The 72,089-nt window shown below is 36.4% G+C and overlaps 1 protein-coding gene and 1 pseudogene across 1 annotated transcript; both read right to left on the bottom strand.

Annotated features, from left to right (window-relative positions):
* Positions 1-25,504: 25,504 nt before the first annotated feature.
* On the bottom strand, positions 25,505-70,223 carry LOC149570892 (exosome complex component RRP4 homolog). The gene is made up of 7 exons (XM_089812452.1): positions 69,818-70,223; positions 69,623-69,724; positions 62,937-62,982; positions 29,105-29,194; positions 27,140-27,205; positions 26,767-26,835; positions 25,505-26,355 (listed from the first exon to the last, which is right to left on the bottom strand). Exons 1-7 carry the CDS (start codon positions 69,970-69,972, stop codon positions 26,308-26,310), a joined length of 576 nt encoding a protein of 191 aa, XP_089668578.1. The 5' UTR covers positions 69,973-70,223; the 3' UTR covers positions 25,505-26,307.
* On the bottom strand, positions 25,903-26,265 carry LOC149570893 (exosome complex component RRP4 homolog pseudogene; annotated as a pseudogene).
* Positions 70,224-72,089: the final 1,866 nt, after the last annotated feature.

Genomic DNA, 72,089 nt, shown 5'->3' with positions numbered 1-72,089 from the left:
ATCTTGAAACATACATATCCAACTTTGCAATCTAGACTTCTTTGCATGTTCATCACCTTCAAATATCTTATGTAAAGTAATCCAAATTTCAAGTGCAAGATTTAAATTTTTTACCTCTACATATTCTAATTCAAGAAGAGATGACAACAGTGCTTCTTTAGCAAGCATATTTTGCATGAATAGATCTTTAGCATTTTGTTCATAGGAGTCAAGCTTTTCTTCATCTATCACATCCTTCTTTTTCAATGTAACCAACCAAAATTTTGGATTCATGCACAAAAGGTGAGTCTTCATCTTCTTCTTCCAACTATCATAATTTACTCCATCAAAATTTAGACTCTCTTTCCTGAAATAAGAAGTCATGGATCTCCTCAAGGTGTTAAAATTTTCCTTTAAGGACCTGATGCTCATATACGAATTGTTAGATAGTAAAGTCCATTGAGATAACTAAGAGGGGAGGTGGGGGGGGAGGAGAGAATCATTTATTTTCTCAAAACAACTTTTATTTATTTTATCAAATATAAAACATGTAAACCATAGATGCATCAACCACATAAAGAGAACCATACACAATAAACCAAATATGTTAACTAGGAAATCCCTTGATCAAAGGGAAAACCCCAGTGAGAATGATGTACACAAGATGATGTACTAACATAAAAGTTCCTTGTGAATGGATGGATTGTGTTAGGAGTCAATGAAATACAATCAGTGTTGTAGTATTGAAAATGTGAATCAAGGATACTCGACATAAGTTCATCACATAACCACACACATATGCATAATAAGGAGGGGAAATCAAGGAGATCATTACTTTCACACCCAATTCTAAAGAACTAGGTCTAGGAAGATTAGTGCAAACCCAAACAAGAAGGGGCACCAATACAAACTAGGTCTAGGAAGAACATGGGAAAAGATAACCAAATCCTTGAAAACCCTAGATGAGATAGTAAGCTAGAGTTATATATAAGTAAATATGTTTAAAGGATGAAGAAGGTATAAAATACACATCTTAAAGCCTGATTTATGCTTGTTGTACTTATCAAAATGAATAAGAATCATCAGATATGGGCCTAAAAATGTGTTGCAAACATAACCCAGAAATCATTTGACAATCTATTAGGGTCAAACTAGATAATTAGGGGTGACTCGATCATTGTTGATGCATTAGGGGTGAACCAACCAGCCCTTATATAATGATTTTGATGTTGATTCTAATCCCTAGATCTGAAGAAGGCCAAAAAGGGTACTCATATATATATCATATTTGTCAATATGATACTTGCAACCTATAATAAAGAAGGATGTTTTTTTCTAATGGAGGATTTTCCCTTGTCAAACTCCAATTCAGAAATTAACCTTGAATTGAAATAACTAAAATAGACTGAAATATAACTAAAATTTATGAATCCACCTTATAATAGAAAGATCTCTTGAACCAAACGCAATGTGATAACTTCACCAATTGATTTGTATCAAGAATATTAAGATGAATGGATGTAGAAGATACAACAAAGGATCTTTAATGGATTGTAAATCTTGAAGATGGCTCCCACAATTGAATGCTCAAATCATTGATCTTCATTAGAGGAATGCTTGAAAGATGTTTGTGGACTTGAAGACTTAAATGCTTGAGAACTTGAGAGGTAGAATGCTTGAACTTATGTATGTGATCTTTATGCAAAATGGAGGAAGTGGATGGACTTATATAGGATTCTAAATTGACTAACTCTCGTAGGCTGAATTGATTAGGGATTAATACCCCAAGGATATCTGAACACAAGACCTAAATAGTAGGACACAAAATAGGGCCCAATCAGGGGCACACTGCATCCCTAATTGGCCCATCAAGGACTCGCTATATCTCTAGTTGGTCAAGGATACATGTGTTCTCGAAAATCAAGGGCTAGAACCTCTGAGATCCCAAAATAGGTCTCAAATTCCCAAAAATAGATACAGATTCCAAGATATAGTCATTTTGGTATAGAGAGTACATTTTGAGTAGATAAATGAAGGGAAAGGAGGACCCAGGAGGATAGATCCTACATTGAGTTTAATGCCACAAAAATTTGATCTTTAAAGAGGGTATATTAGGTTTTACCCCAATTCCACCTAGGGTAAAGGGAAAAAAAGGGAAGAAAGAAGGAAAGGTATAAGGAGATTGATGATGTCACATTAAATAGGAGCTAGACCTTCGTTGAATTGGAGCACTTCCAATTTAAGAAGGTACATTTAGCCCCCACTTTAGCGAGAGTATGGACTCAATACAAACTCTTAGTAAAGTAGAGCACAATAGATAAGATACTCTCGTTATGACCAAGGATACAAAGTAACCATCAAGCCCCCAAGGGATTGAGTCTTTGCTAAAATCATAATAAGAGATAAATCATTGGTCGAAGAGAAGCAAAGAGAGAAAAAAAGAGTGGTTATCTTTTCCAGTAGAGTGTCATCCTACTGTAAATTACTGAAAGAGTTTTTGCACAAGATGGATTTGAATAGTCTAATGTGGTGGTAACCTACTAATCAACCCATTAGAAGGTCCATGCATAGATCAATGTTCTTTGTATCACCATGTTATGGTCCAATAAATATGTGTTACTAGTGCATGGGACTTAGCAAATTGTTACGTGTTACCCATAGATGAGATTTGGCATATGTGCATGTAAAGGAAAGAGAGACTCAATGTCAAGGATGCTCACTCCCTATATTGAAGATATGCATGAAGAATCCATTCTTTAGGATTGTGCATAATCCATAAAGGGATTCACAAGATGTGTGCAAAGAGAAAGGGATGAAGTAGTAATGCATAGATTTGAGAATAACTTAGGAAGCATACTAAGCATCCAGGGCTAAAGTACCCCAAGCCATACGTAGAATCTATATTTACTACCCCATGATTGAAATGGAAAAATGAGCAGAGTGTATGCCCCCAAGTTAAATTCATTTCTAACACTTTATAGCTTTATAGCTTTAAATTCATCTAAAGCATCTTCTTTGTCTAGATTAATAGAAATAGAATCCAAAATAGGAATATCAATTATATCCATCTCATAGGTATGTTTAAATTACTCTATAGACATGGGCTTATGAGAAGCATTTATATGAGCTTTACCATGATCCATGTGCTTCTTTTGATGTTCACAATCATGTAAGTTATGTGCAGTCTTTTCAAAAAAATGTTGAGAAGATGAATCAATAACCATAGCTTCCTTATCAAGATTAATAGGAGGAACATCACCAAGTTGAGAACTAGAAGGAAAAATCATAGTAGAAGGAGGAACTGCACTAGAAGGGAACACACTAGAATGAGTATCCATATTAGAAGAAATAGCCAAACTAGGAGGACCAACAAATATAAGAGGTAGTTGACTAGTACAAATAGAAAAATCAAAAAAAATAGGTGTAGAAATTGTAGGCAAAAGACCACGAGAGATATTCTTAGGCCTACTCAATCAATCTTTTTGGCATTTATGAGCTTGATAAGTTTGGAAAATATAATCCAAACGAGTAGGAGGTGTAGTCGACAAAGAAGGCCAAAAGAAATCAAGAGTAGCACAATGTCGAGGTCTAGAAGGATGATAAAAACTATGATTGATTATCTTAATCTGACCATCATAAAGAAATTTAATGCATTGATGAATAGGGAAAGTAATGACTTGCATGAGAGTCAACCAAGGTAAAAAAAGCTTCACATGGAATTGATCAAAAGTAGGAAGAACAAAAAAAGGTACTCTTCACCACTTTATTATAGAGCTAAATAGGAAAATAAATGAAAACTTGAGGTGAATACAAGAAACCATTACAAGTCTGAATCCAAGTATGAGTTGAGTCATAAAAATCATGATGTTTTTTCTTAGCATATAAATTTTTCCTAGTAATAGAATTAACCATGGAAGTAGGATCAACAAGACACCCACATGAACTTGAACTTGAACTTGAGACTTATCAGTGGTAAAGTATTACCCAAACACCAAAGCATTAGAAGTCGGTGTTGATGATGGACCTTATATGAATAGGCAGTATCTTGAATGTGCTTGACCACTAAGGAAATGGTTTGCACAACTACAACAATGTACCCCCACACATGGGTCCAAGAGCACGAACCCGTAGGCCTCTCAATCTGGTGACCACACAATGGGGGTTGGGGTTTGAACTTGAGAATTATAAGTGGTAAAGTATTACCCAAACACGAAAACACCAGAGGTCAATGTTGGTGATGGACCTTATATGAATATCTGTAAGAATTTTCCTAAGGGAAAAATTCACCCAGGAACTAAGAACTCAAACACAAGCACACAGTAGACCAAAAATGGATATGATCAATTAATCAAAGTATGTCTGAATACATTGCTCTGTTCAGAATGTGATGTTCAATACATTAGGAGTGCTTGTATATAAAGGCTTCTCAGGAAGCACCTAGAATGTCTCTAGAAACAACCAGCAGATAAGACAACTAAGCACCTTATCCAACATTCTAGATGAATGGATAAGAATGACAAAGTGTCATATGTGTGTAGAAGATTCCTGTGTTGTAGACATGTGCTCAAAAGAGGTGTGGACCCTTGTGATGTCATCATGATAACTCACAAGAGTGCACAAACTCCTAAGTGTCTCACAAATAAAATAATGCAAATTAAATAAATAATGCATTAACCTAAGTAAACTTAAGTAAGTGTAATAAGTAAATACTTATCTACACCAACACCCCCTTAAGTTCAACTTAGGGGAATGTCCTTAAGCTTGCGAAACTAGGATGAAGATGTAGAATGGGTCTTGGCTACTAGGCCATGTTAGGTACCCATGTACATAATGAAAATGCAATTTCTCATAAAGCGGGGAAAGACGGAAAACCTCATGGGAAAAACCCTCCCCCAAAAAGAGAGATAAAAGGGATGCATGGATGGATGGAGTAATCAAGACCCCCCCATTATGACATGCATCCATGTATATACAAGAAAGAATGGAGAAGGACAAAACCTCCTATGAGGAAAAAGTCCCCCCCAAAAAGGAGAAGAAGGAGACAAGGTAGTCCCCCCCCCCCCCTTTAAAAAGTAGTATGCCAATCAATGAAGAATGCTCCTATGTAGAAGTTAATCCATGACCTTTGAATGATGTTCTTCCCCTTTGGAAGAAACAAAGGAAAGGGTACCTACAAGATGTGTCCCTTGGATGGGGAAGGAATCTCTATGATGACTGGTATCTCTAAAACTTGTTCAAAAGTCCCTGTGTCAATACTGATGATGGCTTCCTCCAAAACTACTGAAGAGAAGAGAAGATCAAACAAGGAAGGAGGTAGAACCTGTCTCAGGAAGCCAACAGTCTTCTCAACTGATGAAGAGACCTCCTACAGATGTTGTAAAGAAGAATCCATAATCATGCCAATCTGGAAGGATTGATCATGTAGAGCATGGAGTTGAGGGTCAGAGTGGGCCCTCGCAACAACTGTAGAAGACTCCTCATCAAAGAGAAGTGAGAAATTATCATAAAAGTCTCCCATATCTACTATGTGTGACTCCAAGAATAGAACTGAAAGTCTGGCAAGAAATCATCACCTGGAAGACCATGAGTACCCTGCAGTGCTGAAATACATGAATCTATCACTGCAGCAAAGGATGAAGTATCTACCTCAAATAGAAGATGAATGTCATCAAGAATATCTCCCACATCTTCAATGTGAGACTCCACGAACAACTGTGTAATTTCTGAAAGGAAGTCTTCGCATGAAGGTAGAGTAGGAAGACATAAAGTATCTTGCTGCATTGATTCTGAAGCATCTATGGCTGAAATAGGATCAGTAGGAGCAACAGGAGCTGGAGGTGTGATCTCATCTGAAGAGGAGTCAGCTACAATTGGAGGAATGAGATATTGTGGGAATGGAGGAATGTTTGGATCTCCATAAGTCTCCCAAAGATACATCCAAAAAAAATATGGATCGGATGACTTAATGTCATACATTGTATCCAGAATTTCATCAACCATAAAGAGAAAGAGAGTATGCCAAATGATGAGACTCTTGTCAGGATGATACTCAAGATCTGGCACAAATGGTAGTGCATTGTGCCGAGATAGATATATGGCCATAAGTTGACTCCATTCCTTATAGTCATTTGGTGTCAAGTAGATCAAATCTGACTCTTCCATGATGGACCAATCAAAGAAACCTCCAAAAAAATCAAGGAACCCCCCCTAAAAAATATGTTGTTGGCACTTAAAAGCCACTTGCCAATTTAGGGCCTATTTCTGAAACTAGTATTTCTATCTACAAAACCTATAATGTGATTGCAGATCTAGAAAGTAGAAAAAAAAAATGCACTTTCAAAAAAAATGAAACCTTATTTGGAGTCCAAATGAGCCTGTACCAAGCATTTTAAGTGGAAAAATTTGAGATTTTAAAATTGCAGAAAAATTCAAAAATAGAGATCTCAAACCACCTGCACCAATGTGTAGATTATGAAATCCTACCCCAAAACAAAAAAAATTGCTCGCAAAAAGGAGTTTGTATGAGGAAGATATCATTGTTTGAAACTCGTTGCTACTATTATTTTTTCTAAATCATCGTCGCGCCTTCAAAAAACCAATGGCTCTAGATTTTGCCTCAGATGTCCGATTTGGATGAAACAAAATCTGATCTGGGAGTTTTTGGACCTTCTAAATGTGATGCAAATATCATATTTGCACCAACAAGCTTTAATCTTCACCAATTTTGCAAATCAGTCCTTCGAGTGTCGGTTTGAAAAAAAAAATTGCCTCATAATCGACTTTGGCCTAGGGTAGGCAGCTTTGTAGCCGACTTTCACCGAATCAGCATTTCGGATGCATTGGCGAGGTTAGATCTGATGTTGGACACTCCCAATTTTCGCAGCACTCCAGATTCGGGCTGAGGTGATGAAGCAAGCGTGGTCTCAAAATGGCTATGTGATGAGAAAGTCTCCAAGTTACTCTGATACCATGTAAGAATTTGCCTAAGGGCAAAATTCACCCAGGAACTAAGAACTCAAACACAAGCACATAGTAGAACAAAAATGGATATGATCAATTAATCAGAGTATGTCTGAATACATTGCTTTTTTCAGAATGTGATGTTCAACACACTAGGAGTGCCTGTATCTAAAGGCCTCTCAGGAAGCACCTAGAATGTCTCTAGAAACAACTAGGAGATAAGACAACTAAGCACCTTATCCAACATTCTAGATGAATGGATAAGAATGACAAAGTGTCATATGTGTGTAGAAGATTCTTGTGTTGTAGAAAACATGTGCTTAAAAGAGGTGTGGACCCTTGTGATGTCATCATGAGAACTCACAAGAGTGCACAAACTCCTAAGTGTCTCACAAATAAAATAATGCAAATTAAATAAATAATGCATTAACCTAAGTAAACTTAAGTGTAATAAGTAAATACTTATCTACACCAACAAGATCCAATATCTTGAATATGCTTGACCACTAAGGAAATGGTACGTACAGTTGCAGCAATGTACCCCCACACATGGGTCCTTAGAGCACGAACAAGTAGGACCCTCAATCTGGTGACCACACAATGAGGGTTGGGGTTTGAATTTGAGCCTTATTATTGTTAAAGTATTACCCAAATGCCAAAACACCAGAGGCTGGTGTTGGTGATGGAAATTATATGAATAGCCAATATCTTGAATGTGCTTGACCACTAAGGCAATGGTACACACAGTTTTAGCAATGTACCCCCACACATGGGTCCCCAGAGCATGAACCCATAGGCCCCTCAATCCATTGACCACACAATGGGGGCTGGGGTATTAACTTGAGACTTATCAGTGGTAAAGTATTACCCAAACACCAAAATATCAAAGGTTGGTGTTGGTGATGGACCTTATATGAATAGCCAGTATCTTGAATGTGCTTGACCACTAAGGAAATGGTATCCATAGTTGTAGCAATGTACCCCCACACATGGGTCCTCGGAGCACGAACCCATAGGCCCCTCAATCCGAGGACCACACAATGAGGGTTGGGGTTTGAACTTGAGACTTATCAGTGGTAAAGTATTACCCAAACACCAAAACATGAAAGGTCAGTATTGGTGATGAACCTTATATGAAGAGCCAATATCTTGAATGTGCTTGACCACTAAGGCAATGGTATGCACAGTTGCAGCAATGTACCCCCACATATGGGTCCCCAAAGCATGAACACATAGGCCCCTCAATCTGGTGACCACACAATGGGGGTTGGAGTTTGAACTTGAGACTTATCAATGGTAAAGTATTACCCAAACACCGAAACACCAAAGGCCGGTGTTGGTGATGGACCTTATATGACTAGCCAGTATCTTGAATGTGCTTGACCACTAATGCAATGGTATGCACAATTACCCCCATACATGGATCCCTGTAGCACAAACCCGTAGGCCTCTCAATCCAGTGACCACACAATGGAAGCTAGGGTTTGAACTTGAGACTTATTAGTGGCAAAAGTATTACCCAAACACCGAAACACCAAAGGCCAATGTTGGTGATGGACCTCATATGAATAGCCACTATCTTGAATGTGCTTGACCACTAAGGCAATGGTATGCATAGCTACCTAGAGAACAAAGTCATAGGCTCCTCAATCCAATGACCACATAATGGAGGTTGGGGTTTGAACTTGAGACTTATGAGTGGTAAAGTATTACCCAAACACAAAAACATGAGAGACTGGTGTTGGTGATGGACCTTATATGATTAGCCAGTATCTTGAATGTGCTTGACCACTAAGGCAATGGTACACACAGTTGCAGCAATGTACCCCCACACATGGGTCCCTGGAGCACGAACCTGTAGGCCCCTCAAACCTGTGACTACACAATGGGGGCTAGGGTTTGAATTTGAGACTTATCAGTGGTAAAGTATAACCCAAACACCAAAACACCAAAGGTTGGTGTTGGTGATGGACCTTATATGAATAACTAGTATCTTCAATGTGCTTGACTGCTAAGGTAATGGTATTAATGTAAAGAGGACCATCAAGAGCTTTAAACATATTAGCATTAGTAAATGAGATAACAAGGGGTCTAGTAAGCTTATGATTAAGTTTAGGCTTAGATTGATCACTAGATGTACAGGGAATGTCTTTCTTAGGTGAAGTTGGAGGTTGAACTACACATTCCATAATATTAATAGTATTATCATTCTCTTGGTGTAAGGTATCATAAACAACATTCACATCAAGAGGAGGAGGATGTTGAACAATCATATTAGTAGTGTGTTGAGGTAAAGGATTAGTCTAGATTTAGATTTGAAGAATTTGATTAGGGATGCTACAAATTTGTTTCTAGTGTCATGACTATCAAAAGATAAAGAATTAGAATCAATCAAATCATGAATCTTATGCTTCAAAGAATAATAGGCCTCAATATCATGTTCAAGTTGGTGATGATACTAACAAAAGGTTTTAGAATTAAAGCGTGAACTTGATCTAGTAGAGGGAAGAAGAAATTTTATAGGAGGAAGTATAATCATATAAGCACTAACCAACGTACTCAAAATAAAACGTAAAGACTTAGAAAGAGGAATAAACTTATGATTCATCTGAAAAACAAAGGAAAAAGTAGCAGCATCTCAAGGTGCAACAGCAACTTGTTCATCTAGTATATTTGTGGCTTTGTTACTCTTGACATAGTTATTAGGTTTCTGAAATTTGTTATTATTAGGTGTATCATCACTCTTATGAACAAATATAGGATCCATTGGAGTGGTACTCTCAAACTAACTTGCATGAAATTAGTAGCGATGAAGCACTGAATTAGTTGTGAAAAGGAAGTAAACATAGTAAGCATAATCTTATCTCTAATATTTTTTTTGTAAATTTGCAATAAACACATGTTGAATATCAAAATCAAGCACAAGATAAGAAATATGAGCATGTAAATGCTTAAATCTACCAATAAAATCAATCACTTTCTCCTTCGAACCTTGTTTAAAATGCATCAAATCAATCAAAGACAAAAGAACCAAAGTTATTTTGAAATTTTTGTATACAGGCATTAGTAAGTTTATGAAAATAATCAATAGAATAAGGTGGCAAAGAGAAATACCATTGCAAAGATTTGTCACGGAAGGTGTGAGTAAAAAACTCAGCTAAAATCCTCTGGTCATGAACATAGCCATTACATAAAACTTGGAAAATCTTAAAATGAGTCACAAGATCGCCTTTTCCATTATAAGTGTCAAGGCGAGGCATCTCAACTTGTTGAGGACCAGCAGTAAGAATAATGTCAAAAGACGAAGGACTACCCATATCGCATGTAGGAACATTAAACTTAGATTGAGTGAAAAAATCAAGTTGTTGTTGCAAGGAAGAAATAGTTTGAGAAAGACTAAGTATGGTTGAATCATTAGAAGAAATAGGTGGCAAAGGCACATTTGATACACTAGGAAGGGAATATGAATTAGTTTAGAAGAAACTACAAGTTGAACACTAGGAACCATGGTATGAGGATTAGGATAAGTGAAAGGAACACTATTATATAAAGGTTGTGAAATAGGCAATGAAGCATATGGAAAACTCACACGCAAAGAAGGAATGGGGAGACTACTAAGAGGATTAGATGACTGAACAGAAGTAGTCACAATAGGAGCAAAATAAGCAAAAACATGAGAGATAGTTGTAGAAATGGTTAAGATAGGTTCAAGAGTAGACATAGGTGGAACCATTCCTATTTTAGAGGCATCTTGAGTTAAAGGCTTAACATGAGTATGGACAAGGTGAGTAAGACCATGCAAAAGATTAACATCATGTTCATCATTATGGATCACTTTCTTAAGAGCATCAAAAGCAACAATAGTATCAATAATGTGATTCTCTTGAAGAAGCCAATCATGCATTTTATCAATCTCAATAGCAAGTTTATCAACTTGTTCAAGAGGAACCCTTGAAGCCTCATCCTCTCATGGGATAAGTGGGAAAAGTCATGTTGCATAGAAGGATTTGGATCATGAGAAACCATATGGTCACTAAGGTTTCTAAGGCGAGGAGAAGAGCAATTTGGATAAAAAAGAGCCATGAATCAACAACTTCTCCTAATAAGAATACTATAAGTAGGACTGGAAGTATTAAAACTCATAAACCAAGCATGGTAAGAAGATACAAAAGAAATCAAACCTTTTGATATGAACTAAATTGCAAAGCACACAATATAATCTAACAAATATTATATAAAGCATGCATGTTATTAATCTCTATAGCAAGTTTATCAACTTGTTCAGAAGGAACCCTTGAAGCCTCATCATCATCATGAGATGAGTGGAAAAAGTCATGCTCCATAGAAGGATTAGGATCATGAGAAACCATAGGGTCACTAAGGTTTATAAGGAGAGGAGAAGAGGAATTTGGATCAAAAAGAACCATGAGTCTACCACTTCTCCTAATAGGAATACTATAAGTAGGACTAGAAGTATTGAAACTCATACACCAAGCACAAAAAAAAGATACAAAAGAAATTAAACCTTGATATAAACTAAATCGCGAAACACACAATATAATCTAAGAAAGACATAAAGCATGCAAAGATAATGCAAAGATCTAACTTTTAACAAAGAATCTCACACCAAATCAAAAGTGGAAATGTTGGCAGTTGAGTTCACGAATAAATGTGGTGTTGCAAATGTGAATCAAGGATATCGGACATAAGTTCATCACATAACCACACACATACATAATAGAGACAGGAAATCAAGGAAATGAGTCCTTTCACTCCTAATACAAAAGAACTAGATCTAGGAAGATTAATGCTAACCCAAACAAAAAAGGAGCACCAACGCAAACTAGGTCTAGGAAGAATAGGGAGAAGACAACCAAATCTTTGAAAGCCCTAGACAAGATAGTAAGCTAGAGTTCTATAGAAGTAAATATGTTGAAAGGACGAAGAAGCTAGAAAACACACCTCTTAAAGCCTAATTTATGCTTGGTGTAGTTATCAAAATGAATGAGAATTGCCCAAAACTCATAAATAGTTTGGCAATTTTTTAGGGCTGATTTGGATGATCAAGGGTGACTCGACCATTGTTGTTATGCCAAGGGCAACCTAGTCGGCCCTGGTAGAATGACTGTGACACTAATTCTAATTTTTCAGTTCTGAAGAAGGTCAAAAAGGATACTCAGATCTGCAACCTAGTCATCAATTTGATATTCACAACCTACAATAAAGAAGGGTTTTTGTTGTCAATTCGGGGTTTTTCTTGGTCAAACCCTAGTTTAGGAATTAATCTTAAATAGAAATAATTGAAATAGCATGGAATGTAAAGCAAATGTATGAATTCACCTTACCATAACAGGATTTCTTTAATATAATGCAATGTGCTTACTTCACCAATTGATTTGGATTAAGAAGATGAAGATTAATGGATGTAGAAGATGCAACAAAGGATCTTGATTGAATTGAAGGAGATCTTGAAGATGGCTCCCACAATTGAGTTGTTGAATCCTTGATCTTAAATGGAAGAATGCTTGAAACATGCTTGTAGACTTGGAGACTTGAATGCTTGAGAACTTGAGACTAAGAGTCTTGAATTTTTGTGTCTGGCCTTGGTTAGGAACTAAGACCCTGAGGATATCTGAACATGAGATCCGAATAGAGTACACAAAATAGGGCCCAATCAAGGGTGCACTACATTTTAATTGGCCCATCAAGGCTACACTATGTTCCTAATTGGTCAAGGGTGCACTATGTACCTAAAAATCAAGGGTCAGAACCTTCAGATCCCAAAAATAGGTCTCAGATCCCAAAAATTAGGTACAGAATCCGAGATATAGTTGTTTTGGTACGATGAGTAGATTCAAAGTAGATAGATGAACGAAAGGAAGGACCCAAAGGATAGATCCTACGTTGAGCTTAAAGCCATGAAAATAGGAGCTTTATAGAGGATCGATTAGGTTTTACCCCCATTTCACCTAGGAGACAGGACATAAAAGGGAAGAAAGAAGGAAAGGTGTGAGGAGATTGATGATCTCACATTAAATAGGTGCTAAACCTTCATTAAATTGGAATGCTTCCAATTTAAGATGATACGAGTACATATGAGTCTCTGTTATGAGACTTTAAATCCTTGTCAGGACATTCAAACCTTGTTAGAAATTGTGCCAACCTTGTTGAGAGTAGAAAGGAGGACAATTAAATCCACTATTCAAATAGCCTCAGACTGTCTTCACTAAAAAATCTTTAGAATAACATATCCAAGTTCTTGAACTGACTCAACAACTTCTTTTCCAATATAGTTCCTTTGAAGCTCAAAGTACATCCCCTACATCAATCTATGCTCTAATCAAACATAATTCGCATGCAAAACTTGCATAAACAAAAAAAATGATCTCGCTAATTCTTTACCACAAAGAAACAATCTTTCCTTTATACCATGTCCTGAAACAAGTATTGAGACATCCTTGAGGATTTCTCAATTTGCAATAGATAGTGTAGGACCTCATTAAGATATTACAATGCATGTTACATTACACTTAACACTTCCCATAAAGATTTTATCAATAGCTGACTTCTGGAAATAACACTTTGGACAATCTTCACAAATCCTCACAGAATGAACATTTGATTATGCCATGTTAACTATAGCATCATGGACATGTTGTCAACCATAATCCAAGCTCATTGGAAAATCCTTGGCCTCTCCAAAAGGATACAATGCAAATACCAAAAGCTGTCATCTAGAAACTCTTTCTAAACAATCTCCGCAAAACTTAATGTAACTTACACAAATCTTCATAACTCTTTCTGTAAACACAGACATAGCATGAAGACAGGTAATATACCTTCAAGCGATTACAACATAACTCACTAACCTTAAACCTCACCAAATGAATCTTCTTCTACAACTCTGGTTGAACTATCCATTAAAACTGATATATTGACTTCAATGAAAAACATTGTCATGAATGCAACACATTAGTAATCTCTTTGAGAAACTAACAAACCCCCCTATACAATTACATCAAGCATTCATGCTTAACAATTGTTGCCTATCTTTCAATGTGGGCTTTAGGTCCATTGTATTGGGTTTCAGAGTCCCCTCAAAACCTATTGTCATTTAATCAAAAACATATTTTTATATAAAATTTCATTTTAAAATTTTAATTTATCATCTTATTTATTTCTAAGGTTCAAACAGATCCTTTGCAAATTGAAAATTGTGTTAGATTTGACTTGTTAATATAACAAGCAGATTTAAGTTAGTTTATGTATTTTCCAAATAACCATAATCAATCCATCTAGCTAATACTCAAATCATGCATTCAAAGATTTATTTAGTTTGAAAGGCTCTTATAATTCTAGAGAAGCAATCATAGAAGTTAAAAAGTTGCGCTCATCTTCATACTTTTGAAAAATTATAATAATGTAAAAACTAGTACATTGCATCAATCAAATGTAACTTTTAAAATTTGAAAGTTTCTATGGACGCGACCCCAGCTAAGAACCACCCCCTAGGAAGGGGACGTGGGGCTAGTCCCTTGGCATCATCTATGTAGCCATCAGAATTTATATCTTACTAAGGGGGATTAAAATAATAATAATAATAAACTTGCCAAGGGGAGTTGAAATAATTTAAATCTTACCAAGGGTAGATTAAAATAAATAAAAAAGTTTCTCCTTGGTAAGATTTAGGTTATGATGCCTCCATATAGACACTTCCATGCTCCTTATGCCCTATTTTGGCCAAAACATTTTTGGAGCAAAAAAATAAATGGGAACATTTCCACTACAAATATTTACTTTTGCAAATGTCTGGACACATTAGGAGACAATCCACGGGACCTCATCTCTCCCATGGACGTTAATTCATTCCTTAATCTTACCCTAAAACATTTTAGTTACTCTTTTGAACTTAGACTTCTAATGTGTGTTTGGTTTATGACATGCCTCTCTAAAATTTTCAAGAAATTATGAAAATGATGTGAATCTGACATATGTGTGATTTTGTAGGACTTTATTTGGGCTTGATGGTAGGGGACTTCACCATTCAACCTTGCGCTTATATCACGAAAATGAATGCACTGAGAAATGTCTCGTTCAACCCCATCCTATATTGTTTCAAGGAAGTCCACAAACTCCCACCTAACTATAAACCTGACCAAGTAATAGACTAATGGTTAATTACAATCACAAAATCTACAAAATGCATATCCCCCATTGCAGATCTTACATCTTTGCAGTTGAAATCAGTGAAAATTATGCCCTGCTAAGACAACTGAGAACAATTCCATCTATTACCATCCCAGCTGAAGTTGAATGTAAACCTGTTTTGAGATTTTATTATATTTTAAAATTGTCTTTGTTTTTAATAGTCAACCCCCCCCCCCCCCCCCCCCGCCCCGCCTTCCCCTAAAAATGGCTTTTAAAAACTTATCCTAGAAATGTGTCTCCCTGCCTTCCCCTAAAATGGTTTTTAAAAACCGATCCCAGAAATGTGTCCCCCCTGCATCACCATACCCATACGGGAAACTTAGGGGAGCATAGAATTTTATTTTCTCATATTTCCTTTTCACTAGCCTTCTTTTCATCTTCTGATTTTTTTCTTAGCTAAAAGATTCTCTCATACTTCCTTTCTTGTTAGCCTTCTTTTGTTGGACATTAATAATATTATCTTATCTATCTGTTCAACTTTTGTCTCTCTTTTTATTTCTCAACTGAGAATTTATTCAACTTACGAGCTTCAGTTGGCGTCAATAATTTGACAATTTTGTGTTTTAAACTTTATTGGTATCTTTAGACGTCTTCTACTACCTTCTTAATTATTGATACTATTATTTGCAAAAGCATTCACCCTTTAAAACACCTAGAAAAGAGTACACTGAAATTAGATAGTGGCATTTCATCAACATTATCCATGACCACTTTTTTCTCATTGACAAAATTAATCATGTTATATACTAGCACTTGCACCCGAAGGAGCAAGGGGTACGCCAATAGCCTCTACTTATATTTTTATCAAATATTTTTAATATAATATGAAAGATATATAAACAAAGAAAAATAAATTAAACATTGTTAAATTGACATAGCCAACACACACACACACAAACACAGAACTATATTTTATACACTATCCTACATTCAATTCTCAATTCATGTTTTATAATAATATGAATCTATGCAATCTCATAACACACTTGGTAATTTCTTCAAAAAAGAACCCTACTTTCTATTTAAAGTGAAGAGAATCTAAATCTCCAGCCTTACAACACTCCAATACAAAATAATATTTCCCCACTCTTTTGAAATGGAAATACAAAGTCGGGAGAAGCAGATCATCCAATATTTGCAGCAAAGTTGTAACTCGTTATTCACCCATCTCAAAATACTATTGCCAATCGTCCACATCTTAGAGCACACAAGAAAAACTATTCTTAGATATAGACCACTAATCTCAAATACCAAACATTCACATGATTTTGGGGCATATGATCGGTGCCTTAATGATATTCACCATGCAACACAAAGATTTGGGTGCTCAAAGGAAGGATGTTCACAATTTCCATACAACATGAGGAGAAAAAGCTTAAATGTCATATCTATAGAGCAAGGTGTAAGAGAGTGAAATTATGAATGCCATAGAAAAATACCAATATGATACAATTTCTAGAAAAGATGCCTTGAGCTGGAGTTAAGGGCATTCAACCCTCAAAAGATCAAACACAAAAGACATTAGAAAACGGATGCGGAGAAATGAGTCTTTGAAACATTTTCAAGGTTAAGAATCGATAAGAGCAATGGAACATACTTATGACTTTGAAGTTCTTTCAATTTCAAAGATTTGTAACCGTATTTGATACATACTCTCTTAATATCTATCATAATAGCTTTTTTTTATTGCGGGTGACTTTTAGCAGTCCCTCATTCTTTCTATATTTCTTTGCATTTATTTTTGTGAAGATTTCTATTATTTATGGTTGATTTGGTTTTCTTTTATTGTTTAATCAACATGAACTAGCTTCTAGTGTTGCTCATTATTGAGATCATATGGTATCTACAATATCCCAAATGATCTTTCTCAAATATGAAATTACTTTCCATCATCTTATTCCTTGGCATATAATATATTAAATTATCTTTTAGCAATGAGATTAGTTGTATATAGTTTCACAATAGTTTTTTGAGGTGTTTCATTAAATCACACTTCTTTCAAAACAACTTTTGATTTAGATTTACTTGGAAAATTATGTTTACATATCCTGAGAAATTAAGCACTTAATTGGTTTTATTGTTACTTTCATTCCTTTAAAGTAATCATTATTTTTTGGGTTAATAATTCATGATATCATTAGTTTGAAAGAGATACAATGAAACAACACTTGATTATTTTCTTATATATTGTTGGCATCAAAATGCTATTTTACCAATATCCTAATCACAAAACTTACTTAAGTTTACTTAAGATACACATAGGTCGTATGAATATTTCTAATCAACATTCAAAAGTAAGACACACTTTATGCAATCAATGGTAAATATATACTCTATACACTTCATGACATAATATGCAACATCTCCTCAATATCTTAACAATGGCTTAAACTCCATTATTTCCCAAGCCTCTTCTAAATTTCTTTTCATTCTATAATAACTGTATATTAATTTAAGAATAATTAAATTTAACTATTTCAAGTTAATAATGTTTAATTTTTTTCCGTATCTCTTAAGTTTCCTTTCATATATTTAGATTAAATGTCTAATAAAATAATATATGTGAACAACCATATTATATACACTTGCACCTTACAGATCTAACATTAGACAATAAATATATTTATGAAGTAAAAGCAATTTTCCTAAATATGGGAAAGAACGACAAATCTAAAGATCTGACAATGATATAAGATCAAATCACAAACTATATTTTTTAGTTATTTTAATAACTAATGATATCGTCACACCAGAGCTAGCAAGGTTTTGTGGACTTCAAAAAGCAACAATCCTTAGACAAATCCTTAACCTAAGCATTTAATGCACTCTAGAAGATTTCAACATCCTATTAGAAGTGTGCCCGATTAAAGGAATTTAACTCACAATTAAGTAAGCACCTTGTAAGGGATTTCAATACTGCCTGTTAGGATTACTGTGTTAAGAGATCTTGACTGAAATCACCTGTTAAAATGTCTCAGTATTAATCCTACGGTTAGCACTTGTTTTCTTGATAACAAATCACCTCTAAGCCGATCTATCTTCGATCCTTCTTGATCAAATCTCTTTGTTGTATCCTTTTCCTTTCCTATGTTCTTCTCTAACTGATTCAGTATCTTATTTATCATGTATATTGTTCAATAAGATAAATACTCTTATTTATTTCATCCTACTTCATATTCAAAATGGTGACATCTGCAATTCAAAATACATAGCTTCATCATCTCAGGGCATGTGAGATTACAACTCAAAATACAATGGATTTGAATCTTAACATATATTTATAAGTTTTATTATTTGTTTGTTGTATCTTGTGTTCTTGCATATTCAAACTTTTTTTACTATAGGATTTTAACTCTTAATCTTATTCCTTCCATGCTGTCATTATTGGATTTTATCTACTTTCAAAGCACATAGGTATCTTATCACTTAGTTTGATGTTGATGAGGAATCCAACTGATTCCACCCTCTTACTGAGTTGTGAATATTGCATTTATAAAGCAGAGTTTAATTGCAAAAGGAACCTGTCAATTAAGGCAATCTTGTTAATGTGATACAAGATAAATAAATATGATGATGGGAGTTGTGACGAAACCATTTTCTTTTTCAGAAAACATGCTTGCTTGTATCTGCTTTGCTGAGTCTAAGTTTTTTCCATTCTTATCTGTTGGATTAAGAATAATAAGGGTAATGAAAGAAAGGGGCCACCTTCAGGATTTTTCAATTGTGGAGGAGATCATTAGTGTTTGCAAGATATGTTGAGCTTCTTCGATAGTCGTTGGGGGACATTCAGATGCCTTAGTGGAAGCAAGTTTGGTACAAGTTTTTGTGGCCCAAATGTAATTTTTTTATGTGGGTAGTGATCCATAGTCAATGTCTTAAATGGGATAATTTATGCAAGTGTGGCTTCCAAGGACCCTCAATGTGTGTTATATGTCGGAATAGTGAAGAAAATGTCTCTCATATCTTTTTCCAATGCTCTTTCACTAGACATATTTGGCACTGTTGGTGGAATGTGTGAAACCACTCTTGTTGGCATGTTTCGTCACTGGTAGGATTCTTCGCTCGCTAGGGTAAGTCTCCTGTCAAGACTTCACTTCTTCAAGTTGCCTAGACTCTTGGACCTTCCTTTATCATTTGGCATATCTGGTTGGAAAGGAAACATTGTATCTTTAAGAATAAGTTTTTAGAAGTTCCTCCTTTATGGTGAAAAATTCTCCATTCTTTGGGGGAAATTATTTTTGCAAAATGTGACACTTCTGAGGCCATGGAACCAGGGGAGGATATTTTCAATAATCATCTAAATATTCCCCCATCACATGGAAAACTGCTAAGAAAGATGTGTAGACATCTCTTGCGAAAAATAAATAGGGTGGGGAAGTGGAGTGCCCCTCTGCAAGGTATTCTTAAAATCAACACGCATGGATCTTCCAAGGGAAATCCAGGCCCAACTGGCGTTGGTGATGTTGGTAGAGATAGTGAGGAAGATGTCTAGTTTGTGTTTTCTATTTATAAACGTCATCACACTAACAACCTAATGGAGTCCATAGCTATTTTGTATGCTGTAAAGAATGCTTGTAGCCTTGGTTGGAGAAGGCTTATCTGTGAATCTGACTCACAAGTGGTGATACGTCTATTAAATGAACAACATTCTAAAGTTATTAGTTGGAGGTTAGCTTTGATTACGGACCAGATTCATAATTTGTGTACTTATTTGGAGTCTGTTACTTTCACTCATATTCCTAGGGAATGGAATAGTGTTTTTGATTGTTTGGCAAAGTGGGCTTCTGACCATGTGTAATTGGAACATTGTTGATAAGTCTCAACTTCCGATGGGCTTGTCCCATCAACTTGATCACTTGGTTGATCTTGATAGGGTTGTCTAATGTCCTATCTCTGTTTGTTCTTGTTTCTCTTTCAGCTTGACTAAATTTTCACCCTTCTTTTATTTCAAATAGATGTTTAATTTTTCTATAATATAAAAAATCAAACTTAATTTAATAATTTTAGGATCATATCATTCTTTTTAATATAATAAATATTTTAATTATAAATTATATTTTAAAAAACCGTATTAAATTATTCGTCTACACATTAATTTTATCCATATATTTTCACCAATCTTTTTAACACTGAGCTGACACGAGACTAATCCTCTGCAGGTGGGGCAACAGGCTCGTATGATTGTCCCACCGATTAATCGTGGAGAAAGGTTTGAACTCAAGACCATGGGGGTAACCCACCCTCTCAAGTCTCCACTCTCAACCAGACGAGCTAGCGCCTTTCGATCTTAGTACTTATAATTGTTATTTAACTTCCATCCATCTTTTTCACTCCATTAGTCATAAAGCCTCATGTTTATGACAAAAAAAAGTTTTAATTAAGGTCCAATATTCTTGAAATTTCAATGATTTAAGTAAAGGTGCAATGAACACCTCTGTTCGCAGTCGAGAGTAGAATAGAGTTCAAACCCTGTTAAGCCCAGGGCAAATAAAGAAACCTAATAGATTCCGGCTTTATTTTTGCTTTTAATTTGTCATAAAATTGATGATTCTCGTCTGAATTATAATTTCCAAACAGATCACAGAACCAAGAAACAGGGAGAATCCATGAATATTGAAGTTAAAAATAATTTGTACCTTTGATTATTAATTCAAATCTTAATCTTATTAAGAAAGTTGTAAGAATTTGCCTAAGGGCAAAATTCACCCAGGAACTAAGAACTCAAACACAAGCACAACTGTAGACCAAAAATGGATATGATCAATTAATCAGAATATGTCTGAATACATTGTTTTGTTTAGAATGTGATGTTCAACACACTAGGGGTGCCTGTATATAAAGGCCTCTCAAGAAGCACCTAGAATGTCTCTAGAAACAACTCGGAGATAAGACAACTAAGCACCCTATCCAACATTCTAGATGAATAGATAAGAATGACAAAGTGTCATATGTGGGTAGAAGATTCCTATGTTGTAGACAACATGTGCTTAAAAGAGGTGTAGACCCTTGTGATGTCATCATGACAACTCACAAGAGTGCACAAACTCCTAAGTGTCTCACAAATAAAATAATGCAAAATAATTAAATAATGCATTAACCTAAGTAAATTTAAGTGTAATAAGTAAATACTTATTTACACCAACACCCCCCCTTTAAGTGCAACTTAGGGGAATGGACTTAAGCTTACAAACTAGGATGAAGATGCATAATGGGTCCTAGCTACTGGGTCATGTTAGGTACCCATGTACATAATGAAAATGGAAATCTCCTATAAAGCGGGGAAAGAGGGAAAACCTCATGGGAAAAACCCTCCCCCAAAAAGAGAGATGAATAAGGATGCATCGATGGATGGAGTAATCAAGACCCCCCCATTATGACATACATCCATGTATATAGAAGAAAGAATGGAGAAGGACAAAACCTCCTATGAGGAAAAAGTCCCCCTCAAAAAAGAGAAAAAGGAGACGAGGTAATTACCCCCCCCCCCCCCCTTAAAAGTAGTGTGTTGATCAGTGAAGAATGCTCCTATGTAGAAGCTGATCCACGACCTTTGGATAATGTTCCTCCCCTTTGGAGGAAACAAAGGCAAGGGTACCTGTGAGATGCATCCCCTAGATGGAGAAGGAATCTCTATGATGACTGGTATCTCTAAAACCTATTCAAAAGTCCTTATGTCGATATTGATGATGGCTTCCTCCAAAACTACTGAAGAGAAGAGCAGATCAAACAAGGAAGGAGGTAGAACTTGTCTCAGGAAACCAACAATCTTCTCAACTGATGAAGAGACCCCTTGCAAATGTTGTAAAGAAGAATCCACAATCACACCAATCTGGAAGGATTGATCATGTAGAGCATAGAGTTGAGAGTCAGAGTGGGCCCTCAAAACAACTGTAGAAGACTCCTCAGCAAAGAGAAGCAAGAAATCATCATAAAAGTTTCTCATATCTACTGTGTGAGACTCCAAGAACAGAACGGAAATGTTTGGCAAGAAATCATCACCTAGAAGACCATGAGTACCCTGCAGTGCTGAAGTACATGAATTTGTCACTGCGGCAAAGGATGAAGTATCCGCCTCAAAAAGAAGATGGATGTCATCAAGAATGTCTCCCACATCTTCAATGTGAGACTCCACGAACAACTATGTAATGTCTGAAAGGAAGTCTTCGCATGAATGTAGAGTAGGAAGAGATAAAATATCATGTTGCACTGATTCCAAAGCATCTGTGGCTGAAATAGGATCAGTAGGAGCAACAGGAGCTTGAGGTGTGATCTCATCTAAGGTTGAAGAAACCATAGCTAGAGTGACTGGATGTAGAAAGTCCACTGGAGATGGAGGATCACATGGATCTCCATATGCTTCCCAAATAGACCACCAAATATCACAAGAAAAATGTGCCAATCTAAGAGGACCAAAAGATTCCCTACTCATACTTTTACGTAGAAATTGATTAAGCTTGATAATATATGTCCAATCAAAATGTGGTGGCATTGAATAGAGATAAGGAAGCAATCCTGGATGTTCTCTTAGATAGTTAATTATCAAAGTCCTTCATTTGTAATAGTTCCTTGTTGTTAATTGTGGTTTAATACCAAACTGACAAATCTGACAAGACTCCATGAGATCAATCAATGAACCCCCAAAAAAATCAAAGAACACCCCCTTAATGCATGATTTGGGCACTTGGTAGCCACTTGCCAATTTAGGGCCTATTTCTGAAAGTAGTATTTTTATCTACAAAACTTATAATGTGATTGCAAATTTGGAAAGTAGACAAAAAAAAATGCACTTTTAAAAAAAATGGAATCTGATTTGGAGTCCAGATGAGCCCGTACCAAGCATTTTAAGTGGCAAAATTCGAAATTTTGGAGTTGCAGAAAAATTTAGAAACAGAGATCTCAACCCACTTGCACCAATGTGTAGATCACGAAATCCTACCTCAAAACAAAAAAAAATTGCTCGCAAAAAGGAGTTTGTATGAGGAAGATATCGCTGTTTGAAAATCGTTGTTGTTGTTATTTTTTCTGAATCGTTGTCGCGCCTCCAAAAAACAAATGGCTCTAGATTTTGCCTCAGATGTCCAATTTGGATGAAACAAAATCTGATCTAGGGGTTTTTGGACTTTCTGAATGTGATGCAAATATCAAATTTGCACCAACAAACTTCAACCTGCACCTGCAAAAAATCTCTTCTATGGCCCTATGGCCAAAAAAAAATCGAAAAATGATGCAAATCCAAAAAAAATAGCAGAGATGCAGATGAAAAAAATGTAGATCTGAAAATTAAATGTGCAGATCTGAAATGATCATACCAATTTTGCAAATCAGTCCTTCGAGTGTCGATTTGCAAAAAAAAAATTGCCTCATAATCGACTTTGGCCTAGGGTAGGCAGCTATATAGCCGATTTTCACCGAATCAACATTCTAGATGCCATGGCGAGGTCAGATCTGGCTCTAGACGCTCCCAATTTCTACAACTCTAAATTCGGGCTAATGTGATGAAGCAAACGTGGTCTCGAAATGGCTATGTGATGAGAAAATCTCCAAATTGCTCTGATACCATGTAAGAATTTGCCTAAGGGCAAAATTTACCCAAGAACTAAGAACTCAAACACAAGCACAACTGTAGACCAAAAATGGATATGCTCAATTAATCAGAGTATGTCCGAATACATTGCTCTATTTAGAATGTGATGATCAACACACTAGGAGTGTCTGTATATAAAAGCCTCTCAAGAAGCACCTGGAATGTCTCTAGAAACAACTAGGAGATAAGATAACTAAGCACCCTATCCAACATTCTAGATGAATGGATAAGAATGACAAAGTGTCATATGTGGGTAGAAGATCCCTATGTTGTAGACAACATGTGCTTAAAAGAGGTGTGGACCCTTGTGATGTCATCATGACAACTCACAAGAGTGCACAAACTCCTAAGTGTCTCACAAATAAAATAATGCAAAATAATTAAATAATGCATTAACCTAAGTAAACTTAAGTAAGTGTAATAAGTAAATACTTATTTACACCAACAAAAGTAATAAAGAATGAAGTCAAAAATTAATTTCTACATATGATTATATCTTAATTATAGTTTAGTAAGAGAACATCTGATAACAGATCTAAATATTGAAGCTAAAAATCTTATTGTTTTGACTTATTAATTAGTTACAAAATTCCAAACACGAGAGCAAAACAAAGTTAAAAAAGAAATCATAATTGAAATCAAATATCTACATACGATTACTCTGAAAAGAGAAATACAGTAATTGAAAACTGATTTGTACATGTGATTATTATTCCAATTATAATTTTGTTACAGAACATGGAAATAGGAAAGCACAATAAAGTAAATAAAGAATCGATAAATATTAGAGCAATAAAGTAAATAAAGAATCGATAAATGTTTAAATTATAATTGATCATAGAGAAGCAAAGAATTGATAAATATTGAAGTTAGAAGCCAATCTATACATAAGACTCACAGTTCAATGATTCAATAAAATCGAAGACTGGCTAGAGCAAAGAAAAGAATAAGAATAAAGAATGAATGAATCCTCATTGAGAAGATTTCAAAAATTTCAATGAGAAACTAAATTTTCATAGCTAATTACACGTGTACAATGAAGAAGAAACCATGAAAACTCATGCAGGGTGTCAAGGTCTCCCATGCGACACATTTGATACAGTTGTCCAGGCTATAGCGCAAGCATTGCACAAGAAGAGATAAGCCTGTGATGAGCCATCTATTGGCCTTGTCCCACTGCACAAAAAACCTAACCAGATTAGGGCTCAACGCAGACCATGAACAACATGACGGGCCCGATGAAGTGTATTTTTAATGGAGCGGGCTGAGTGACATGGACATCATAGAGACCTCCTGGGCTTCAAAGATTTACGAGCTATGCATTCTTGGCAAGTCTATCGATATTTTAAATGGGAAGTAGTCATTTGAAGGTGAGATCTACCAGGATATCACTTGATTGTCCAAGATACGATTTGATTTTGGAGAAAAAGATTTGATGGTATCAACATAATGTCGTGGCACACAAAGGATTACATATAGATTGAGCAGGATCTTCAGCACTTTTCAATATTTATTAAAACAATTATTGGTTTCTGGTTTTGATTGAAATCCCATCCGTTCCAAGCCAAACCCTAGCCCCCTACCCCACAAAATCTATTCAAATAAATTAAATCAGTTGATATGGTCGGTGTTGGAGATTTAGATAAGATTTTCATTTAGTGCTTGATGAGCAGTTTCCAAATACAACTACTGGTTTTTCATGGACGGACAGGTTTTTGTTGAAGTTCCCACATATAATAGCCTATCGGCTAATTAGTTACACCAAGAAGAACATCAGTATAAAATGATACATTCAGGCAAATGAGCAAATATGAGATTGTAAAATTTACAAAATCCTCGTTCCTGGCAAATATAAATCTCAGAAGTTAAAAAATTTGACGTTGATGCACGATCACTTTTGCAAAAGCTGAATGTCCTTGACAAAATTTCCAATAGGCATCATGGGCAACCCCAAACAAGTTTGGCAGGAATTCAAGACCAAGAGAATTGAGATCAAAAATAACCTCTCATTAACATTTCATCGAACCCCTTGAACTTTACAAAGACTGAAACATGAAAAATCAGAGTCAAAAAAGTTAACTCAAATTATATCTGACCTCAAGAAAGCTGCAATGTTAAGGGAAAACATTTGCACCATGCATTAGAATAAAACCAAATGAAAAGGCTCCAGACTACACATTAGATTTTATGCTTCTGCATTCAGCTTCCCTCTCAGCAATTCTGACATAGAATTCTGCTCCGAGCATGTCTTTTATGTCAACATTCCAAGTAATACTTGCTTCCAAGGTTTCAAGAATTGATTCAATAGAAATACTGAAACCCAATGAACAAAGCACTCGAATTGCATTAGCAAGTCGGCAGATGTTTTCCCCGATTTTCCTTCCTGCAACTGCATCTGCAGAATTCAGGGCTTCAACTATAGTCGCTTGGGATTCGTTTTGCCCTGAAACATCAGGCTCTTCTCCTGGCCTAGAAGTATTCTGCACATCACTGTGTGCACCAACCCATATATAGCCATTACAGCCTAAAATCATATCAACTCCATATTCCTCAAGAAAATGAAAATGTTGTTTCCGTCACTTCACAAGATAAGAAGAGCTTGTAATAAGCTGACCATTCTCTAACTGCCAAAGAAACAAAAAATGCATGTTTAGAACATATAAAAATATTTCTTAATAAGTCCACGGCAACATGGATTAAATGATCAGACTCCTTTTCAAACAGAAGAAAGTGATTTATCAAAAGCAAAGCTTAGCTTTTAAAGTATATCATATGTTTTATTAGTACAAAGTACATGTCAATAATTGTCTGCTTGAGAATTTAGTAAATAGCAAGATGGCTAATAGAAACCTCATTCAGCAATCAATGTCATTAACAGTTGCCAAGCATATCCATTCAGCACCCTAACTTGCAACGAGAATATACAACTTTTCATACAAACAAAAACATTTTAAACACCATCTCTTCTCCCGAGAAATAAATTTACCAGGTTCTATTGAAAAATAACTGGATCCTATATGCCAGTAAAAACCAACCTTGCCGTACTTGTCACTCCGTGCTTGAAGGTGCAAACTTCCATCATGTTGTAAGCCACGAACTTCAGCCTGTCCAATATAAAAAGCAATTCCACAAAAATTTATTAATAAAGTTCTTATGCTTCATTTTCTTTGTGTGTTTTACAATAAAAACCTTTCACATTTCAAGTCCATCAGATTGAGGTGTGAAGAGATACATCTGTAAAGAGGGTGACTCAAACTCAAATACCCACATCATAAAAACATCTACAACTCTGTAGGAATGTGTCAGTAATAACAGCTCCAAGACTAGCGCACGCTGTCAACAGGACCCTCACAAAATAAAGCATGCTTCAAATTTTAGATATGAAAAAGAGATGATTGCAGAACTTACACAGATAACATCATTCTCTTCAAATACACTACGCATGTTCAACTCATCCACAGATGTGCGGCGTCTCTGCAAATGCAAATCAGGGTTTCAGTGACATGTAAGAGCAATTATTCATTTTCAAATACTTCAAACCTCACATATAGGAGGACAGGAAGGCAGTTTCAGATAACATGATGTGTCAAATGACAAGTATACATTGACTGCCAAAGATAACTGTTATTTTGTGTCTTCAGAGGAGCTTTGTAAGTACACAGAAAACATTTTTCCTTACATTCAAAATGGTATAGTTTCAATGTATTTTAAGAGCTTAATAGATACATTTTAAGTTGACCCATCCCCACAAACAAGAAATAGAGTCTAAAATATATATTCAAAATTAGCACCTGTACCATCGTATTTTCATTAGTTTGCAGTTTAAAGCACAGAAAGAGGAACCCAGACACAAATCGACATGCATCATCATTATGGCTTAACATTTTTCCTCACATTCAAAATGCTATTGTTTCAATGTATTTTTAGAGCTTAATAAATACATTTAAGTTGACCCATCCCCACAAACAAGGAAGAGAGTCTACAGTATATATTCAAAATTAGCACCTGTACCATCGTATTTCATTAGTTCATAGTTCAAAGCACAGAAAAAGGCACCCAGACACAAATCAACATGTATCATCATTATGGCTTATGCTATTGCCAACATAGCTTAAAATTTAAATGCAACCTGTACACTTGAGGAACAGCTTCAAGAATTGAAATAATGAATAAAGAATATAAAATTGCATTTGCTGCATCAAGAGCAGTAGTGCAAACATCTGAAAATATAGGCCACCACCAAATTCAATAAATCCCCGGAACACTAACGGAGTTTATCATATGAAACAACTGGGTTTTTCAGATACTTGAAGTGAGTATGCCAAAATGCATGGTAGAGCCTAGTTGTGAGATTGAACAAAAACTTGCTTATGCACAAACTTTGATTTCCATGTTGACATTTTTTATAAATCCTTTGTCAGTTGTACAGTCTACATAGCTAGCAAAATAATGAAATATGATTTTTCATGACTGAGCAGTGAGTTTTACCATAATGCTAATACAAAGTGGCATTCCATTGTTTTGTAAATCCTCACTAAGAATCCAGCAGTAAACTGCCTATTGATCTGCCTGGTAATTTCAATGGTTTTCAAACTGGCAGGGAAAATCCCACAAAGAAATGCATAAGTGAGACAAGCTGAACTGTGTACATTCAACTTTATCACAACTCTTAGTCAGCCCTGTTAAATTTGGCAAATATAAAATCAAAAGAAAAGTTCTAATCTACCAAAGCAGAGAGCACATTCCCCTAGTGCCTGTATCAGTCGCCAAGTAAAAATGATCTAATTCTTCATCATTTTGCTCTTATTTCCTCTTATAGGTTAGAATACAATGCCGCGCGATCTCAATACATTGAATCCACTTGACCATCATTAAGGTATTAAATTATATTCGATGCCCTATTAGACACCTCTCCGGATTTGAAAATTCAACACTTAGATTACTTAGTGATTCACATTTTATATGTTGTGTTGGGACAACATTCAAGATTCATTTGAGGATATGTTCTAAATCATCTCAAAGAGATTAATGTGCACAAGAAAAGTTTAGGGCAACCATTATGAGCAGAAATACCTCAAATCATCCATTGATTTTTTCAGCAAGTCAAACAAGTGAAAAGTCGACTCTTAAATTTTGTCTTGCCACATAGTTTAACTTTGGTGTGACTAAAAAAGCAAGCGTGCACAAACTTCTGCTAATCTATTCACAAACTATTATATAAGAAGCTTCCAACAAATTTTTATAACTCTTTTCAAGGATTTTTCTCAAAATGTGCAGTTTTAGCATATGCACTGAGCCATGTATCATGCATATAACCAACTAATAAAGAGCACAAAGGATTATATCATGATTCCGTTTTTAAAATCTCATCACCTGAATGCCATCAGGTAAAGTCATGGCAGAAAGCATTAGCACAGCATCCTGATTGAAACCAATGTCCACTTTCCATCGTTTTGGGACAACCTGCAAATTTTAATTCACATAGGTAAGATTGTATAAAAGTGAAAAACCTAATATTGGAAACATAAAGAGTTTTACATAACAAGAAATGTCACACAAAGTTTAGTTTGAAAATTTTCAATGCTATAAATTATAATATGTTTCTGAAACTTAGAGCTTCCAGGGGAAAATAATACATATATAGATTGAACTTTCCAAAGCAGATGAAACAAGAAATTTCAAATTTGAGAAATCCAATGGGTTCTGAATGCCAGCCAATCAACATATCTATCTATCTATCTATGTATATATGGTTTACAAACAATTTAGTATAGCAAGCATCCTGTCATATACATAGTTCAGTACACAACTTGCGACAGATTTGCCTCAGGATGGGACATGTCTAGGGAAATATAATATAGATTAAAGACACATGCAGCTAATTAAAATAATGTAAACTTTCCAGAAGATTAATGATATCAGATTTCAATAATCCACAATTCTGTTGATGGGTTAACTGAAATGGTACAGGATTTGTAGGGTTTGATCCTGATTGATTGCTCGTGCAGATGAGCTGATCATGTCTATACAGACTTGCATGGAAACCAGTTCTTCAGTTGATAAAGGGGGAAGTACCATTAAAGATAAAAACTAAAAATGTCCAAAGAGGCTTTGCAAGCTAAGGCACCAGAAGCACCGTCTAAGAAAGCAAGTTCCAATGTGGGACTCGAGAAAATAGTTCACAACCCATTGAACATGAAGAGGTAGGCAAGAACAAGCAAACTGAAGGATTTAACAAACCTCTCCTTCCCAGAGTTCTGAGACTCAGCACTGATGAAGACATGCTTAATGCCTTAAAAAATAAGAGAATAGGCTTAAGAATATGGTAAGTGTTTTTTGGCTTGTCTAGACATTAACAAGCTTCTGGCTAGGAGGTTCTTTGACAATTGGCTCATTAGTTTATGCCTGTGGGGAAGAGAACTTTGTTATATGCATTACTTTTGCAGAATGATAATGATCATTTTGTTATCTTCCTCAAAAACCAAAATATGCAAACCAGAGCATTCAAGAAAAACTACTGGAATATAGGTAAATCTATGTTTAAGGCTGATGCTTAGCCTCCAAATGTTACTCAAAGGAAATAATGTTCTAACTACACCTAAATGGATTTGTGTCAAAAAGTCCCTGTGCAAATGTGGGTTTTTCATCCGCAACTGCTTAACCCTATTGGCAAAACCCTGCAAGTTGTAGAAACAAGGTCAACTCAGCCTCATATGAATTCAAGAATTTTAATTTCATTTGATATAGAGGTTCAAATCCTTGGAATTATAGAATGCTCTATAGGTGACAAAATTATAGTTGTGAAATTGAAGCCCAGAGGGTCTAAAGTCCTATTTTCTATAGAAGTCTAATGGCAATCAAAAGAGGGAATACCCTAAGACTCTTAATAGCAGAAAACTTCAAAAACTAATCCTCCTTAAGCTATCTTCAGTGATTTCACACAGAAATCCTCAGAGGAAGTGCCCCAAGAGAAGGCTAAGCCTGTGCCCTCCAATGAAGGGCTAAGCAAAGAGAATCTGTAATGTCCCGTATACTTATTCATCTCATGCATAGACCTGTCAACAACATCGATAAGAGCAGAGAAATAAAAAAGAGATTACGTTAGTAACGGCTCAGACGATTGTTTGATCGTCTCAACACAATTTCAGTAACTATCAGAGAATCGGAAGTAATACACAGACTGCGATTCATGATACCTGTCCATGATATATATGAGATGGCACCATTAAATGGTTATTAATTGAACAGTGATTAGTGAAATCCAATGGATCATAATTAAGTTAATAAATTAATTAATCAAGAACGAAATAAGAAGAGGCAATCTTTGGAAGAAGAGAAGACATGTCTTTTGGACATCTAGGAGACATGTCCATTCCCTGAAGAAGATATTTAGATGAGTGGAGAATGATCACTTGAGAATCATGGCACATTGTATCTTACATTTTTATCCATATTGGATTTGCTCCAAGAATCTGCCTCCTTGGCATATATATATATATATATATATACAAAGAAAAACATCACTGTAAGTGATTATATATTGATCCTCTTGCTAATCCAGATTGTTATATCAGAGATGGCAGGGATCACCTCGTAAACACATCTTTATATATTGATCCTCTTGCTAATCCAGATTGTTATATCAGAGATTGCAGGGATCACCTCGTAAACACATCTATCATATTTGCATAGCACTACTGCCACATCAGATACAGAAAGGACCGTGTTGTCACACCTTATTGCATATTTTAATTGCCGTATCTAAAACAGCAAAGATCATTCTATAAATACTTAAAAATATTATGCATTTTCAAACTACTGTATCAAATACCACAGAGATTGCATTCTAATCAAGTTGCTTCTGTTTGTGTACAATTGTGCAAATCAGTCATAAAAGTATTGATATCAGATTCTTTACCAGCATACATTATGAGAGATAACAGAGGTATAATTGTAAGGCTTCTAAATAACTCTCCCATAATCCCAAATAGCCAAAAAGAGGACATTACAATTGGTATCAGAGTTATCAAACCTGCCAGCCAGTGGAGGGAACATATTTCAGAAATTAATAAATATGGAAACAGTTGAGGAATTAGTGTGACAAGAAACTTCAAATATGGGAAAAGAAGAACAAAAGAAGTGCATGCATCAATGCATGCTAAAGCAAATAAAGATGCAGAAGAAATTGGTTCAATCATTGGGAATGCTAACACAATCTATAATAAATAATGGAGGCAATATCAATGGAGAACAATCCCTATCACTCTAAATCTGCAAGTGGCTACACCAGGTTCAAGAACAATATTCCTATCAAATATGGAAAGGCAAGAAAGCCATAAGTCAACATCAATAGATCTACATGAGAAAATTAGACAAGATTGGGTAAAAGGCAGATTCAATAATGACATGTACCTAGAGGACAACATAGACATAAGGATAAAGTACTCACCTAAAGAACATAAAGGTCATTACCTTGACCTAAGGAAACAAAATGAAAAGTGTGAGTATAAATCTGCATCAAGAAGTTCACAAACAATAGAAACCTTGAAGGTTGTCACTTTTAAAAGCTAGGGTGGTTGTTGCATCAAAAAATCGATCTGTCAATACCCGATACAACCACTAGATTTACAGAACATAGAAGGCGGTTAAGCCATGCCACGAATCCCGAAAGGGTACGTTGGCAGTTAGTCCAACAATCCCCCCCCACAACGTCACCCAAGGAGATTAGAACCTATAACCAAGCTCTGATACCACTTGTTACAAGCTAGAATTGTCACTGCACCAAAAGATCGACCTATCAATGCTTGATACAACCATTAGACTTACAGAACAAAAGGGTGGATAAGCCATGCCATGAATCCCAAAGGAGAACGTTGGCGGTTAGTCCAACAGTCACATCAATGGAGGAAGGAGTAATTGATAAAGACTTAGAAAAGATTAATACAAGTCATCAATCATGATGAGAAGTGGATAGTGAAGACATGATCTCTAATCAATTCGTGGAGTTCAAGATACCAGATGAGGAAATAGTTTCAAACATCTCTAAAGGGATAGAAGTGGTTAACTCTTCATGCATATATTTTATCACAAGAGAATAAAGTACATGGACTCGTAATGATCATGAGTTTGATCTCACATCTTCCTAAGGATCGTGCCCAGAAGATTACATAAGAGGGAGTGAAGTAATAAACTATAATTTGGATTATTTTTGTTCAAATTTATGTCAAATAAAATCTTCTTTCACCATAGCTGTAGATGAGACGACTAATGCCTCTAGTGTAAGAGAATCCGAAGTGACTACTTGTACCCAGCCTAAACATCTTGATGAGCAAGAAATTGTAACATCAAAAGTATGGGGAGATAAAATACAAAAGCTAATGGACGAGGACAATCATTACAGAAAAACATATGATCAGGTTGGGAAATCAGAATATAGAAGCAGAAATCATGTATTGAAAGAACTGGATGAGGAAACAATTGACGCAAGTTTGGATATAGATAAGTTTGAATTTAAAAGTAAAGCTAATCTTAAACTTTTTCCTAATCCATTGTTTGAAGTGGACAAAATTTATGGCAACCAACTCTTTGACGCGAATGAAGAGTCCAGTTTGAAGTCACACAAAGGTGAAGATGAAAATAAATTTTGGGATCTCGGTACTTCTTCAATCAAGGAAGGATTAAGACAAACTTGGAAAAATATGACAAGACCTAACAATGTCATCACTAAACAGTCTTCACCCAAGTTACAAAAGGTTACAAGTCAGATTAGGATTCCTATATTTGATAAAGGTATATGTTTGAGTAAGAAGGAGACACTTGTCCATCATATATCCCATGACGAATAAGTATCATGCACTCCAATTAAAATGACATTAATGCAGGGTCTATTGGAAGTTGCAACATATCTAAATTCATGGAGATTAATTATTACTTCCATCATGCGAACCAATAATTCCTACCAATAGGCTAGGTCATTCATGATCATGAGAAGTTAAAACCACAAGAGTTATTATTTTGAATACTTGAGGAAAGGCATCAAGGATTTGATACTATGGTTGACCTATGCTCCACAGAGTTTCCAGGATGGGGACAGTTTATGGGACAGGGACATGTTTCCAGTACAAGTATGGTTCAAAGCCAGATTTTCAGGGATGGGATATCAAGGGACGGTTATTAAAATAGGGGAATTTTATACAAGGAGAGAATTTAAATATGCATATCCTAACATTTATAGACCTTTAACCATAGACATTTTAGAAGTTGAATACATAGCAAATTAGCAAAATTGAAAACCCTCCTCTTGCAACTCAAAATTGAAAACTTTCTTGTTGCTGCTCTTTCTTTTTCTTCTTGCCAAGAATGGTTGAAATGAAGAAGACTTTACCATTTTAGCCTCCAAATAGTGGTTCACAGTTTTTTATTGTTATTTCTACCCACACGAGGCCTTCCCAACAATTTTTAAAAAAATTTAAAAAAATGTTACTTTTTGTAAAATGGTGGGCATTTTTCTTGGCTGGAAAAAAGGGGACGCCAATAGGTACGAGGAACGGCTAGGCAGTCCTCAATACCTAACAATGTCCCCAAGTCCCCTATTTTGTGTGAAACATTGTTTTGAGGATGGTTCCTTTTTTGCATTTTTGGAATGGAATTGGCAACGAGAGATTCACGTTCGTAGGACGAGAGGTGGGGAAAATGGGCAGGTGACGCGTCCCATGGACCATGGGGTTGAACCCAATCTTCTCACTAGTCAAGAACAAGGCCAGCCATGACATCTATTCCAGTAGGAGACATAAGCACCAGGCTATTGAAATCTGAATAGATTGTGAGTCACTCCTAAGACTAATTTGGAAATCTAGAATAAAGATGGCTTATGATAAGGACAGTAAGAATGTTCTTGTAAGGCATGAAGTTTTTGATGGACAATCTTCTCAATAATGTATACAACCTTATCTAATCTTGAAGACCACTCAAACAAACCATGTTATACAAAGATGACAATTCCAAGTTTGAGATCCAAGATGTTTACCGTATAGGGTAAATGGATATTTATCGCATTAAGAGGCTAGAATGTAACACAGAAGAAGATACTTTTTCATATAAGTAGATATGCAATTCTAATTATAATGATCCCTCATAATTCCATTCAGACGATGTACATATATCTCCCGAAAGGGATGACTTCAACTATCACGTAACCTTTCGGACACTAATACTAATCCCATCGGCTATAGCGTAGTTTTATCAACAACATCATCCCCCACAAAAGAAAAGTTGTTTTTGGACGACAAAATAGAGACAACTAAACTACTAAGTACATCAAAACTCAAAACAAACTAAAAAGAAAAGGGTTGCATCCCTAGTAGGGTTGGTGTAGTAGACGTCCTTTGTGCCCGTAGCTCACTCAGTTATGCCCGCAACTCATGTACCTATTGCGTCCGAGCATCTAAATTCAGTTAGGCCTACATCTAAAGTTCTAATGATCTCTTCATCATCTCAACTATGTTTCAGAGTTCTACATCCTTCGCATCTGAATCCCTCTTCGCATCCCCCAACTAAGATACAAATGTTGCCTTCTCTGATTCCTTCTCAGCAATAAGTGTTGCCTGCTCCTTCTCCCAAGTTGCCTGTTGTTTGGCAAAACAAGCCTCTACTATGGCTAATTTGGTAGTTGCCTCCTCCTAAGCCCTCACTGCTACCAATTGATCCGCCTTGCGTGCATAGAGCATAGTACACCTCCCAATACACTTGAACTATCTCTTGTGTCAGAGTTTCAACTCTATTCTCTACTACAAGCCTCTTATCAATCCACTCCTACTGCATCTCAGAGGTCTCCATGTTCGGCCAACCTCTCGCCTCGAAACATACTGAGAAGGTCATTGGACAACCAACCCGCATGAATGACAACACCTGCTCTAACCCCCACAACACTACCTCCAAAGCACATCTGCTGAAACTACTACTTGGCGACCTCGAGTCACCACGTCCGTCAAGTATGTCTTGACATCCTCCTCTATAGCTGTCAAGGGGACAGATGGTGTGGGTTGCTCAATGGCCATCGCTACCTCTACTGCTTCTAACATCCTATCCGCAGTACTCCCTGTTGGAGGAGGGGGTGGTGGCTCAACCTCAACGGTATGAGAACTCTCCTTTGGTGGGGCTAGGAGATCCATCACTTGAGGTACTTCTCTCATAGGTGAGATAGTGACAAATATCGGTGTTACCGATCTAATGCTGAATCTCCTACACAAGTAACTACTAAAATCCTGCTCACTTAAGTTCTATACACTCAAGTTTTGTGCTGCAGTACCCTCACTGGGGGCCAGTAATGCATCATCTATCATGACCACCGCATTCGATCCCACCACCTCCAATCTAACCTGTGGTGTCATGGAACTCTTTGGAACCTCCTATACTAGTAACTCCATTACCTCCTCTAGCAAGGTTGTCGTAACCTCCTGCGTCGATAACTTCATCACCTTCTCTGGCAAGGTTGTCGTCGTTGATGAGTGGGTCTCTGTCTCAACTATGGCCATGGCCTCCAAAATGGTCATGGTCGTTGTAGCCAGCTAAGCCGCTACTGTGACAGGGGTCATCACCACTGGCTGTCTAAATTGTCCAAACCCTGGAATATGTGCACTGTGCATACCCACAGGAACCAAATGTGTTGTTGCCAAAAGTGTAGGTCATGGAAATAGCAATAGTGTTGTTGTTATAACTTCCACCTCTTCATCATCCTGTTCCTCCTCTCTGTCGGTCCTACTCTCATCAGAAGATGTCTCTTGTCGGCCACTATCTGTATCTTCTACATCCTGTCTAGGTCGCTTTTGCCCGACTATGGCCTTCTAGCCACCAAGTGTGTCTAGGTGTCTCCACTGCATAATAGGGGGCTCACCTAGCGCGAGAGGGCTAGGCTTGGCCTCTAGCCTATCGAGAGGAATCATCCGCGCTGTCGCATCCAGAAATAACCCAATCGCATAGTGAGGCATACGGAATTTAGAAGTGTCGTGAATTTATACATCCTTTCTGCCAATAGTGCAACCCAATCGTACACTCCTGTTAAGGATCCCGTTCATCATTGCTACCTGTGGAAATGAGATCCAACGCACGGTTTGATCCTGTAAGTCGGCTCTTCACTAGGTCCATAAGACAACACCAATGCCCTTCCTGAATGTTGGACTTCTTCAATCCTCTGCCCTTCAAAGTGTCCATCAGAGCTTCTTTTTCTACTTGCAACAAGTCACCATCCTCAATTTGTTATCAATTTTCTTCCCTCCCCCCCCCAAGATATTCCAAATACCAACGTGAAATTCGGTGCCCTGAATGAGATTACCAAGTCCCGCCTGAGATAAGCAAACAAATTGGTTCTAGAGAACCGATCGTAGGTCTCTATCATCGTGCGCAGAAAGCCCTCATAATCCCGAATGCAAAATACTAGCATTTGTATCGCCCATTACACCTGCTCCTTTTGGATGATATTCTTCACTAGATGGTTCTCGGGTGTATCTGCCACCATTTTCTACATTCAGCTCCATTCAGGCCTTTGAAAGAAATATTTTGTGGTGTGAGGTGAGTTGGTGCAGCTGCTAGTTGTGCTGCCTATTTACCCTTCTTTTTGTTTGCATCTATGCTTGTGCCTCCTGCGACATGAACACCTAAGGACAAAGTCTTCACATTTTTGTTCATGTTTGTGTTGGTTATTAAATCTTCGTCTAACTTCTTTTTCCAAGCTCTCTTCCCGGATGACTACATAATTGTCTTTCTTTTGTCTTTTTGTGTGAAGAAAAACGGTTAGGTTTTCCTTTACTTGTCACAACTTCTCCGTAAACTTTTGTACACCTACATGAAAAACCCTTGATGGTACGGCTCCTCAACTACAATCCACAAATGTTTTAATCACCATACAGGGGATTTTGATTTTCCTAAATAATCGTATGGTACTGTCCTTATGTCACACCTTCATCTTTGGCACTGATGGACCCCAAATTTTCGGTCTCCATTTGTGATATTGGAAACTCAAAAAGAGTGGGGTGCTTGAAAATTTGAGCTCCACTTTCCGTCAACTTTCATCAAGGAAAGATCAGAATCATAAGTTCTGTGGTGATACACTATCGAATAGTAAAATGTCAGTTCATATTGCAAATGCAGGGGAGAGAGCTGTTGTTATTTCAATGCTTGAAGGTGAAAAGGATGGCTCAGAATTGGATACTTGGTAAAATTTTGCAGATGTTACACTTATGGAAGAAGTAGAAGTTACTAATGAAGTCTTCGTGCCATTATGTGCTGAAGTGAACATGAACTTAATAGGAAGAGAATAACATTTACCATTCCCAAAGAATATACTCAATGCTGAAGGCCATAAAGGTTTCACAATATTTCCACCCATGAATGATTCAAAACAAGTGTTGGTTGAAGACTCTAGTCTGAGACCCACAACTATGCCACTTTGTAAGGAAACCAACCAAGTAAATACAGTATCTAGAGGTGAAGTTTCTGATTCTGCTACAAAATCAAGGGATAGAGATATGCCTACTTCCTTGGTTGGGAACTCTCAAGCTTGTATGTTCATAACTGATTGCCAGAACATAGTAAAACCTTCTGTGGGCGAAAGTTAAGAGGAGAAAGGAGATGTGTTGCAGAATTTCTTCCTCAAATTGCTGAAAGCTTGAACAAATTACATGCTAAAATAGGAGAGAAGCATTCTGGTAGTCATCTTGTTGACATATCTCTCAGTCAAGTTCCAACTAATGGCTCAAGATTATCAGCTGGTAAGGACACAGTAAAGAGGGTCAATACAGAAGTTGGTATTATGGATGGAGAATCATCCCAAAGAAGCAAAAGGAAAAACCCAGATTCAAAGGATTCAAAATGCTGAGATGTAGTTGATACATGGGATTCTATGTTGTTCAATCAAAGGCATGGAAAGAATGCAAAACAAAAGGAGCAGCAATGATTCCTTGTACAGTTTTTAAAGCAGACATGACAATCAACAAGAGGTTCTCAGTCAACGTTTCCATTAGCAAATGTTTCTAAAGCATCATCAAGTAGCAGAAAGAGGAAGTTGAACCGTCAGCAAATGTCTGAACTATCTCATTATAACAGAGATTTTCAGATTTGAAAAGTAATCATTAGCAATCAATGATAAATTCAAAAGAAGCTGCTGGAAATTGTTATTAAGATGAAGTATGTATATAGTTCCAGAATATATCAACTAAAGGTTAATAAGCATCGGGTCTGTGCAAAGTAAATACAATTGTGGTGCTGCCTGGTCTACATTGGTGTCTTCGAATAAATTCAAAAGTAAGATGCACACATGATTGCAATCAGGAGAATAGCCTTTTGCATACCGCAACAATGGGAAGTTCATGCGTCCTTTATCGAATCTGTGCATACATGAAGATTTTCAGACCTGGAGCCTTTCCAAATCACCGAAATTTGTATCTAAAAATGTGAAGCGATATTTGGAAATAGTGGAAAATTGCCTTGGAAAATGATTGTTAGAGACACGACAGTAGAAGCGCATCAAAACAGGAGCATTCCGAGTCAAGTGACCCCTGGGTGTTACCCCGAAGATAAATTATATGGAGATCAAATATATTATTGGGACCTCTTGAGCGGATGATTTCATATTAATAATCATAAATCATTAATAGGTCATTAATATCTTACGTTGTTTCTTGTTTTTTGCAAGTATGAATGGATATCTGGAACGAGCGACGAAATACGTAAGGAGTTTGCATAGGAAATCCAGTTAATCATGCAGTGAAACACCCAGATTACATAACTATAGCCGATGCTATCAATGGGAACATCCAGCGCAAGGAATATATGTTGGAGCCGGAGCACTCAAAAATCTAATTTATTCAAACACCAATGGAATTTCCTAGTCCGAATCAGAATCAGGAATAATGATTATTTGCCTTGTTGGGGCTTTAAAGTTTCAAATAAACTGTTATCACTAGTAAAACATAGGACTATGCAACCTATCGGTTGTTACTAAATCAAAATTACATTTCAGTTTTAGTTATAAATTATAGTTAGGTGCTATGAAAGGCTGTGTTGTTTTATGAAGCACCCTTTCATCGCCTATAAATATAGATGTAATATCAAACAAGGAGAGACAATATTCATATCCATATTTTAATTTTTACCTATTGTATACATTATGATATATTTTATTCTTTCAATCGTGAGGAATGAAATTTTGAACTAAGTCAATGGATGCGGATTATTGAACAAATGTATTTTTTATATGCGACTTTGGAGTCAAATGCATTGGATGGATCATCTGTAAGGATTGTCTCCAGTGTATTTTATTTCCGGCATGATCAGTAAGAAGTATTTATTTATTTTATTTGCTTAAAGTTTTTAGAAGTCAAAAATACTATATAGTTCGTCCTTTATGATCATTTCTCAATTTTATAAATAATTTATTTTTAGAGTAAGTAGATCAAAGCAATTGTGGCTATTTGAACTCGACAAATACAAATATTGTGAAATATTTTAATTGTTTCCTTATTTGTATCTATTTTGTCCTAATAAGGGTTAAAATATTATAGACTAGTTTAAATATGCGTAAAACAATTGATTTATCACATCCTGATGACTAAACTATTTATAAATTCAATGTACATAACATCATAAAGTTGTATATGAAAACTTATAGTTCTGACTCTATCACCCTTTGGCACTGGTCTTTATATTTTTTCATAATTCAAATCTATAGCTGGCAATTATTTCATATCCTTCCTTTAAAGAATTAATATATTCATTTGTTGCAATCATTATTTTTTATTTAAAAAAACATTCATATATTCATTTATTATTCCTAACCCGTAATTTGCGAACTTAAAGTTTTCTATTATTCTTGCCATTTGGAAACTTTCACTATATTTGTGCTCTAACCAATCTGCTATAAGGATCTTGGATGTAAGGTTTTTATCCAGGATCAGGTACACCCGCCTTGGTTTTGCATGTACCTCGGTTTTGCAGAGCCGGAAGTGCAGGGAACTTGGACCGTGTTGTTCAGTTCCGTCAAGTTGGCCTTAACCAGTTGGATATCCCAGCATTGAGCAAGCAAGGCTCATAGGATTCCAATCTGCGATTTTGGGAACCAACAAGCACAATGAGATCACATGGCCTTAATCCATACGAATGGGATTCCTTTTCTTATATTGATCCCTAAAGTCATCTTTTATCCCTTGGTGGGCCTCTGCTTGGTCGTACGCTACCTTATGTGGTCTCTGCTCAATCGTATGGCAGTTCTTCTCAATCTTCCTTAGCGTTTTGCTTTTCTGTGCGTACGTTTGTACAATATAGAGCTCCCTTTAGGTTTGTATGGAATCTGTATGGTGGTAGTATCTTCACCCCCTACAACCTTACGGCGATTGTGCTCTCTGTGGTCATACAGAAGCAGTTGCTATCTCAGATGGGCATGTGCCCGTACAGTTCTCATTCACCGATTTTTTTGCAAAGTCCATACGTTACGGTGGTGTTTTACTCTTGCTAGATTCCTTAGTTGGACGTACAATGCCTTATGCCTTCCAGTCGTGCCCTTCAAAGTTCTCTTTGTCTCTTATTAAGGTTGTACGGTATCGTACAGTGTCCCCTATAATCTTTGTTCGTCTTGTGTCTGTACATCCATATAGTGTGCCTTCCTCTTTTGCCAATCGTACGGTGGTACCTTCACTGTATGCTTTGTTGGTGATTGGACTTTCCTTCTGCCCAGACCATACAGTACTATGTCCTTGAAGATTGTCTCCAACGTTCGTACGATGCACAGCACAAGGCAAATGTTCATGACACCTTTCCTCTGGTCTACACAGTAGTTTTTGCTCCACTTTCTCAAATAGTTGTACAATGTTCACCTTTCTCCTATTGTATGTCGAGTCCATACGTCAGCTATGCCTAATTTTGCATATGCTCATATGTTATGTAGACTTCAGTAGTCCATTGCCTAGTTCATTGTACTTGCATAAAGAGGTTCATTTATTTGATTACAATGCACTTTTCCAAAATCCTTCCCTCGACTAATGTTAACATCACATGAACTTCGTCGTTGTCAATTACATATTATATATATATATATATATATATATATATATATATATATATATATATATATATATATATATATATATATATATATATATATATATGTGTATATATATATATATATATATATATATATATATATTATTTATTAATAATTATATTATTATTTACATTCTTTCTGAATTGTTTGTCTGGTTGTCATTGTCTTCCTAGACTTTATTTCGCTGGTGATAGATTTTTAACTTCAACCCATTTACTGCATCGGCCACCTCTTTCCCATCCAGCGTCCACAACTTTATTGCTCCATTATCTCCCACTTCACGAATCTCGAATGGCCCAACCCACTTCACCTTAAATTTATCGGGTTTGATTTCATTATGCCTGTTATATTTTAATACTAATTGACCTAGTTGGAACCTGTTCAGTTTTAAGTGCTTCTCGTGCCACACCTTTCGTCTGCACTGTGAAACTTCGATGGCCCATTGTGCTTGTAATCTTTGCTCGTCTAGCTTATTCAAGTTATATAGCCTTTCCCTAAGACTTTCCATATCTCCCAACTTGTTTTTCATCGCTATTCGCTAACTTGGTACTATGAATTATGTTGGTACCACAGCCTTCTGACGTACATTATCTAAAGCAGAGTGTCTTGTGGTAACTATGTAGGAGGTACGGTATGCCCATAAGGCCAATGTTAACTTTTCCTCCCAATCTTCACCTTCAACTGCGCAAGACTTGTAAATTATTGCAACCAAGATTTTATTTGTAGACTCTCCATGTTCGTTTGCTTTCAGGTAGTATGGGGTCAACAAGGAATGGTAGATTTTAAATTTCGTGGTGAATAGCCGGATGACATGGTTGACAAAATGTCCTCCCACAATCGTTGATTAGCAATATTGGGACTATGTACCTCATAATAATTTGTTCGTAGATAAATCTCGCCATGCTTAGTGTAGAGTTGTCTAGTAGAGCTCGTGCTTCTACCCACTTTGTAAGGTACTCGGTTGCTACTAGAATGTATCTGCATCTTCGAGCTTTGCTTACCTTCAATGGCCCAACAAAGTCTAGCCCCCATTGTTCAAATAGTTCCTATGCATGTGAGAGGTTCAAAGGCATAAAGTCCCTCTTTGGTAGCTTCCCTGCTCTCTGGCATGTATCACATGCAACGACCCACTCCCTGGTGTCGTTGTGCACGGTTGGCCTCCACAATCCTACAAGAAGTATCTTATGCACAATTGTATCTTGCCCCATATGTCCTCCTGTGGGCCCTTCATGTGCTTCATTCAATACTTTTGGTATTTCTTCCTCCATAACACATCGTCGTAAAATCTGGTTAGGTCCCATCTTGTATAGCAACCCGTTGGTTAATTGGAACATTTGACTTCTCAATACTAGTTTCCTCCACTCGCTTGGCAGCATTTCCCTAGGAAATTGACCTGTTGAAAGCTATTCTATGATTCTTGCATACTGTGATGGTAGTACAACGATTTGAAATAGTTGCGCATTGGTCCCTCCGGAGGTTCTCTTGATTTTATCCTGGATAGATGTTCGGCATTCACGTGGCATTCCTCGGGTCATATCACAATTTTAAATGTAAATTCTTGCAACAAAAGTAGCCATCTACTTATCCGTCCTTAGATGATTGGTTTGTTTACGAGGTATAGCAAGCCCTGATGATCGACGTAGAACACAAATGGAGTCGCCAGTAGGTAGTTTCTAAACTTCTGTACGGTGTACACCATTTTAAGAGCCTCCCACTCTGTCGTGCTATAATTTTTCTCTACCTTAGACGATAGTCTACTTGCGAAGTACACCGGGTGGTCCAATTTGTGATTCCCTGTTTGTGCTAGTGTCACTCCAATTGCGTATTTTGATGCATTGACATGTACATAGAACTCCTTGTCCCAATTTGGATAAGCCAAGATGGGTGTTGTGGCTAGTCATGTTTTTCAATCCCTGAAAGGCTTCATCTTGCTTTGTTTCCCATCTGTAGTGTTCTCTTTTGCATACTAACTTGTCGAGCAGGTACGATATTTTGGCAAAGTTCTTAATAAATCTCTGATAATACCATGTGTCCTACAAATGATTTTACATCAATCACGAAGATGGAATTTCCAAAATCACTCGGACCTTGTCCAGATCTATCTTTAATCCTGCCTTGCACACGATGTGTCCCAACAATTTTCCTTGAGGTATCATAAATCTACACTTTTTTGGGTTTAGTGCTAGTCGTGTTCATCTACATCTTTCCATGCATTCCCTAAGTACGGTCAAATGTTTGTCCTCCGTACTGAAAACTGACCAATCATCCAAGAATGCTTTGAGGTTCTCTATTTACATCTTGTCAAAGATGTGTAGGATGATTCTTTAAAACGTTGTACAAGCATTGTATAGACCGAACGACATTCTGTTGTAGGCGTACACTCCATCTTCTACCATGAAGGTTTTTTTTGAGCTTATCTTCTTCTGTGATGGATATCTGGTTGTACCCGAAAAATCCATCCATGAATGAATATATTTCATGCCCCGCCACTTCCTCCAAAATACTATCAATAACCCATATCAGAAATAGATCCTTAATAGTTACTGCATTCAAACAGTGAAAGTCTATGCATATCCTTATTTGAATGGTATCCTTCTTCAATGATATCACAATTAGAAATACCCACTCATTGGCTTGTACCCTAAAAATAATGTCTGCCTCACGCATCCAGTTAATCTCATCTATGGCCCGTGCGACATAGTTTTTTCATGTGGTATGGTCTCTTCTTTTTTGGTACTACTCCTTTAGTCAGTGGTATGTGGTGGACACACAATTTGGGCAATACCGCCTTCAAGTCCTTCACACAAAAACATCCTTATATTCCATGAATATCTTAAATGTTGTTGCTTTCAAAATTGGATTCTAGTCATCACCTACAAATATGTTTTTCAGATTAGCCTTGTCTCCTAAGTTCACTATCTTCACCGTGGGTTCTTCATATTTAATAGGCTTCTTGTCGTTGAATTTGTGCAGATGTTTCATCTATCTACGCCTATCCTTTCACTTCTTTGTAGTCTGTTGGAAATTCGTTCTTTTCCTATCCCTTATTTCCTTCCTCGACCCCTAACATGTGACAACTTGGAAAGAGCTCATAGTCCTCCCTTTGCCAATGGAGTAGGCCGTTCACCAAATCCAAGTTGTCATCGACAAATCATCCTTCTTGTCTCTGGATTCTTTCTTCGTTGGGTTCCATTCATTTCTTCCCTTCGTTGTCTCCTTCCCCTTCAAATTCTAACAACGCTGCCTCCTCTCCCACCATTTGGGTGTGTAGGTGAATTACGAACCTACGACCTCCTCTTTCCATGGGCAAAGTGTTCTTTTTCCATTCGTGTTTCACCTTTGCTTGTACCAGCCAGCCCCTTCTAAGGATGGCGTCGTACCTTTTCCTTTTCAATGGAATGACCACGAAGTCCAATAAGAAAGGTTGTGTCCTTATTGTTACGAGTTGCACCATAAGAGTCCCGAGGAGTTTGATCCCGTGTTGATCGGCGGTGAGGAATTGGAATGTAGGTGGCCATAGAGTAGGTTGTCCCAACTTCTTCCATGTTTCTTCTGGCAATACATTTACTCCCAACCCTCCATCTACAATAGTGTCCCTAAGGATAGTTCTGAGAATACCCATCTCGACTACTACAAGGTGTCTTCCTGTTTTAAGTGCAAGTAGCATTGGGTCTACCGTGGTCTTTCTACTTCCACCTTATGTGTCCTTCCCTAGCTCTTCCACCGCCCTCGAGGATAGTGTCATGTTTAGGATTCTGGTTTGTAACTAAGGCATTGCAAGAAGGTCGTTCAACTTCATGAGAACCTCAGCTTGCACTACCTATCGTATGATGCTTTGTTCTACCTAGTTCCTCCTTGAGGTGCCAACAGTGTCTTTTGTTTGCGATTTTTCAGCCTCCATCTCCTTTTCTATTTCTGCTCTCGTTACATTCCTTTCTTTTCCTCTTCCGGATCTAGATACTTCTTTTTTGCTTGCGCGCAAGTGATTGCTAATGTTTCCTCGTGGCATGTTTCTATGGTCAACAGGTTCACTATGGGTTTAGGGCATTTTGAGTCATCATGGTCTCTAAGACCACACCATCAACACAATAGCTATGGTGTTCCCTTCATAGTATAGTCTCTTACAAAATGGCCCCAGAGGTTGCACGCATGACATTCTATCGTTGTTCGTCAGGTTGGATCGTATTGTATCTGGATACGGCCCCCATTATTGTTGTTATTGCTATTGTTTCTCTCACTGCATTCTTTTCCTCTTCTGGATTTGGATACGTCTTTTTTGCTTGCACGCGAGTGATTGCTAATGTTTCCTCGTCGCATGTTTCTATGGTCAACAGGTTCACTCTAGGTTTAGGGCATTTTGAGTCATCAAGGTCTCCAAGACCACACCATCTACACAATAACTGTGGTGTTCCCTTCATAGTACAGTCTCTTGCAAAGTGGCCCCAGAGGTTGGACGCAAGACATTCTATCATTGGTCATCTGGTTGGATCGTACTGTATGCGGATACGGCTCTCCTTATTGTTGTTGCCGCCTCGTTCGTATCGGTTGTTGTTTCGGTACCCTCCTAAGGTTGTCACATCATTGCTTGTATTTTTTCCTGCTCCTGAGGTGGACACTTACGTTATTAATACTTGTTTATGTCCCTTTGTTTTCATATTGAACAAGCATTCCTTAGTGGAATGTCCAACAATTTGGCAGATATCGCAAAATAGGTTCTTAGGGCAAGAGCCCTTTCTGTGGCCCTCCTCCTTGCAATTTGTACACCATAGTTCCCCTTCTCTCGCTTGGCAAGGATTCTTTTTCATGTTTTTAAATTCTTTCATTATATGTAGCATATCCTTCTGTAGTGCCCGAACCTTTTTACTCAATTCCTCATCACTGCTGCTTTTGGAGGATGTCTTCAAAGTCCGAAGATTTGTCTTTCTCCTTTTTGCCAATTTGATGTTTGCTCTCTAAGTCCATCATGCGGTAATATGCATCAATGTATGATGCTAGAGGTACAATTTTCATCTTTTTCCGCAATGTTGGTCGTAGCCCTTCAACGAACTACCTTTTCTTCAACCCGTCCGCTGGTTGGCTTTCCATTTTTCCTACCAACTCCTTCAACCTCCTCGCATATACGCAAACTGTTTCATTCTTTGCCTATTTTGTACTGTAGATTTTCGCTACTATCTCATTATCATCCCTGAGTAGTCGGAACTCTGCTATAACTTCTTTCTTGACGTCTGGCCATGTAGTTAACTTCTTCAGGTCGGTGTCTGAAAACCAATCGATCGCTACACCTCGTAGGGTAGCTAGAAACTATTGGACCCGGTCATCTTGGTCCATTATGCCATTTGCTATCCGGATTGATTCACATGTTCTATAATATCTAACTGGATCGGTTGTCCCATCGCCATTAAATTTTGGCAATTTTTCCTTTGGTCCTGCAAGTGTTAACTTCTTCTGTATTTGTCGGACATGTGTACCCGCACTCTTTTGTGTACCTGTGTTCCTCTGCACAACCGCACTACATCGGACAACCACATTACTCTGTGGTGTGAAGAGGTCTTCTAGACGTAAAGTTGTTTGATTCTCAGCTTGTATCCATTAGTCAGGTGTATCGGGAACAAAGAGTTCACCCCACGCTCGTCCTCCTTCGGCACCTCGAGCCATGCGTGTTACTTCCCTTCCGTCTGGATTCTCTACCCTTGGCGTATACAAGTTTAGGAACTCCTTCCTTGGCTCTTCTACCAAATTCAATCTCTGTCGTGTTTACCCAACCAAGTCCTCGGCACTCCTCAGTCTACTAGGTGAATGCACTCCGTCAGTTTGTGCTCCTTCACCACTTCAGTGCCCATCGGCAAGATGTTAAAACTTCTACCTTCGCTCTGCCTGTTGTGTGAGAATTAATGCTTCTCGTGTTGTGCGTACATCATCCTTGTCTTTTATTTTATTTCGATCTTTATTGAGCAAATTTGGCTTTAATCTTCATAACACATCTTTTGTACCAGGTTCAGCTAGCAACAGCGCCAAATGTTTACCGAACAAGGTAAATAGATATTTATTGCATTAAGAGGCTAAAATGTAATACAGAACAAGATACTTTATTCATATAAGCAGATATGCAATTCCAATTACAATGATCCTTCATAATTCCATTCGGACGATGTACATACATCTCCCGAAGGGGTGACTTCAACTATCACGCAACCTTTCAGACACTAATACTAATCCCATCGGCTAAAGTATAATTTTACCGACAACACAAGAATCATCATGACAATATAAGAATGCTTGTGGACAAGCATTTTCCAAGTGGGGAAGACGGTAATATCCCCTATACTTATGCATCTCATGCATAGACCTATCAACCACCACAATAAGAAAAGATGAATCAACAACAAATAACATTAGCATGGCTCAAACGATTGTTTGATCCTCAAAACATAGTTTCAGTATCTATTGAGCGTAATACACAGACTAGGACTAATAATACATATCCATAACAATTATGCTAAGTTACCGGTTCAAGTTTAGGGATGGGTTCTGGTACGAGCACCTAGTACGTGGGTACGCAAGAAAAAATTTAGGGGTTTGGGCACGTATAGGTATATGTGTGTCTATAATATAAATGTGTGTGTACATGTGTGCATGCATTATGTATACAAAAATAAGAGAACTATACAGAATTCTAAAACTAAATCATTTCATAGTATGATGCTTTAGCATTGATCAATGCCAAATGCCAGAGATATACCTCCAAATTTTAAATACTTGATCATTGATATGTTCACGATTCTAATGAAAATCATTACATTGGATTACTGCATAAAAAAGTTGCATGGACAAAAATATGGATATGGCTGTTTTAAAGAACCTCAATATGGATACGGTTGGATATGATATTAACAATAAACACACGCACACACACATATATTTAGCACAGTTATTAAGTTATTAGAAGAAATTTTCATTACTTCAAAAGCAATATAAACACATAAATACTACATAAATAATTATAGGTTAATTTAGCACTTTACAATATCCAAAAATATTAGAGCTGCATTAAAAGATAACCCAAAAAAATGGAATGCTGAAATAGAAAAGAATTTCATTCATCTTTCTCATTTGATGCAGGTTTTATTTACACCATTCAACCCTGCATGGACTCGAGCGATTCATTGTGATGGACTCTTGCTGCTGCCTGGACACGCCTAGCAACTTATAATTTGACTCTTTTTTTCACTTTATGAGTCATTTGTTCTTTGCGCTTGCTCAAAACAAGGTTTTACGGAGACTACAATGAAATGGAGGATGGACTTTGATGATGAAGAAGAAGAATCAACTCCTCAATTAAATACCTCAACGCCTACTAGTTCAAGGCATTAAAAATTAGTTTACTAGGAGAGGAAAGAGGAGGATGTAGTCTTTAGTTTGCTGTTTTTCACATTTGGAAATATCATATGTTGTAGACATTTACAGAACTTATGCTGCTGCGTACGTTTTAAAGTTTGCATCTATGATGATATTTCATATATGAGTGTTTGGGATTCATATGACATGTGCACTTTACCTATTATGCCTCTTATGTTCTTTAAATGTGTTGAATTCTTTCATGAGTCCAAGTCCAAGTTCAAATCCAATTTTTGTGTTTGCCGAGTCTGTGGCAAGTCTGGGTCTTTAATTTATGAAATGAAGGTTTACAAACTATTACTTTAGTAGTATGGCTACCAATAGTCAATTGAACATTTGAACAAAAGGGTTGCAAAATTTGATGAATGAACTGCCTTACAATACAACGCTCAACCACCAACTCCTCAACACCCTGAGAATTAAAGAGGAATTTAATGTCTTGTTTACTTTGGGCAGGTTGAAATCAGAGAATACAATTACAATTAGCAATAATGTCACAATTAGTGGAGAGGAGGCCATAACTAAAAAAATAGGTTGCGAATTTGTAATCAAATCAATGTGTCCCAACTCTCTCTCTCTCTCTCTCTCTCTCTCTCTCTCTCTCACACACACACACACACAAACACAACATTCTGCAAGATATAGGTTTAACATTTAACTTAATCTTTGAACACAATAAACGTAGTGCGAGGGCATAACAACATGAGTTGTTCCTTTGAATACATACGCACACAAATAAAAACCTCAACAATCTCCTCATAAGTTGGAGAATGCCTACTTTAACCTCCACAAATTCATTAGCATAGCACTCTTTTGCTAGGCATCATATCAGTTCCACAAATAAGTCGTAATCTAAGCCTCAAGCTAAACTTGTTTTCTAACATTTCAATACAATTCTACAATGCCTTTAGACATACACTCCTTGCCCATGGTGTGCAACTGCAAATATTGTAGTTGCATCTCTTTCTCATACTTTTGCACTGTACTTATCATACTCTAGGGAATACATGCTTATGAGACACATTTAATGTTTATGAACTGCTTGTCTTTATGCAATCTTGTGCAACTTCATAATAAGTTGAGATGAGTACTTGTTGTGGTTTCACAATACACACCCCATTTTCAACTTTGAAAATAGGGGCAATGTCTATACAGCCACGAAAATGCACTTTCATACGAAGGAGAGGACTTAGTCAATTTTTTAAAAAGTTAGAAAAAGCAATGTAAAGTAAGTGCATTTTCGTGGCTGTATAGCCACGGGTGAAAATAGGGACCCCCCTTTTTATTCTTTTAGGTCATGGGAATTTGCTTCATAATAGGGTATCTTCTAAGATGCCTCGAAAAGCAGTACCATGACCTAGATCTGGTAGTCAGGAAAAGACATCGTCAATCAAAGATTGGAGGTTTCAAAACAAGTTGCCCTTGCTCACGCTGAAATCTGTGTACCTTTGGCACTAGCGCACTTCTGCAACTCCCCCTACTACATGCCACCATGCCACCCAAAACCTATAAATATCCGGGACCACCCCATATACACTCATTATCACTTGCAGCCTATTGAAGTGTGCACCTACACACCCTTCAACCTCCACAACCTCTGCATGGCCCAAGCTTGCACCAACGGTAAGGCCATCATATGCACTTGCGCACCATGCACGGGTGCACAACATGTGCAGCCTCCTTGTTCCCCCCTTACCAACATTGCTCTGAAGCTCTTCATTATGTGCAATTACGCACATGCGCAGGTGCGCAAAAACACCCCATTCCTAACACCTATACTTGCCCTTTTTGTAGTTTGTGTACCTTGTGCAAGTGCGTAGGTGCATAAGTGTGCAATTTCCAAAGTTGTCCTTTTCACCAGCTTTTCTCAGTTTTTAGGATTTTCGTTAGCTTTCCCGAGTCATCTAGAGCCATTTTGCTTTTCAAAACACATGGCTTACTAACATCTATTGTTTGTGCAAATTAACCATGGCATCGTCATCATCAGTAGCGGCAAAGATTTCCCCTAAACCAATGACCTTTACCTATAAAGGGGTCCAACCCAAGTCCCGGTTCATGAAATTGCATTTAGAGATCAAGACATCGAACTTGGACACATAAACCTAAATGACTCCCTTGTCTTATGCAACAAACCTCACGAGAGGTCGGAATTTGTGACAGCGATGACTCAGGTTGAAATTGGTGAATGCACCATCCCACCTGACATCAATACAATCTTCAGAGCTCATCATAGCTTTGGCTCAAAATTATGTTCCCGACGAGAGGGTGGTGAAGAATGTCATGGGAGAAATTGTCTTAGACATCAAACCAGAGAACATCAAAAAGGTCTTCCATCCCCCCCATGCAAATCAATACTATATCATATCCTTCTACACAACACTCAACTGGTATAAGCAAAATAAACACGAGGCTCACAAGATAGTACAGTATAGATACTTGTTAGAAAAGACTCCTACGGGGAAGATGGTCGACAAGGTAGATATGACCAGAGGCTATATGATTGCACATATTGGATATTACATCATTCTATTGAGAAAAGTAATGGGACTTCCAGCAGCTAGGCACTTGGAGGCATGGATGGTCCACTTTATTGAGATTAAGGACTAGGGCCAACATGATTGATTGGAACACTCTTCTTAGTGAATCCCTAGATGAGCAATTGCAACTAGTGAAGATAGACCCTAGGTTCTACATGACCTCCTAAGTCGTATACTCACTCGCAACCAAGGCATAGTACCCAAGGTTAGCAAAGAAAAGGGGCCTATTAGACAATGAAGCATGATCGTACATAGTATATCCTCAGCTAGTCAAGCAAAAGTTGAAGGAAAGCAACCCCAAATACAAGATCGAATACAAACTCATCAATGATGCTTTTATCTTCTTTGCAATAATTCGATTCTTGGAAGGTGATTATGCAAAGAGGATATCTGTAGAAGCAATCGGCAAGATAACTGAGATAGAAGCCTACTTTATCCAGTTTCAGACATTGATATACATTCAAGTGGATGGCTCATCATTACACCCAAAGAAGTTGCCCCAATATCGATCAAACAAATTCATTGTTGGAGATAGCCCAACAGCTTAATTTTGCTTATGGCAAGCTTTGTGAAAAGCATCAAAAGTCTTGAAGTAGCCCATCACCATTGAGGTCAAACAAAAGTAGGATATTTGTACCTTTGATTCAGAATGGGAAGATTGCCCGTTAGAGGATTATCCCGTCACATGCCCGAACTTCAACAACATCGGCATGTTTCAACATATTGCGAGCAAGGTGTTTGTACCTGATTCCTCTATAGAAGATCACCAGATCAATTGTGTAGATGATTATGAGGTCAGGATCAGGGATTGTTGCAAAATAGACCTAAGCTTGGCAAAAAAGGTCCTAGGGCTACAGATCTCGAGCAAAGTATGGAACAAAGATTCTCCAAAGATCCTAGATCCCTTGTATAACAAGGAAAAAATCTTTGACAAGCCCATTCTGAATGCCAAGGTGCATCGTGACGAAAATGATGAACAACTACACCGTGTCGAGCACATTATTTAGTTGAGCACAGATTGGGTCAAGAAACCTTTACCGTTGGATCCATTGCTAGAAAAGCCCTTATTAAAGGCTCCAACACACACCCAAAGAAGAAAAAAGCAGTAAAAGTAACAACTCCTATTTGGTCTTTTCCATCCCTAGTGTTCCCAGAGATAATCTACAGACATGACAAGGATGTCGCTTACTACCATCTTGAGGAGAAGACTAGGAAGAGGAAGAGGAAGTCCACGAAGAGTGAGGAGGCCTCAAAGCAAGAGCAAGCACCTAAGCAAGAGACTCGAGAAGAGGTTACACCCAAAACCTCTGCTACCAAGAAGAAAAGGACATCCACTATGATAGTGGGTTAGAAAGGCATGAGGCTCAGGAAGAAGAAACAAGGTGTCTCTCACATTATTCCTGAGACCCTTCTCGAGGAGACTAAAGAGGAGGAAGAAAAAGAAGAGGAACATATACCTCTTAATCAGAGGACCCAGTCAGCCAAAGTAGTTGATGAGGAAAGGAGGCGGAGCCAAACACAAACCACTCCTTCGACACAAAATCAAGCCGTTGTGGTTGAAGACTCCACAAGATCAGGAGGAGGGATGGACAGAAACCACCACCGGGGATGATTTTGATACCTTTAACCTAGCCAATTTTACTTTCATGCCAGTCGGGACATACATGGAAGGAAGAGTTATAAGGGATACACTAAGGGCGGAGCATGGAGGATGTGTATACACAAACTCAATTTCTTTTACACGGGCAATTTGACACTTTCTCTCCTCCTAACCAATCAAGGTTCACTCTTCCGCCTGAGCATGACAACATAACTTTGCCTCCACCTTCACAAAGTCAAGAGTGGGAGGGAGAGATAAGAAACATGAGATGAGTGAGACAAAAGCAAAACAAGCTCCTACACAAAAGGAAGCTACTCCAAAAGTAACCAAGACCCTATCCCCTCCTACGCAAACAGTGCTTGAGCAAGAACAAGAGTAGCCAAGGATTGAGAAGACCCCAAAACAAAGTACAGATAAAGGAAAGGGTTTGGCATCAACAACAACTCTGTCGCCAAGCAAATACCTATCAAAAGTGGGTACAGCACCTAAATGACTGGCTCGAACAGTAGAAGCTCCAAAGAGAACTTATGTCACAAAGGCATTTGAGGGAATGGCCCACTAGCGCCTTACACCCTCCAACACCTATTCATGAGGAACCTCGGCGATTGGCTTTCATACTATGGATAGACTAGATAACTTGGTAGCACAGGTTGCTATACCGACGCCACTTGGAGATATTCAAACCGTAGATCCACATGACTACAAGATGCAAGAAATAGTGCTCGACAAGCTCACCAAGGATACAGGTATGGTAATGACTACCATTGGTCTCAAGCAGGTATTTTACCAACTGGATAGAGATGGAGAGAAGATTCTAGCTTTGAAGAAACAAAACTAAGTTTTGTGGGATTATATTAAAGACGTCGTAGGTCCTACTGATCTAGCTAACACTAAGGCTACACTGAAGGTTGCCCTTGATAAACAATCTCCAGACACGCCATCTAGAGATTCATTTTTGGAATGTCTACTACAGATTTAGACATAGTTTTGAGAAAGGAACAGAGTATATAAAGGAGTGCATGCAGTTATCACAATGGATACAAGAAAGTATGTGAAAGTTATGAGGCATGATTGATAGGGAGTTCAACCTAACTGATGAGATTCAAACATGGTCAGAGGATCTGGATAAGGTGAGAACAATCAAAGGGCAAAGATATAAAATGTTATTGGCCAATTTCACTCTCAAGGAGTAGGATAAATTTGATGACTCGATTGAGAAGATTGAAGCTAACAATCAAACTACGCTTCTAATGTTCATTAACATCCAGGATATGCAGGACAAGGCATAGGCCAACATCATGGAGGAAGACAAGTTATATAATAGGGCCATCCTAGAGATTTTTGAGAATGACTCCCAAATGACCTTGTGCTCTTTAGAGGCAGTTATACAACAATTATGTGTAATGTCCCCTTTTTGGGTCCATTATTATAAATGATATTTAATTAAATTAAAATATTAATAATAGTTATTTTAGCTATCAAATGATAATAGTATTTGAATTTAGGACCGAAAAATATATATGTTATCCAAGTTGCTTAGATGCCAAATGTGCAAATGGATTCCCTAAAAGTTTACAAGCCCAAGTCTACATCGTAAAAGATTCCAAATAGCTGACCCCTCCAATATCTTGGGACAAAGATCTAGATGCTTGTACTTAGACAAGCCCCTTCTTGATAACACTGTAACCTTTTGATAACTATTTAACTTAACAACCTGAAAATCAATTCATAATTATTTAGTTATACATCTTGAATGAATATATATATATATATATATATATATATATATATATATATATATATATATATATATATATATATATATATATATATATAATGTATTTATTAAAATAAATATACATTCATTTTGATATAAGACATTCAATATAAATAAATAATTATATATATTTATGTACATATATATATATATATATATATATATATATATATATATATATATATATATATATATTCATCATTATAGTCATATTTTTCCCTACAATTATAATATTAAATGATATTCTTTTATTTACATATAATTGAACATTTATCGCCAATAGTGGCATGTTGTGATGGTTAGGTTGTTGAGTTCTTACCCTTCCCATCTAGATTCAAATCTAATGGGGATGAGGTCCCCCATTTGTGGCCTCACTGGTTCATAGATCCAAGTCAAAAGCGTTTACCCCTCTTTAAAAAATAATAATAATAATTGAACACTTATAATGTATTTAAATTAATTAATTAATAAAATGAGATTAAATCATATTAATGTGTTTCTATCTTACTAACAAAATTAGAAACATACGTTAAAAATCTCACATGGCCCTCATACCCTATAATTTCGGCATTTTCCTTTTCCAAGCTTTATTATTTTTATTCTAATTCCAACGTGGGGTGCTTGGTAGGAAATTAAGTTTAAAATGGTTTTCCCTCCTTTGATGGAAACTTAGGAATATGTATTCAAATGATTTAATTTATTTCTTTTGACCTTTTCCAATTAAATCTTTATGAGGCCCTTTTTGCTGCTCATCGAATGGATTTATTTTTCTTCTTTTTGTATTCCCCCTTTTTTCCTATCACATTTTATAATGTGTGAGTCCAGATTGGTTGCGTCCTTTTGTGACTGATCACAGGTCTCATATTTTTAGTTAATATAATTAGTAGTGTTTATTTATTTAGTTAGTTTGGTTATTTTACATTTAAATTGAAAAATAATTATTCGTTTAATTTTAATATTCAATTATTTATTTATAATACGAATTATGTATTTATCCTGATGATGGATTACGTAGTGTGATTCGAAATGTTGATGGTAAAAATCTTAACACAATCGAATCCAGAGACATATGCACAACATAATGGGTTGTGGAAATTTGTTCTCTTTAACTAATTAATTATTTTTATTAAATATTATAGAAATAATAATTATTAAATTTTATTATTAGATTCCATTATTAGAGGGATATTACATTCTGAGCCACCTTTGAGGCAATATCTTCCAAGGATAACCTTAAAAGAATTTTCAAAGCTGAGAAGGTACTCCGGGAATTGGATGGGAGAGTTCCCAGTTTTGAAGAAGTGCACCAAGAAGTTTGTTATTATTACGGCAAGGTGAGGACTAGATAAGAGGCCTTAGATTTACTAGATCCTTCAGAGATCACAACTGCTATAGAAAAGTTCAAGACAACCTATCCAGACGTCATTTTGGATGAGGGAGAGCCAAACCCAGATGCTAGAAACTAAGTTTTCGACTCGAATAAATTTTGCAGTTTTGACTCCAAAGAGGTCTGTAGCTCCACAACTTCACAGGTCCGCAGCTTCACGGGTGCGACGATTTCCAACCACTTATACTTGTGCCGACAGTTAACTGCCAGTTTTTATTTTTGGCAATTTCATGCACTGAAAACGCATTTTTAAGCTGGGTAGTGGTTAATAGCTACATATGCATGGAGGATGAGTTGTTATTTTTAGAAGGCTCCTAAGCTCTAGCTACCACTGGGAGATGTCTCTCTCCTATCTTCTTCTTCTCTTTATACTTGTGAGTCATGTAAAGGCTCATGCACCATTTAACTAAAAAAAACAAATGTGCAAGCCTACTTAGCACCACATTAGGGATCAATTTGTATATATTTAGCTTGTTTTAATAGTTTTAGCATACTCTTTGCATGGGAAAAATCCTAGCTCTGAAATTCATATGAAGGAGAGGGTTCACTACAAATACAAGGATGTAACATATATTCAAGGCCAAAGTTTTATACAATAAAGTATGCTATTGGTGCTATCATTCTGTGTGTAGTGATTCTTGCTAGAATGTGTGTTCTCTTGTGAATTAATAGTTCGTAAATAACAAAGGAGCTAATAGTCTTATTGTTTTGAATGATCTTGTGAATTTAGTATTCTAGGAGTTTGTCACAAATAGGCACATAATACATCTGTTGTGACTAATTGGAGAAGGGGATTGCTTAAGTGCATTCGTAGCAATTTCTCTTGTGTGCACGCACTTTCCGTGGCTGCACGATTTGATCAATTCTGAAAAATCATAGAATCTTACAAAGTTCCATTGACAGTTGCATCAAGGAGATTCTGGTCGTGCTGCTCCGAATTTTGTTGGTTCCATACCATCTCCTTCAAAGATTTAATTTGCAAAAACGTTGACATTGTGGCTTATGTCCGTTTAGATTTCACTTTCAGCAATTTGCTTATCTTCTTGTTACCTTAAATCTTTGTAATTTGCTTTCATGAAAAATCTGGTTAAGTTAGAAATTCATATTAGTTTAGACTTGCATGCATCGCCATAAAATTCAGAAAATAACAAAAATATTGTTTTCTACTAAATATTTTCAAAGTGTAACATAGTTACAAATTGGACTTCACTGAATCAGCAAAGGCCTCCTTGTTAAACAGAAACTTTTATCTTCAATTGAGTTACCCAATCAGTTGAAAAACAACCTCCCAGAAATTTTATTGACTTTTCAAGAGAGATATTCTCGTGAATTTCTGTCGTTGCCATCATGCAATTACGACTCTCAACAGTATTGCTTATTGTTTGCTCATTCAGAATAATGTGGACATCTACAAAGGAGGTTGTGATCCAAAAATATGGCAATTTAGTTGCCAACAGTGTCCATTTTATAATTTAATGTATTTTTGTCATTCATTGGCCATAGCCATTACCTACCACCGCAATGATGAACAAAGATAACTTATCTATATTGCCTGGGACGCAATTTCAAATCGGACTTCATCCAATCTCTTCACCACTTTGTTTATTACTCTCATGCTACCATTTACCAGCATTGCTGCTTTATAAACCATAATCTGCATCTCTTTTTGAAAATGCATCATGCTTCACAGGGGGTCCTTTTGCACAAAGAATTTGAGAGAACTTATGGAAGCAATCCTTATGAAGAGTGCGTAAACTTGGCTGTTTTTACAGCCTATAACCTTTACATGCTTATGTATTCATTATTGCCTTTTAACGTTGTCAAAAAAGTCAAATAGGTGGTGGAGAAAAGAAACTACTATGGAATATTGCTTCTCTTAAACCTATAAAACTGTGTTAAGTCTAGGCCTAGACTGCAAACGTTTCACATTACTTCCACCACAACCCTTTTTGCACAAGTGGTGTCAACTTCAGAAATTTCAGATTTGGACCCTTAGCAATTTGCTACTAGCCAAACAAGGGAGCATAGTGTCTGAAATACCCTCTCCTGCCATTCTTTTAGGATACCACAGCCTCCTCTACTTAATTCTCATTTGTTCATTCACAGAAACTCCCTATTCTAGCACCAAATTCCATGTTTGGATTCTTCAATCGAACAGAAATGAGTATTCTATATATTATCCAGATTGTCATCAATCTAACTTTACAGATTCTTACTTATCCATTAATAATTTATTTATCCTACACCAATGCCCTCCTTGCTTGTCCTGGAGCCCAAGAATCATTATTTTTTATTTAAGGAGTTTCTCCTTTTTACTCAAGTGGGTTATAGACTCCATGGTTTTGTGCAATATACAGTGAGGAATATAATTTTCAGATAAATTGTTTCTACACTGATCTGTAAGTTCATGAAAATTGGCCACAATGAATTCACAAGATGAGCCATGTTGCTGATTCAATAAATTTCATTGAGGCCCAAAATGTGCAAATATGTTCTACACTAATATGAATTACATTTATAATCTTTGCCTCAGTGCATATATTTGAAGTGCCATTCTGTTCCAAGACAACATTTATTTTGTGGAAAATTGTGCTGAAGAAGACAAGAAGGGTTCAAATGTAGACATAAGAAACTCCCAAGATGACAACTTATGTGGGGGATCCAAGAAACACATTGACAAAAAGCTCCCACATGGAAATAATTGGACTTGGTACTGAGCTCAATACAATCAAACAGTGGACATAGACAATTTGAGTAAAATCCTCTGTGAATTCGACCTGTCTTCCTTTGGGTAAGATGACATAGACAATTTGAGAAAGATATAAATCCACTATGAAATTGACCTGTCTATTGTACTACAGACTTCAATTTTCGCTTGGGTGAGACCCCACTCCAGTGCTTCCTCTCAGCTCTCTTCAACCTTGTATTTATCTCTTTACATTGATGATTGGAAATTGGAAATTGACGAAAAGTAAACAAGCACCTCTTGCCCTTTCTTTGGTGTACTAATCATTGTGAAAATTATCAACTATGCATCTCTGAAACAATATTACTTTTAATAAACCATTACCCTCAGCTTTTTGTTTTATGCTCTTCCCTCTTCTGCTTGATCACCAAGATTCCCTAGAATGCTCACAAGAGAACAAAGATTTCAAAGAGGAATTATCCACAAACTTGACTCATGGAAAGGTATCAATTTTTATATGCCTTAGACACAGCCTGAACAAGAGGCATCATAAATGTAACATCTGGATTTTCTACAACTTTATTCCTTTTTACATTATTCAATTTTTTTAAAAAAGATCAGCTGAAACTAAAATTTTAAACTAACTGTGGAGATCAATCTAGACTAAATACTGAAGTTAAACTCAAAACTAAATCTATTCTAATTACTGAATTTTTAGTTTTAAAAGAGTAAATCTAATCTAATACGGAAATTAAATCTAAATGCTGAAATTTATTCCTAATCTGAATTGTTGAAATGAAAAATTTCATCTAACTTGCCAAAAGAAATACATCTATTTCCAGGAAAAGAATCTTTCAGTTAAAAAAAAAATAAACAATACTAACTTTAAAAAAAATACGTACTGATTTACTTGAGAGACTTTTCCAATTAATTGACCAAGCTCTGACTTTGGTGAGAGGAGAAGCATTATCATAGGCTTAACCTCCCAACCGCGGACCTTTTTAGTTATCCCCACAAGTTCTAATTTAATAGAATAGCCCTCTCTACCCTGAGGTCAAGCTTGGGACGTTCATTGATCCAATCATTGGAGTACTCAGGTGGGTTGAGGTCCCAACAACTATTCGATTGAATAACTGAAGCATCAGGACAACAACGCGATCGTTTTGTTGTGGCAAATTTGCCTTTTATCGCCCTGGCCAAGGATTTCAAAGGTGAGTTTTTATAACCCGATCTCCACCACTCAGCTTGACAACTAATTATCAAAGTGGGATTACATGAGCTATTTGCATTAGATTAATTTGTGTATTATCAGTTACTGATATCTCTCTTGTTTTTCTTTTATCAGATTCATCTACACCTCACACCATTATCAGATCTTTAGATCGGTGTCTCCTCGGTGCCTGAACCATTACATCTTGAACCTATTTATAAGATTAAGACTCTACATTCTCAGAATTTCCTTGGTATTCAAAGTTGATCATTAACACTGGTTGTTTATTTAAGAACATAACAATTTGAAGACAAAATCTACAGATTCTAGACATACGTGGCTTGATAAAGGTATAATCTACATTCAAAAGTATTTTTGAATTAAGTGATGGCAATCAGTATTATCAGACAATGAATAAGATGCGAACATAAAGTTTTTTTATTACTTCCATAGTTGGCATAAACATCAACTACTTCTTTAGCAACCCTTTAAACAAGTTTTGTTGGCATTCTTAAATAATCTAGGCGTATAGTAACAGCAAGACTCAATACTGTGCACGCAACCCTTATGTTTCAATCAATCCGACTCAGAAAGGACAAAACGCGAGTAAAAGTTGGAAGATAAAAACAATTTATCACATCCTTACTTGGCTTTGGCTTCACAAACGGTTTACTGGATCTACTAGGCGGCCTCCTCTAATTTCCACTGGAACCAATGATCAGAATGTGCAAAATGATTTCGTGGAAGCTTAGAGATTACAATGTCGCAGCAAGGTAGGATGATATTGCAAGTGATGGATGTAATTGCAAGTAGGTCGACTGATTTTTCAGGGTGATAAACATGAGTGTAGAAAGAGCTTGAGACAGATATCTCAGGATACAAGGCAAATGGGCTTTCTTTGATGACAAACTCGGGTTGCAGAATGGTAAGTTTCTGAGACTATTGCGGAACCAAGAACAGACGGATATCTTGTTGATAGTGTCCGAAAATGACAAAGGCAAACATATAAAAAGATATTGAATGGCTTTTCAGCTTCAGCCGTTACAAGACTCAAATGCGCTTTGAATTCCATCAAATGGAAAAATGAATCGTTGGCACAAAAATGAAAAAAGTTTTATTAATATTATTAAATGTTATATTATTATCTTGGTTAGATTATAATTAAGTATATACAAGGTGACATTATTGTATTATAAATCCTAATATAATAGTGCCACTTTGCAAATATTTAATTGTGATTTTAATCAAGATAGTGATATAATATTAAATGATATTACTCTTTAATAAATAAAGGTAAGAATATTATTTTATTTTTAGCTCATGTAATTTCCCACTTAAAAATTTATTGTCAAGCTCTAACAATCTTGCCATGGCGACTTTTAGATCAAACCTGATATTCCTGATAACTAGGTCATATGATCATCCCATTTCCAGATGACCTCGTTTCGTAATGCTTCCCCTCCTTCTCGGGTCTTTATCCTGCAACCTTCAAAACAATCATTCTCGCCAAAACATCAATTCATAATTCATAATTTGTTAAATAATATCGTTAGGAATTTCATCATAAATACTAACTGATTGAACAACGGCTAAATTTAACTAACTTAAATTCATATAGTACTTTAGATCGATGCAACGTCTTAAGATAACTGCTTCAATTTTACATGAACATGAATAAATAAAGCAACGGCTATAACTACCATGATGAAACAACGGCTAACTTCACTTGAACATGAAAAATTATTTTGGTTCAACGGCTATATTTAGCTAAAAATAATAATAATAATAATAATTTAGGGCAAAATTTGGGATGTAACAATAAATGCATGTTAGAAATTCCTAACATAATAGAAACTTAAAGAGCGTGAAATAACTATAGAACAGTGGTGACAGCCAAAATAGAACAGTGGTGACAATTAAAACTTCGTGCTTGTTGTCCAAAATGAATAATCATTAAAAAAACTAGTAAAAGGAATCTTTCAGTTTCATAATCTGGCAATGTTACCTATAATTATGTTAGTGGGCTGGCCATCTATCATATACCCTTACATACTTTTACATAAAAAGTGACTTGTTTGCAGTGTAATCAATTACAACTTCTTTCTGGGATCAACGCGCAGTATGAAAGGTTTCTGACATTTCAAGCCTCCCCATTTGTCCCATCATCGGGGAAATGATTAAACCAATGTCATTACCTACCTAAGAGAATGGTATCCTTAGAAAGTAGAGCTCAATCAATCGGGATAGCACTTGATCTATAATAACATAAGGTTTGTGTGCGATCATTGTATTTTTTCTTGCACCAACAAGGTCGGGCCTCACAGCAGTAGTTTTATTCTAGTGTACTTCAATCATTAGAAGGGAAGATTTGATATACGGATTAAAACAAACAGGGAACCCAAAAACTTAACTAAACATATATTTTAAAATCACACTAACTTTGAACAAAATTATAATCTAAGAGTTATTTTCTTGAGGATAAATATGGTGGCAGTAGTAGTAGTAGACCCCAAGGCACCCACCTCAACCACACGACCGACTATAATATCACCAACCTCTGGCTTATATCTGCAATGTAAACATCAAATTCTTAAAACAATAGAGAAAAAAGCCAAGTCAAGGTAAATTTCAAAAAAAAAACATTTGCAACACAAATTTATGCAAACTAAAGAGGGAAAGGAAAAAAATCTACATTTTAAAAGATATAAAAACATTTAATATTAACGGATAAAGCTTATGTATGTTACTGGATCCAGTCACAGGAACCACTCAGGCACATCCTGGTTATACAGGAGCATATGCATCCCAAAAAAGCCCATTTCACTTTAAGAAAAGCTCTTGTTTTTAAGATCCTAAACCTAAAAGATGGCATATGAACACAAAACACAAACCATTACAATTTTCCAAAATCAGTTGTTTGGGTTACTGGTTTTTCTGAGTGTTAACGATTGCAAAGTCGTGTCTGATAGGTAATACAAAGACTAGCAAACAGCTTCTATTAAGAAGATTCATTGTTTAAGTTATACTTTCTTGAGTTTTTATATAATTATTTCTTAGCTTCCTTTATTTAAATGTTATTTTTCCATGTTACCAAATTCTTTCTTCTTAATCCCAAAATCTGGTCCGGCTCGTGCAAAATTCTGGCCTTCAAAGTCTGCACAAGTTCTGTCAGATGAACTAGGCATTAATTTTACCATTTTTATTGCAAATTTGCAAATCTGCAGCAGGACACAGGCCAAATTCAGCCAAAAATGGATTTTTTTATTTTTTTTACTTTAAACAAAAAAAAAAGTCTATTTTAGTCAATTCAACCCTCCAACCCTAAAATAGACTGCTAAAAAGGCCAGAAAGGTAAAACACATGTCATTTGGACTAAAACATTAATATATATGGTAGTGTATTTTGCTTTGATGCTTTACTATTAGCATATTGGTTTACGAACTTATTTGCTGCTGTGCATATATACATATATACAGATATACATACACACAATATATATTTGAAAAAACCATGTTGTACAAACGAACCCAAATAAAATTCAAACCCACCCCTGAAAAAATTGAACGAATTTCAAACCCGCATCCAAACCAACAACGTAGGTTTTTTTAAATAAGTTCATGTTCATTTCTTAATGTATATTAGGCCACGTTGCTGAATCGTGAGACTTTTCTGAGTGTTTCCGAGTATGAAATGTACTGGGATCTGATCCTGAAACGAAACTCCTGTGGGTACACACCTGGGATTTGTGTTTTTAAATGCTGAAATATTTAGTGCTCTAGTTTGATCTTTTAAAAAAAATGTAAGACATAGACTGCTGATTAACAAACTCTGAACTTATCTACCATGAGATTCTGGCTTAGTTGTCTTGATGCAGAAAGTTGAATTTAAATAAGAATGAATATGTTTCACAATTTGAGATGTGTAATGGTTTTGTTAAGCAAATCTATAGGTATATGACATTCTAAACTTAATCTACTTTTAAGCTACATATATATGTATGTATAAATATACATATAAATATAAATATGTGTGTGTGTGTGTAATATTGTATATATATATATATATATGAACTTACCAAAGATGTACCCAACCCCCTCCAGAAATGTCTGCCGTACCAGCGTTTCGTACCCATGTACCCGTCCCTGTTCCGATTCTTGGTTCAGCAACTTAGATATTAGGTTTACATTATTGTTTTTTAGTTTTTGTAATGTCCCCTTCTAGAATTTGCCTGAATTCATACTCTTTATAACACAATTGCAATTACTAGGGTTAGAGAGGTGTCTTACCAAATTAGATATTTTATCCATTGTGCTTTGAATATAAGTCATGCAATCACTAAATATTGAACAAGTGCATATATACACACACACACACACACACACACATACACACAAACTAACTATATTGTTAGCGTAATATAATCTGGCTTAAGCTTTACAAATTGATAATACAGAGAGATTTAGAATCCAAACCTAGCAATTAGGTGACAATATAATACATATTTAAGATTATGGAAGAAACTTACTCAAAGTGATTAACTCTCATGGCCTTAACCATATTGAGGAATGAGATGAGAAAGACTTGATGAGGTGCCCTCATTGTCTCTGCCTAGGCCCAAGAGCGGAAACTCCATCCCCCTTGGCCCCATGCTACAGGGGGTTGGCATAACTACACCATTCCCCTCCATCACTCTATCTTACTCACCTCATATGGTTAAGGATTCTTTCCTTAGCTATCACAATAATCTCCCATATGAGTTGGTGGAAGGATTACAATAGGGTTCCCTTAACTCAACCCTAGGCCCAAGAGCAGAAACATTGTCCCCCTTTGCCATATACTTCATGGGATTGGCATACTTAGTGAGACCTCACCATTTCTCCTTATTGCAATTACTTTTCATACCATATGGTTAAATATTGCAGACAGATGATGTTAATAATTATATTGACAAAATGTGCTTTGCACCATATAAACATATTGTGCCACTAAAGTATACAAAGCCCGATCCCATATGTAATTAATATTTATCAGATTTAAGGTGATATTATGCAGTTATTTGTATTAATATAATGCAGTCATATTAAGTCCATAAACAGTGCCACATCTATGTCAGTTCAATGTGATAATAATTATCTGTGGTCATTTAGCTGAGATTGTTGTAGCATCTACTCAAGTACCTGTAATTCAGACTTCGCAGATTTCCTTCCTTCTGTCTGATTCAGTCATTTTCTATGTTTGCTTATAAGGTATAATTCCTGTCTTGCTTGATAGTCCTTATGTCGATGATTGAATAATTAATGTAGACTGATTGAATTGATTGAAAAAATTTACTGCAGGTCTATTTGCTCGATTCCAATTGATGTTTGACGAATGGTAGAATGGTGTCCTTTCATTTGATGATTTGATATGTTGGTGAATGATGACTGAATGAATGTGGAATTCATAGATTGAGGAGAGATGATTGAGTTCGTTCTCGTTTGATTCATTCGTGAGTGATAATAGAGAAATGATCCTTGATAAATTATTGGTGAAAGGGTCAGCACCTCCAATAAGAATTGAGTCGCCACTTTCCATTATGGCCTTCGGGAATAAAATATTATTCCCCAACTTTATCACTCTTGGCTGTCCTCCTCAAATGAAACCTTCTCTTAATATCTTTCAACGTTAGGAAGAGTCATATCCCTTCACCGTATCTGCCCCTGACAACGGTCACACCCTTTCATGATTAACAACATTTAAAAGGGTCACAACCCCTCATCATTGTTACCCCTTACAGAAGTACTTTCTTATTCTCTTCCCCTTCATTCTTCTCCTTCCATTAATCCTCCCTTAATTCCTATGCTCCCTTTATGCAGATCAGAGCTGTCTTATATCTCAGGTTAAAACTTACTATGGTTATGATGATTCCTTCTTCCATGGCTTCAACAATGACTTTTCCTCCTATTTATATCTTCATGATGGGAGAGTCGCAACCCTTCATCCTCTATGTCCTTTGAATGAGTCATAACCTTTCAACATTAGCACCTTTTGAAATAGTCACAACCCTTCACAGCCTTTGCTTTCTGAAGGAGTTACTTCACTATTCTTTCTTCTCCATTAATTCTCTCTTGATATATCTTCAAGTAATGTCATCCCTTTATACTTCTACTTCAAGTCAGCATAGACTTCCCTTCTAAATTCACATCAGCATATTCCTTTATATTTGCAAATATTCCTGCATATAAACTCCATAGAATTATGCTATAAACTCTTCTTACAATTATGCCTTCAACCTTTCTTCAGGAGATTCTTCAAATTATGCTTTCATTAAGGAGATTCATCATTTAAGATGAGTTTTCTTAAGCTTTTTGAGTTTCTCAAAATTTATTTCCTAGCTTCCTTTATATAGTGTCTTTTGTTTAATGAATTCTTGTTCATTTCTTAAAGTATCATAGGCTTACATTGTTGTTTTTTTCGCTTTACTAAGATAATATGTCTAGGTTCTTATTTTCCTTGATTTTCCTGATGTTTCTTTATTTTAAACATTAACAGATAATAGCTGTTAGTTTTAGTTCAGTGAGCCCAAAGAACAATAAGCCTTTCAACTTTGACAAGGTGTCATCTCTTCCATGACATGTCCCAAAAATTAAGCAGCTTGCTAGAGGCAAGGGTCAGCTCTAGCATTGTAGTAAATGCCTCAACAAGTATAAGAACTCATATACTGAAATGAACAGTTACCCATGTGCAATGGCTGGCCAGAAATTAGAGTTCATCTCAAGCCAAACAAATATGGTTCGCCAATTAAGGAAATTGTCTCTTACATCAAAGAGCAAGCAGTTTCTAGTGCAACTAAGAGATTAAGACCAAGATCATATCCATCAGCCAAGAAAGGATCAAACAAGCCACGTACATGGCCATCTCCAATAGTGGATATTATGACTCGATTTGCATCACACACAATCATCTTGAGATGACTTGTGAAGGTGCATGAGACATTGAACACCCTACTCACTAGCAACCTTTGGAGCATATGGAGATGAACAAATACAAAGGGAGCTCAAGGGATTAATGAGTTGGTCCTAGATAATGATAGATGGCCTAGCGTGGACTATGTTTTGAGTTTAACTAAGCTCATCATGAGTATAATCTGGTTTGGCAATACAAATCAGTGATGTTTGGGCAAGATAAATGACAAAATTGACTCCACGATAGAAAAAGATGGAGCATAATAGGAGCTAAGAGGAATGGCCACACAGAAACATTTTTTAAACAGATACCAAAAAAAAATCATTGTTGGATGATGGAATAAAATGATTGCAGTGTTCATCTCCTAGCATTTTGCCTTCCCCCCCAAGTATTACAACATTGAGATACTTTCTTTGCTCATTTGGGAAGATTTTATATAGAGATGTCAAAGTTAGTGATGGGCAAAAGGCAGCATTCGTAGACTCTTCCCAGATTTAAACCTGGAAGACCTAAGTATTGTTGAACTTATAAATTTAGATATTAGCACTCTTTGAGACTAACACATTAAGTATGCTCATAAATGGCATTGCCTCCATGACCTAGGCTTTGTCTGCCTGCAGCCTCCTGCAATCAAAGTTCTATCAAAAGTATACATTTTTACTTTTCTTATTTATCTTTGGCAGCTACATATAACATATTTTACAATTGCAAACATTGTATTGACTATCCACATTCTTCACAGGTTGTGAATTCTTCATATGAGCAGAACTAGAATATGTGCTACTTTATCCCTCACTTATGTGCAATCAATTTGCTTTAAGGAAGCCAAAGATGTCCATCTATGTGCATTCCAGCTTGTACAATGTAACCCTATCAAATAAACAGGTCAAAGGCAAAAAGGGGCAATGAGAATTGGGACATAATGCCTAGGTGTGTCAACTTAGATGCTTATATTGTAAAATTTACTAGTCTATTTAGAAAATGAGGAGTATCATACAGAAGACTTGCATGATGTCACTAGCAGTAGTGGAATTGTCACTTCTTGGGATCAAAAGTTTAAACAAACAAAGAGATGACATTGGTGTTCTTGATAAATTGCAATCTGAAGACTGTTGATTGTAATTTCATACCAATTATAAATTTAACATTGAATTTTCAGTCACCTTATCAACTGTGTTTTCACTTCTATGTATTCTCTAACAAGCTATGGATGTTCAATTGTATAATATATATATATATATGGTGCAACTGAATCCAGCCATACTGAACCCAGGATAATATTGCCAGGCCGGTCAACCTAAACCCAAACAAGCAACTTAGGTGAATATCAATCATATTAAGAATTTGATTGTCGTCCATGTAATACTTCAGAGGTCATTTTCTTATTCAAAAACGTATGCCAGAGATAAGAATAACATAACAAGTCCTGTAACTATCAATCATATTTTGATCCACGTATATAATTATAATCCATGAAATACCTTATGTGCTATTTACTAAATGCAGAAAAAGGTCAAAAAGTCAGTGGACTAATAATATTAGTATTGTTAAATACAAAGAAAATGAGAGAGAAACACCAAATCAAGTATTAAAACTTTATATGTAAACTTCCCTAGTTTTCCAGCTGTAAACGGTGTTTTTACATAATTGAAGGCGTCCACATAAATGATAAGCAATAATGCTACAGCTCTGTCGTCATATATAATTTGTTATCTCATTACTTAAGCTCAAATAATTAAATTATCATTTATAGGTTGCCATGACGGAAACTAGGAAGCTCGATCAAACAAATAAGACAACTGGAAACATAAATAATTATTCTCAATGGCAAGGAAAGACACGGTAAACCGCCGAAAATTACAAAAGAAGGAGAAGTGTGACATATAATTAATGAAAGATGCTCGCTTTCCATTTTTCTAACTTTCTCGCCGTTGGAATAAGCATGGAGATGAAGAAGCGATTTCCTTACAGTTGAAATTAGCATGTTTTCTCAGCATTTGGAAAAAAATGCATAACATAATCCGTATCACATTTTTATTCTCTCAGTTTGGTTACCTAGGTCCAACTGAAAGCTGAGATATGTACCGACAGCCAGAAGAAAAAAGGAAAAAGAAGGCACCCGACAATAATGCTACGAATTTCATGAATTTAACTTCCTAAAAAAAATTTCCCCTGAATGATGTGAAGGTTTCCAATAATAGATCGTTGCAAGAAGAAAGCGCGAAAAAAAATAAAAAAGAAGATTTTAACGAGAATAAGTGACCTGGCTCTGAGAGTGCGAACAAGAACGAGTTTGTTGATGCGCTCAACCACACCGCACAGCGTGGCGACGATTTGGCCATTAACATCGATGGTTCCGTGCCCTCTACAAAACACAAATAAATTAGTAAAATGAGTCACTGTGCTTCTTCTTATTAATATTTTTTTGGGTCAAAATGACATGGCAAGCATAAACTACTTGAGAATTCCATCTTCCTGGTTCACAGGAATGGCATCGCCCACATTGACACAAACTGAAGAAGGGATTTTGGCGGCTGATTGAAGCAACTGCTGTTGAGCTCTGGCCAGCCTTTTCTGCTGGCTATCGCTCATTTGAAAATATATTCCTCTCATTTCTGCAAATCCAACCAAAAGGGCTCGACACTGTCGAGAGTAAATGCTTTCAAAACCAGCGAACGCTACCAGTACTTGTCTCCCATATTACACTGTAATCGATTACAGTGTTCAAAATCTTCGACGCCTCCTCTACACACTCGTGGCTATCAAGCCAACTAGATTTCGGGATACTTGAAAAGAATTGCAAAAACAAAGGTATCCTCTTGGTAGAGATGGATATTAGTCGTATACGTGGTCTACAAACCCATACTCGCTTGTGTATGTGGTGCAGCTTCTTTTGTAGGTATATGACCTTGCTTAGGTGACCTTGCTTTGATAGAAAAATGGTTCAAGGATTAAGAGATCATTTAAGGGCTTTAGAAAAAAAATTGTTAAAAAGTTGGGATGCAAGTGAATATCTTCAAAACTAGAGTTATGATTTCCTCTCTAAAGAAAGAAAAAAGAAGAGAATACTACATTTCTTTTTGAAGGCAACCGATTGAAAATCGTGAAAGAATACAAGTACCTTGGGATTGACTTTTATCATAAACTCAATGGGGAGACGCGTAGAGTGAAAAGGATTCAAAGGGATTGGAAAGCTTCATTTTTGCTTCAGAATAGATATAGGACAGCGGAACTATGGGATTGGATAACTAAGAAGACTCTCTTTAGCTTGTTGGTCACGTCGGTGGTTCTTTATGGTTGTGAGGTGTAGGGGGCAGCATATCAAATTGTGTATAGAGGCAAATAGAGAGAATTCAAAAACACTTAATCACAACCAATCTCAAAGTCAAATCCTGTGTTCTGTACGAAATTCTTTTGTCAGAAGCCGACACTTTTTTGTTAGAGGCTTCAACATTAATTTGGTTAATTAGCTACTTAAAAAGGGTCAAAAACATGCATGATCATTAGTGGCCTAAAATTGTGAAAGAAGAAGCTCTTAACCGTAGGAAGAAAACATGGATGAAGCAAAACATTAAATGGATGGATGAATGGAACATCAAGGTGCATGAGTGTCTGAATGATAATGAGGGCATATAAAAGTTTGTTAGGGAAAAGTTTCAAAGTGTCATGTGGAATAATAACATTGTTAGGAAAAATGTTTATTACATTATTGAATTCAAACCAACAGGGGATCACAACGAGAAAGCGTACCTTGGGGCTACTATTAAAGGTAAGGCAAAGTTGTTAATGGCTCAGTTAAGAACTGGATCCAATCACCTCATATGCAAGATAGGCAAATGGAAGAGGCACAAGGAGGTTTGGGAGGAGAGGATATGTGTGTTCTATAAGACAGGAGCTATTGAAACATAATGGCATTTTCTACTGAGTGCACAACTTACGACAACATCCGAATATACTATGACTTCATACAGAAGGTGGTCAACATACATAGTTTGTTTGACATTGACATGGTCAAGCAAACAACAAACTTCTTGATTAAGATCATATTAGAAGATTGGAAATGGAAAGAAATATGGGATCAGTTTAGCACGTTCTATTGGTCCCATAGATTGTTGTGGTCTTGTGGACATCATTAAAATCACATTCATTCATTCATTCTTCGTAATTGATTAATAAGGTGCAATAGTTATGTTAAAAGTATGTAATCTCCCCATCTTTTTAGCATCTTAGTAGAGTTCTTAGCCTTGACATTCTTTGAAGGCTAAGTGGAGAAATAAGGAGAAACTGATTAAATTAATTTCTTATAAAGTCATTAAATTAATTAAAATATATAAAAAGGTGACTTTATATTTAATTAATTTAATTTTCTAGAGAGTGCATTAATTATTGGAAAAGGGGAAGCCTATAGTAATTTAATTTTCTACAAGCACAATTAATTACTGTATTGCAAAGGAGAAGCTTCTAGAGAGTGAATTAATTATTGAAAAGGGGGAAGCCTGTAGTAATTTAATTTTCTAGAAGCACAATTAATTATTGTATTGCAAGGGAGAAGCTCCTAGAGAGTGCATTAATTATTGGAAAGGGGGAAGCATCTAGTAATTTAATTTTCTAGAAGCAAAATTAATTATTGTATTGCAAGGGAGAATCTTCTAGAGAGTGCATTAATTATTGGAAAGGGGGAAGCTTCTAGATAATGCAATTAAATAATATTTTATTTCCTTCTAGAAGGG

This window comes from Cupressus sempervirens, chromosome 2, assembly GCF_028749045.1.
Source record: "Cupressus sempervirens isolate cs-2001-9-10 chromosome 2, ASM2874904v1, whole genome shotgun sequence".
NCBI classification, from domain to species: Eukaryota; Viridiplantae; Streptophyta; class Pinopsida; order Cupressales; family Cupressaceae; genus Cupressus; species Cupressus sempervirens.
This window is presented reverse-complemented; position numbering and strand designations above follow the sequence as displayed.

Bases quoted from the DNA above. Each gene is read 5' to 3' on its own strand.
- LOC149570892 (XM_089812452.1), bottom strand. From the start codon at position 69,972: ATGAGAGGAATATATTTTCAAATGAGCGATAGCCAGCAGAAAAGGCTG. The intron at 29,195-62,936 runs GTGGGTGCCTTG...TAAAATTTGCAG, and splicing joins TAGTCGGTCGTGTGGTTGAG to GTTGTCCCAAAACGATGGAA. The intron at 26,836-27,139 runs GTAAGTTCTGCA...TATATTGGACAG, and splicing joins AAGAGAATGATGTTATCTGT to GCTGAAGTTCGTGGCTTACA.